The sequence below is a fragment of the Oncorhynchus masou genome, chromosome 16, assembly GCF_036934945.1.
Source record: "Oncorhynchus masou masou isolate Uvic2021 chromosome 16, UVic_Omas_1.1, whole genome shotgun sequence".
Lineage (NCBI taxonomy): Eukaryota > Metazoa > Chordata > Actinopteri > Salmoniformes > Salmonidae > Oncorhynchus > Oncorhynchus masou.
Window position 1 is genome coordinate 17581709 of NC_088227.1, and position 72089 is coordinate 17653797.

Consider the following 72089-nt stretch of genomic DNA (forward strand, 5'->3'; position numbering starts at 1 on the left):
GCAGGTACCACCCCAGTCATCCACAGCATATTAAACAACCCTAACACAGCTTCCAACACACTGTCCGGTGCGTGCTTAAATATCACATAACACACCCTCGAGGAGCAGTCCGCCTGCAGCCCTCCAACACCCTTGTCATCTCAAACACCCTTGTCATCTCAAACATGCCCTTACGAAAAAAGATTGCAGTCAGAGTGCAGTATAACTCCAGTGCACTACAGTATGCTGCAAATACTGCATCCAAAATACTTTTATGCAATAATTTTGCAGTGTAACGGCAATAAGAGTGCAGAACACTGCAGTTATTCTGCAATTACTGTGTCCAAAATACCACAGTCAACTGCAATTACTGCACTTTCAAAGCTGTAATAGTTTTTGTAAGGGTAGAGAACTCATCCATAGCTTCTCCTGACTCTCCCTTTCTCTTTAAGACATATCCATGCTTCTTTAACTTTTCAATACGTCTCTTCTTACTCTCATAACACATGTGCTCACATCTATGAACCACTGCATTTGTCTTTTCTGTACTTGATACAGCTGTGACGTTTTCTTCTACCAACACTGGAATACCAACACTGGAATTCCAACTCTGCTTTTACTCGGCTTCGCCTCTTCGCTGTAAACTGTCCCAAAGTTCAACAGAGATCGACTATCTCTGCTATCGATATATTTTTCTCTGCTGTGTGGCAGACTGTTGTAGTCGATTCATAGTTTTAAAATGTGGCGGATAAATAAAGATGTCCCACTCAGGCCGTTTACAATGGAAAAAAATGGTCACAGTTCCGGTCTGCTTAAGGGGTGTTTCTCCCATAGGCACCAATGCATTAGCAGCTGGGTCTGGTCCGCTTAGTTTATTGATTTGTATATGAACCAGAAAAAAGGAGCGAGTGAGATGTCTCGCTTCCTGTTTTATCTCTGATAGCTGTGATCCATATCCGATTTCGGATTTCCTGATATGATTAGGGGTTGGGAAAGAACGAAGTTCATTCAATTTAGCTAGTCTTTTCTGAAACGTAACTGCTTCGTATGATTTGGGCATTTAGAGTACGGTGTAACTCAAGTATTACGATTCAGTAAACGTACAAAGGCAAAGCGCTGTTTTATTTGTGAAAAGAAGCGGCGAGGTTAGCCAGCTAGATTTAGCTAAAGCCTTTAGCCTGCACTGTTGAAATGTCTGCCTCGGCCGGTGTCTCTCCGTCAGCCCAGGGCACTGCCCTGGTCAGTCCAGGCACGGGGATGTCCATGTTTCGGTGGCTTGAGGTTCTAGAGAAGGAGTTTGACAAGGCGTTTGTTGACGTCGATTTACTACTGGGAGAAATCGATCCAGATCAAGCTGACATCACCTACGAGGGTCGTCAAAAGATGACAAGTCTCAGCTCCTGTTTTGCTCAGCTTTGCCACAAAGCCCAGACGATTTTTCAACTTAATCACAAAGTCGAGGTGAGCACAAGCTTTTCTTGTATCAATGTTACAAAGTATGTGTATGATCATCTGGTATGTAAGGGTATGCTGGTTATGTATGAATTATTAAATAGCTGACAGAATGTCACTTTCAATGACAGTGCGTCTCTGCCCATCCAGCTGACTGTCAATTGAAATAGCTAATTGACATAGCTAATCAGGCATCACACACACACACGATTTGAGTGCCCCTCCACGTTGCCAAATCTATTGATGAGTGAAACAAAATGAAGGATCATGCTATCCCTTACTCCACGTATGACCTCACCATGCTCACATTAATGAATGTTTGATCAGGAGTGTAGTTGACTCTGTCAACAAGACTTTCCCAGCAATTCCTGACTACCACAGAGCTCTTATTACGGCATGTAAATCAATACTGCATTTCAGCCTTCAGCTTCAGCTTCAGCTCAATATATTTCTGAGGCCAGGAAATCTGGCTTTACACAAGCAGTTGGCCCCCAACAACACCAGAACGTCATTGCCTATTAGGCTATTTGACGTGGCTAAAGTAAACAACATTTGTGGAAAATCCGCTATCATGCAATTTGCGAAGTGCCTCAGTTTTCTGTCCATTGGCAGAGCGTGTGACCATTTAAAATGATTCTAAGATATATTTAGAGAAAATAGGTTAGATCTGCATCGTTACATCCTTACCTAGGCCTACATGTTTTCTACCGGTCTACAGTAGTTTTATGAGCTAATGGTAGGTTGATACAATGGTCATATTAGATGGTGGTTGTCCCCATGTCAGGTATCGGGTTTATAGCAGGAAGGGTAGGTCAGAAGCCCATGCTAAATATACATCAAAGGCCCCAAAAAATCTATGCCTTCTGCGGCCAGTGGCCATTGTGCCGTGCTCCATCACGTGATCGGGTCTTTCTCACAGGCTACAAGTGAAGACAGACACATCGGATCAAATTCCGAGGTGCATATTGAAGATATTGGAAGAACGTCCACATTTACTTTTCTTCAGCCAACAAGACGAGTAGGCATAATGGACAGCAAAAGCACTAGCCTATGTCATTCTACTATCCCCCATAGTACAAAAGTCGACCTATTCTGTGCGAGAAATAAATATTTGTTTACTACATGATTCCATATGTGTTATTTCATAGTTTTGATGTCTTCACTATTATTCTACAATGTAGAAAATAATAAAGAAATACCCTGGAATGAGTAGTTGTGTCCAAACCTTTGACTGGTACTGTATGTATGCATTTTGTTTTGTTTTAGAATGGACCATTATCATGCACCTGTATCGAAACAGGGGCATCGGGGAAAAAATAAATGCCATATATGCACTTAAATAGCGAATGGAAGACACTTTTCTCCATGGTTTATTTTCATGCCAGGCAGGTAGGCTATACTCCTGTTGTAAATATAAGCAAAGTGCTTAATATTAGGGAAGTTGAGAAATAAATATAGTAGGCCTAGCCTATAGAAAGCTGGTGCGATTCTCCTCTTTTTAGTAGAGGCCATCACTCTGTTTTCTCACGCAATTGCATAGCCTATTGAAATGTTGCTCAGCATGAGCTCAAGGGTTCTCATGAAGTGTTTGATTAGATTTTCAAATATATTTGCATTGTCGTCAGTGATTAGAGGGACAATAGAGTGCTGAGTACCAGGCAGTTAGCAAGTTTGGTAGGCTACTAATGACCAGCAACATCAGAACTTGGAGAAGCCTAATCACCGTGACTATACGGTCACTTGGAATCTGACTGCCTTCATGACTCGTGACTGCCGATGCGGCGGTAATACGGTCACCGCAACAGCCCTATTTAGGCCTGCCCGACTAGACTGTTATTGATTACTAAACATAAAAGAGTGATTGCTCAGCTATTAAGACTTCCTCAGCCTCGTCTCCTCGTAGATGCACTATTGTAAAGTGGCTGTTCCACTGGATGTCATAAGGTGAATTCACCAATTTGTAAGTCGCTCTGGATAAGAGCGTCTGCCAAATGACTTAAATGTAATGTAAAATGTCTCTGGACTGTTACTCAGGTATTGTTTATCAGGAAGAGGTCAGCAGGACGCCTGTTTTTTTTCCTTCCTTCATGCTTAGAGAGCACAGTGTTTAGGAGCAAGGATATAGAGACTCCAACCACGAGACACACATTCCACACTTGCCCAACAATCTGTGTCACATCAGGAAGTCCTGCCCCTTTTTGGTGTGTGTGTGTGTGTGTGTGTGTGTGTGTGTGTGTGTGTGTGTGTGTGTGTGTGTGTGTGTGTGTGTGTGTGTGTGCGCGCATTTGTCTGCTTGCATTCGTGTGTATGTCCGTGTCTGTATGTGTCTTTGTATTTTGTCAGTTGGTTTGGTGTGCGATGTCAGCAGCTGCACTGTGTAGGCTAATGTTTCTCCTGATGTAGCATACTGCCACCTGTGTGTCCAGACATGTGGGCTGTCTCAGTCTGAATAGAGGCAAAAGTGGTCAGCGAAACAGACACACACACTCCTAATGTCCTGAATTATTTAAACTTTTTTTCCACCTACTACCCTACATTTTGAGGAGTAAATAGAGGCTAAACTGTCTTAAATGGTGGGTTGTACTGTATAATATTCTAGGCCTGTTTGATTTAGACTGGGTCTCTATTATAATGAAGGCCTGCCTGATTACTGCAATGATGAGTCTCTGTCTGAGGATGATGATGATTGATAAATCATTTAGGAGACGGGTAGTTTAGTATTCGGGAAGATTCGCATGATATAATCACACTCCTCTTTCATCATCATAGGTGGAGTGAATCCTAACCTTATTCAAAGCATACTGTGGATCAATTCATTCCTACAGCTGAGACATGCAGGTGGCCCCATTTCTATGCCATAAATAAATAGATGGATTGTTCTCTGCACTCCACTCTGCTTCCCGTGTTGCCAAGCTGAATAAGCTCCAGAGACGAGCACAAATATATATATTTTTTTTTCCCAGGGTTTTGTTGTGTACAATAGACAACCTTCAGTGCAAGATCTGTAGGCCAATTCATTTTGGCACAATTCCTTCAGGCTTGAATAACAAGGAGCCTGCTTTCTAAGAAAAATAGCATTGTAAAATCTGATGGAGAACAGAGTGGAAATGTAAAATGGGAAAAATCAAAAATGGAATTTGATCTGTGCTGGGATAATGATTTGGGCCTGGTACACTTGACTTGACTAAACATACATGATGATGAGGGTTCCTAAGAATCTAGGAAGTCTGAAGAAGCGTACAATTATGTAACTCTGTCTGTCTGACTCTCTCCTTCTCTCCTCCAGGCTCAGCTGGTTGGCCTGCGATCGGAGCTGACTGACGTGCAGGCAGAGAGGGTGGTGGTGGAGAGGGAGGTTCACGACCAGCTCCTCCAGCTCCATGCCATGCAGCTGCAGCTTCACGCCAAGGCTGGGCAGACCGTCGACTCGGACTCCATCAAAGACAGGATGGTAGGGCACCGACCACACACCCTCACACCCACACAACTCTCTCGCTCTAGTTTCTACTACGTACGTCCTACTGTGGTTTCTTATGTCGCTGTTCCGTCCGAGAATAAAACTACCTGTATGCGTCTTGGACATTCTTGGGAAGAAATACAAATACCTTTTAATTGTTTTTACCGTTGTTGATGCGTTACTGTACCTGAATCTTCGGACTGCTAAATTATTTTATGGTATACCTGCTAAGGTTCCAGTGGGCCTGTAAAGTGGTAAATGGTCTCATTCTTCCCCACTGCTTGGCTGTGGTTTTCTAACCTCTGACCCCTTCTCTGTTCTTCTCACCTTAAGCCTGTTCCCTCAGTGGAGGAGATGGTAAGTGTGTGCATGTCCTCTGTGTGTCTGTTTTTTTTGGTTGGGGATAGCTGTGCGTCTGTGTCTGTACTCATCCCACCCTCAAGTTCTGTCTTTTCCTGCTCTTGCTAACAACAGTTCATCAACAAGTCCAACAGGCTGCCTATGGGGCTCATGCTAGCAATGACTGACAGTGACAACTGATCTGGAATTATTGTAGCTTTGTTACATTGTCTGTTATTGCCTATTCATGTATGTCCGTGTTGCCCCTTTTGATTGGAACGTGCATGTTTTGATACTTGGAACGTGTTTTGTTTCAATTGTCAAAAAAGCACAAAGGGAAGTCAATGATTTCTAGGGTGTGTGTGTGTGTGTGTGTGTGTGTGTGTGTGTGTGTGTGTGTGTGTGTGTGTGTGTGTGTGTGTGTGTGTGTGTGTGTGTGAGTGAGTAACCCAGTTTGCGTGTTGTTCGTTCTTAATCAGCAGAAGTGTCAATGCTTTGAACTTATGACAGCCAAACCCACAGTCACCTACCTTGTTTGCGTGTATTTTGTCGCAAAGTAGATATTTAATTTCTGCTTCACCGATACTGTGTATTGTATCCATGTTGGTCTGTGACATGGTCTTTGTGGCTGCAGCCCAGCCTGTGAGGATGCAGCAGTGGACTGCTCTTTTCCTGCTCCCTGCCCTGCGGACGGCTGCAGTGCCTGTCGACAGCGCTTCCTCTAATGTTGATCAGAGGAGACTGCTCCAACCTTCAGTCATGGCCCATTCTCTCTGACTCCTCAGTGGAGCAGGGAGGGGTCTCTGTACAGCAAAGTGCCAAAGCTGACCGGAGTAAAGCACTTTCACTCTCTCTTTCTCTGTAGAGTTTAACTCAACCGTGTGTGTGTGTGTGTGTGTGTGTGTGTGTGTGTGTGTGTGTGTGTGTGTGTGTGTGTGTGTGTGTGTGACAGGAGAGGGAGCTGCAGGACAACAAGAAGGAGAAGGTGAAGGAAGTGAAGTTGGAGGCAGAGGTCAAGCTGCATAAGAAGGAGAATGAGGCCCTCCGCAGGCACATCGCCGTACTGCAGGCTGAGGTCTACGGGGCCAGACTGGCAGCCAAGTACCTGGACAAAGAGCTGGCTGGAAGGTAACTCCAGCTCCAACCCTAGCTCCAGCTCCAACCCTAGCTCCAGCTCCAACCCTAGCTCCAGCTCCAACCCTAGCTCCAGCTCCAACCCTAGCTCCAGCTCCAACCCTAGCTCCAGCTCCAACCCTAATCTTGACATAACGCAAATAGGATCTTCCCCTCCAAATTCCCAATTTAACCCCTGATCAGGGCCATATCCTTTTTTCCACAAACAGAAGCAAGCAGATTGAAATAGGGAGGGACGACCTGAAACCAATAATGCTGGCGTTGGTAACCGGTTGTCTTTGTGTCCATTGTCTCCAGAGTTCAGCAGATCCAGTTACTGGGTCGGGACATGAAGGGGCCCGCTCATGACAAACTATGGAACCAGCTGGAGGCTGAGATCCACCTCCACCGCCATAAGACAGTCATCCGAGCCTGCAGGGGGCGCAATGATCCCAAGAAACCCCTACCTTCTCCAGTAGGGCATGTGAGTGGACATCAGAGCCATCGCTAGGGGATTGATCTTAATTGTAGTTAAGGTATTTTTACTGTTTGCTTTTCACTATTTATTTGCCTGTTTGATCTCTACCTCAGGAAACAGATGTACTGAAGAAGACCCAAGGAGTTGGTCCTATTCGTAAAGTAGTGCTGGCCAAAGAAGATCACGAGGGACTTGGAATTTCAATCACGGTAACCTCCACCAATTTACCCCAAACCAGAAAGTGTTAAATGCTATGTCTTAACCCGTAGTGTGTTGCTCATCTGTCATGGTCCATACCTTAATATGTGTGTGTGTATGTCTTATTTCCGGATGGAAAGGGTGGTAAGGAACACGGAGTGCCCATCCTGATCTCAGAGATCCATCCTACCCAGCCTGCGGAGCGCTGTGGGGGGCTCCATGTGGGTGATGCCATCCTGGCTGTCAACAGCATCAACCTGAGGGACGCCAAACACAAGGAAGCCGTCACCATCCTTTCACAACAGGTCAGACTCGGCTCCTGGGAGAGAGAAGGGCTGAGTGCTCGCATCTTGAATTCAGGCAAACTTAGCCTGCTGGTCCAGATATGTTTGCTTTGTTATGTTTGTTGTCATGCTATACATGTATGACATAATGACTGCATTGAAGCGTTGGTACATGTACACTAAGGGACCATTCTAAGTAAAACAATAGTAAAAAGCTAAGATATTCTTTTTGTGATTTCAAAAGCATTTCTTGGTGACACCTTTTTTGTGTGAGTCTGTGTGACCATTTAGTGGTTAGCCTGGGGGTTAAAGTTTTTACTGAGAGTCAGTCATCTCTCCTCTCTCTAAAACATCAGTGGTGCCCTCAGTCAGTCTACAACCGGAGGTTCATGCTGGGGTTAGTCAATTCAGCCTGCAGGACTGCTGCTCTGCATTGGAGGGGAAAACAGTTAATCATGCCTCAGCAAACCAACAAATGAACTAAGTAAGCTCTTGTTAAGTTGTCTCACCCTGTGTGTGTGTGTGTGTGTCCCCTCCAGAGGGGAGAGATAGAGTTTGAGGTTGTGTACGTAGCCCCAGAGGTGGACTCTGACGATGAGAACGTGGAGTATGAGGATGAAGCCGGCCATCGCTACCGGCTCTACCTAGATGAGCTGGAGGAGGGGTCAGCCGCCAGCAGGAACAACGGCACCGCAGACTCCGCATCGCTACAAGGTATGTTATGTCTACTGCACCTCATTATTCATAGAAAACAAACCCATTGTTTTCATAGTATTATGGCTTTATTTTAATGTGCGTGCATTTTAAACAGTGTTGTCTTACTTCACATTTCACTTGCTTTATAAAAAATGGGAGTCTTTGTGTTAATGTGAAAATGGACTTTAAAGAGTGCCAAAATGCCATATGAGCATATGGGAATGAACCGAAAATGTAGCGTTTCATCCACCTGAAAGGCCCACAGAATATGATGGTAGATCCTCCAGTAAAGAGCGAGTATTCATTCATGTCTGTCTCTCTCTCTGTGCCTACTGCTGCAGCTCTGGAGAAGATGTCCGTGAGTGACAGCCCGGAGAACGGAGACACCGGGATCTCCAGTGAGACGCCATCGGAGGAGACCCTGTCTAAGGCTGCTGAGTCTGGAGAGAGCTCGTCATAGGGGGGGGGGGGGGCTAAGAGACTGAAGTGCATGTGTGTTTGTGTACTATACTGTATGAGATTTGAGAGACTGGCCTGCACCAGATTCCCCCGGAGGATATATGTGGGGATAGAGTTGACTCATCATTGTTATTGAAACACACTCGGAGCTCTGTTGAATTCACGTCACTATCTTCGTGCAGTGGTGAGGAGCCAATTAGATGAGACCCGATATTGAGGAAAGGATGTGGGTCTAGTTTGGAGAAGATGGTAGATCTCTCAACTGAGTGGTATTTTTCTCTGTTTGCATATAGTTACTGATCCTTTTTGCCCCCACGCTGACGACACTACCTTACTGGGACTGCCCTGCTGGTAATGAATACTATTTTACAAGGCCGAGAAAGATCTCCCTTCATAAATGTTGGCTTTTATTTCTCTCTTCCACATGTAGCTACTGTAGATTAGGGTTTTTCTCTCAACTTGAATGTTCATCTTCTACCACTGATTATGGTATCGATGTTGAATCCCACGTCAAACCTGCACCGCTCTTAGATCCACCTACCAGTAGGCCTAGTCCTTAGTGTTCAGAATATGAGAGAGCTACATTCACCGACTGTATGTCCAAAAAGAATGTACAGGGAAAGAATTCTAACTATATCAGCTATGAGGGTGTTCTATCTGTGTTTGATCAATGGTATCACATAATGTCACCATAGTTCAGTGTTTAAATGCTGGATACATCTGTTTTTCAGTCCTCTGAGCACTCATTACACAATGTTTTTCTTTAATGGTCATTTAAAAAAATATATATAAAAAAAAATCAATATAAAATCATTTCTGGGTAGCAATCAATTAAAATGGTTAAATAGAAGCAAATTGCTCCTTAGCAAGAGCAGTTTCTCAAGCAAGAATTTTGGTAGAACTGTCTGAGTGAGGAGGTAAACACTAGCTGTTATTGGCAGAGAGGTTTGGAACTCTCTTATTGGTCTAACAAATTGACAATTTGGTGATGTAAACAGGCATGGCAAAAACTCCATCCCACCAAAACTGGCTGAAATGTCAGGTGATCTTTTCAAACAGCTCTTCTACTAAAAGGGCATTATTATAGTTAATGGTGTTTAACTGACCAGTGTTTTTGCAAAGTTGGGCTATATCTTCTTCATTACACGGACAATGATATGATTCGTGTGTGTATAAAGCACTGCAAATTGAGTCGTCTGTAAGAGGAAGTGAGCGGTCGGGGGACAACGCAAAAGGACAGAATAGGGAGACACCGGATTGGAGGGCCAAATCTTGTCTTTTCTGTTGTCATGTTGACCAAAATCAGAAGTGCAATGTCTTTATTTTTCCCCTCTTAAACTCAACTAGGATTTCTCCTTTGTTCTAGTCCCTTTTAACAAAGTACATATCTTGCCTTTTGGATGCATCTCCCAAAAGTCCATCGTTGGTTGGTTTTCCCCACCCTTCTCTACTGCCGGTCTCAGTCAGATTGTCTTCAGACTCGTTAGGACCCAAAGATGACTGACAACAGTGTGTCTGCTGCACTGTGTTCTGATATCTTCTTTAAATGTATTTATTTCACCTTTATTCAACCAGGGAGGCCAGTTGAGAACAAGTTCTCATTTACAACTGCGACCTGGCCAAGATAAAGCAAAGCAGTGCGACAAAAACAACACACATAAACAAACGTACAGTCAATAACACAATAGAAAATAAAATATGTACAGTCCGTCATAGGTTGGTAACCTTATGGAGTGATGGGGGTTTGTTTTCTAGCTTTATTCAATTCATTTTACACAACCAAAAGGTTTCTGTATATGCAAAGGATAATAGCAATAGAATGTTTTTATGCACAATCCATTTATTCAAATTCACAAACTATCATCTTTAGACTATAGAAATAAATCTGTATATGCTATATTAATGTATTAGCTATTTTAAAATAATAATTTTTGTAGATCATATTGGAATTTAGCTACTGTAGTAGCATCTCTACTTATTACAAATGTAATTGTGTCATGACAATCTGCAGCCTTGTGTTCTAATGTTGATCTCATTCATGGCCATTTATCAGTGAGGCTAAACTGCAGGTCCGGTTTTGGATGTAAATTGAGCTTTGATCTAACTCAAATGCTCTGCATGAAGGATGTGTCCACACCCTGCTTAACGTTAGTGAAATGAGAGCGGCACTAGAGACCGAGGCGTCATCCCAACACTGGCGCTGCATGTCATGCCATAAAGAATGTTCATCTTTCCGCTTGTTGCCAGGGATTTCGCCAGAAGGAACAAAGGCTCACTTTATGTACAGTTTTTTTTTTACCCGACCTTGTTTTCTTAATGTTATTTTCTTAATTTAAAAGGGGTCTCTGAAATATCTGTACGTAATGTATAACATTAAATAAACAAATGTATTTGCCCAATGTGGTCTGTGGATAGCCCGCCCTGCCGTCAGGGCTCAATCTCTTGAAGGATTCAATCTTCACTAGGTTGAAATGTGAAGATCCAAATGTTTGAATGAGGAACAGAATGATTAAGTGGAAGTTTATTTTTTCTGATCTGTTTGTTACTATAATATTGCTTTGTTCAGTGAACCACAATGAACACCAGGGGGCGATGTAAAACTGTAGAACCAGTCGGTACAGTCTGAGTTTATACATACATAAAATGTTGCTAATTAAAAGTTATTCAAACTGCTCATCTTAGTTATGGTAAAAAAAAGCCAAATACTTTTAAATAGGCTGCAATTTTAGATTTGAACCGTTTAAGCCGTTTTGATGGGAGGCACAGTACAAAACAGATAGGCCTTCAATCAATTGCATACTCCTCACGTCCTTTCATCTCCTCAAAACCCATTGGAGAAGGTCAGAGGGGAGGGACATCAGGCTTTCTCATCCAATTGGTTTTAAGGATACAGAGGTCTCGAGTAGTATGCAATTGAGAAAAGGCCCTACTCTTCAAGCTCATATGAACAAAGTCAGCAGTCTGCAAGAAGAGACATGACTGGAATTTGAGGGGATAAGATGAATAGCTAAGAGCAGTGTGTTCGCAGAGAGCTGCTCTGAGTCTGAGCTTTCATGTAGCTTTGGGTTGGAAGCTGGAGGTGTAAAACAGTGTTCCACACCCCTGTGTGAACGACTAAGCCGAGGCCACTAGCAGACACCACCTCACACACACACTCATCACAGCCACAAAACAGGCTTTACTCAAGCCTAGTCGATCTCCATCAGACCATCACCCTACCCCCCGCTTCTGAAGAGACCAGTGACGTGTTATCAGGGTCCTCAGATAGGCCGTCATACCCAGCTCTCTCCCCTCGGGTGGGCCCATTGCTGGGAGGACTGGGCAGCAGTAGTGTGGCTGATCATCAGCTGCTTCCCCACGACTGACACCAAACTGCCACATTCCTCCACAGACAGACACAGGCTGAGTGGAGTTGGGGGGGATCCTGCAAACTTCCTGCTTCTTTGGGCGCTGGGACTGGAATGCCGGGCATCCTTGGGCCGAGGCTACGGCTGCTGAGAAACACATTTTCACATAGTAAAGAGACCTTGACATGAAGAAGTCAACTGCTGGTGTTTTTATTCAGGGCTCAGCTTACAGCCAACATGCAGTAGACACACAGAACGTTTTGAAAGAGTGACATCACAGAGAGTGTAGAGAATAACTTCTCGCAGTACATGTACATACAACCCAGCTGAAAAGATCTCCCAAAAATATTTCACAGAAATGAAAGAGTTCTTAGCTCGATCCCAAGTTCTGTCTTCAGTACACAGCAGCAACACCACACGCACAGGTGCTTTAAATACAGTCGACAGCATTTATTCCATTTCTATTTTCTTTCCTCTTGGCAATATACATTTTCAAACTATGCCCTTGTATGTACACACCTATACACAATCGACTAGACTGTAGTATCGGTACCATTCAACATGGCTTTGTATTCAACATCCATTTAAATGGAACTGGCCTGTATAGTAGTTCACCTTGTCCAGCTAAACAGAGCATCTGAAAAACACAGCTCTGTGATGTGTTTCAGTCCAGTTTACTCCCCTAAATCCCCTGCCGGGCGTTTCTCAATACGCCAGACTAAACTGTAAACACTCTCCTGTTGCCTTTTCATTGGCTCGCTGATCCAACTGACCAGATCTGCCTCCAGACTGACACAGAGCAGCGATGCAGCCGTCGGCTTCAGAGCCCCCTGCAACATGGTGACAAAGCCCCCATTGTGGGGGACCCCATGCGGTGACACCAGTCCTTTCAGTCACTTCATTCACAGTGTGTACTTCCAATTCTTTGTTAAGAGCACGGACTGACTTTGTTAAACATCCTATAGTAGGACCCGCTGGGGACAAATCTACCACTTTTAACTGGGGTGCTGCTTTATTTAATAAAGCACTCTGCTTCCTCTATGCTTCCCTGCTGAAAGCAGCTTAACCTCAGACCGAGAGATTCTGAAAGCTTTATCGTGACCTCAAAATATACTGTACAGTTCAGGAACGAAGTCACATTATTTCTTAATGTATGTTACAGTCACAAGCATCAGTCACAGTTGAGAATAAGGAGAGGTATTTTCCCATTTTCAGGATATTTCCTGTCTCCATCACCATTTGCTTTTTAATAAAATCACCCCACCCCTAAAAAGAAATAGGACAGTTGAAGTAACCATCTGTATTTTCTTATTCACAAAATGTCTGCCAGCACAGCCCCAGATACAAGCACTGTCGTCTCCCACATTCCTGAAAGTCAGTTGAGAAATAATTTAGAGGTTGTGTTTGCTACAGTAAGCTCAGTCCAAAATGGCCGTGAACTGATCAAAATCACAGTTTGACAGTTTAGTCCTGTAGTCCCAGACATGTTCCATCTTCAGGTTCCTCCAGAACTGCCCTCAGGGTCTGGTCTATGGTCCGGCCTGTGGACCATGGTGGGAGCCACTCTCACACAGTCCCTGGGGGTGGAGTAGGTTTCCAGCACGGCCGGCTTGGCCTGGGGCCTCTGGTAGTCTGAGAGGCCACTGCTCTGGCCCACAGGCTTGTTCACCTTGGGGCTGTCGTAGACCCCCTCAGAGTTACTGTGTCCCCGGTCTATTTTGAGCTGGGGCATCTGGTAGCCCCCGGAGGAGCCCACCCCTGCCTTCCTGTCCAGGGTTTTAAAAGATGGGGTCTTGCTGAGGACCACACCTGGGACGCTGTAACTAGCCGGGTCGGGCAGGAACCCGTCCTTGTGGAAGGTGTGATGCTCGATGATGGGCGTGGCGTACTCTGGCTCCTGGTTGGTGAGAGGCAGGGCATACTGGTTGGCTGTGTGCAGGTAGTCGTAGTGGGTGGAGGGGTTGCTAGGATCCTCTTTGGTCTCCGTGTCCATAGGCCGGAACGTAGAGCCCTTCCTGGCCACTGTGCCAACCCCAATCATCAGAGGCTGCTGGTACTCTGGAGGACAAGGACACAAGCCACTTAAGAACAGAATACTACCAACTTTATTACTGGTGATCAAACGTGACAATCTGTTTTGGAATGAGCATATTAAAACACCAAATCAAAAAATTGTTTTCACTCAATTATAATGAATAACATGACTCTGTTATAGATCAAAAGGACAACACTTTTTCAACACGGACATTATCTCTTTGATTTCTCTGTATATACAGGTAGCAGGTTAACAGTGCACAGGGAGCCTGTGATCTATCTAAATATAGAATATTCAACCCTGGCAGAGTATGTGAATCATCAATAATTGGTGCCCTGAAGGGAAGCTGTGGATTATTAACAGTAGCAGTAGACCATTATTCATCTGGCTGCCTCAGCCTGTCAGGAACTATTCAGCAGACTAGTAGAGGACTTTCCAAAGTCAAGGATTACACCGGCTAGCCTCCTGCCGGCTCCAGCTTTAATGATCAAACCCTCTGCAGCTTACCCAGAATTACATGTAATTACTGATAAGAGCCAGAGAAGAGAGGATCGTCAACTGGCTTTACAGGCCATTGTGTGATGTCTTCTTACTTTGTATGGTCGGTTCACACACTGAGCCAGGAGCTTACAATGAGTTCTAGATTACCTTGGCCATGGAGTGAGCAGAGAACTGTAAAGCAGAGAATTGTGTGTGCGAGAAGGGTCACAGTTACTGTGAATGGAGTTGTCTGTAAAGAGTGGAGAGCTTGACTTTCAGAGTTCACCACCACACACTGCCTGGCTGATGGAGTAATTATGGATCAATACAAGTAACCCAGCCTCTCGTGAAGGAAGATGGAAGTTCAATAGCAGGTGGTGGTGCCTAGGGCCGTTACGGTGACTGTATTACCGCCACACCGGCAGTCACAAGTCATGAAGTGGAGTCAAACTCAATGTGATCGTTTAGTCACGGTGATTCTCCAGGCTCTGATACTGCTGATGGTCATTAGTAACCTACCAAACTTGCTAACTGGTACTCAGCACTCGATTGTCCCTCTAATCACTCTGACATCAATGCAAATGTAATCGAAAATCTAAATCAAACACTTCACGAGAGCCCATGAGCTCATGTTCTAAAACATTTCTATAGGCTATGCAATTGGGTGAGAAAACAGAGTGATGGCCTTCACTAAAAAGAGGAGGATCCCATCACACTATACGGCAATATTTTTAGTCAGTTGGACGGCGCTTTGCGTTCCGTCCAACTGACGTGCCGTGTGAAAGGAAATTTGCAACACAAACAAACATGGAGGAGAGTGAACGTGACAGAGCACGGCGACACGGAGCTCGTACCTAAAAGAGGGGCTACTTCGGTCGCATGGATGTGGTTTGGGTATGAAAAGTCTGACACGGACCAGAAAACAGTCCTCTGCAAAATATTCCGCAGGCCGGTCCCGACAACAGGCTCAAATACCACTAACCTATTTTACCACCTACGCAAGAATCATGTCAAACAGTACGGTGAGAGTCTATGGATGAGACCCCCCAAAAATTGTAGAGTGCTCAAAACAAACCCCCAACTTGCTGAGGCTTTTGCCCGCGGCAAACCATATGAGAAAGAATCAAAGATGGAAGGAGATAACAGCTGCCGTTACAACTTACATCTGCAAAGACATGGTCCCAATTTACACAGTCGAGAAACAGGGGTTTCGTGAGTTGGTGCTAACACTCTGCCCAAGGTACCAAATGCAAATTGATTTGTGACATGTATTAAATGCGAAAATAACATGCAAAGCGGGCAAGTTGCCCGAGTTACACCAGGAACACACAAACCCTGCATCAGTGCTCAGACTGTCCGCAATAGGCTGGATTGAGGGCTTGTAGGCCTGTTGTAAGGCAGGTCCTCACTAGACATCACCGTCAACAACGGTGCCTATGGGCACAAACCCACCGTCGCTGGACCAGACAGGACTGGCAAAAAGTGCTCTTCACTGACGAGTCACGGTTTTGTCTCACCAGGGGTGATGGTCGGATTCGGGTTTATCGTCGAAGGAATGATCGTTACACCGAGACCTATACTCTGGAGTGGGATCGATTTGGAGGTGGAGGGTCCGTCATAGTCTGGGGCAGTGTGTCACAGCATCATCGGACTGAGCTTATTGTCATTGCAGGCAATCTCAACGCTGTGCATTACAGGGAAGACATCCTCCTCCCTCATGTGGTACCCTTCCTGCAAGCTTATCCTGACATGACCCTCCAGCATGACAATGCCAACAGCCATACTGCTCATTCTGTGTGCGTTTTCCTGCAAGACCGGAATGTCAGTGTTCTGCCCGGATCTCAATCCCTTTGAGCACGTCTGGGACCTGTTGGATCAGAGGGTGAGGGCTAGGGCCATTCCCCCCAGAAATGTCTGGGAACTTGGTGGAAGAGTGGGGTAACATTCCACAGCAAGAACTGGCAAATCTGGTTCAGTCCATGAGGAGAATATGCACTGCAGTACTTAATGCAGCTAGTGGCCACACCAGATACTGACTGTTACTTTTGATCCTCCCTCTGTTCAGGGACACATTATTCCATTTCTGTTAGTCACATGTCTGTGGAACGTGTTCAGTTTATGTCTCAGTTGTTGAATCTTGTCGTGTTCATACAAATATTGACACACGTTAAGTTTCCTGAAAATAAATGCAGTTGACAGTGACAGGACGTTTCTTTTTTTGCTGAGTTTATATCGGGATATGAGATTTTGGCCATATCGCCCAGCCCTAATATTTAGCACATTGTTTCTCTTTACAACAGGAGAATAGCCTACCTAGCTGGCATGAAAAAGAACCTTGGGAAAAGCGTCCTCCATTCTCTATTTAAGTGCATAGATTACATATATTTTCCCTGTCCCTGTTTGAGACAGGTGCATGATAATGGTCCATTCTAAATCAAAACAAATTTCACACATTTATTATTTAGTTTATGTAAAGACAATATTAAAATCAAGAATAGGCTGATGGGTGAGAATACTAGCCTATCACTTGTGAATGATCCATTACCAACAGCATAAAATATATATATAAATATATCCCATTTAGCAGACGCTTTTGTCCAAAGCGACTTACAAGTCGGCTGGGGCCACTACTTTTACATATGGGTGGCCCCAGCGGGAATCGAACCCACGACGCTTGGCGTTGCAAGCGCCATGCTCTACCGACTGAGCCACACAAAACAAAGTATTTTTTTGCAACCCACCCATGTTTTAATACAGTTTGTATCACAACTAAAGTGGCCAAATATTTGTTTGTTTTTTAATTAAGTACATTATTGCCTAACTGGTATACATGAGCAATGCATGAGTTTCAAGTTTGGGGAAGAAAATGTTCACCATAAAAATACACCTTTAATAAAAGCATTAGAAGCATAATAGCATTTGAGGTCACTTTTGATAATGGTGTTTTCCGCTAATGGAACATTTGCGCTTATAGCCTACTGCCGTGTGTGCATTTTTGATGCTAGTGGTTCTCTTAATTTGGCATCTATCGGATCCCACAACTGTCCCAGACTATGTTTGGAATATTTATAGGTTGACATTGGCTAGTGCTTTTGCTGTTCATTAGGCCTACTCATCTAGTTGGCTGACAAAGTAAAGGTGGACAGTTCTTCCAATATCTTCAATATGCACCTCGGAATTGGATAAGAGTGTGAGCAGTTGTTTCCAATGTGCCGGTCTTCACTTGTAGCCTGTGAGAAAGAACGGATCACGTGATTGAGAGCCATGTGCTTCGGAGCATACAGCACCCAGGGAGAAGGGAATTCTAATTGTTATATTTAGCCCCAGTGTACAACAGTCACAAAACGTATGGATTTTTTAGGGGACGTTACAGCCACACAAACGGGATGCCGGTGGGAAATTTGAGGCATTATCAAGTGCATGTTAAATTGTGAATGAGAGAATGATGAAGTGTGTACAGCCCGCGCAAAAAAACAAAGCAGAGCTCATGCTTTTAATGCGACTTTTTTCAAATCATTGGAGTTGCATCATGCAGCCATACAATGTATTAAAAACTTAAACATATAACACAACGTTTGTAGAACAATTAAAGTTACATTAATCTAAATTAAGCATATAGGAGTACCTATTTCTTTGTTAAACGCTCAACACAGAATTTCCGCATGTGCACACTCCAGCAAATTGTTTGGAGAAAATATCCCTTCTATTTTTCAGCTTTGTAAAATAATATAAAATAATGCCACGTAATTCTAAGCTAATCTTGTCCACTTTTCTGTTCTTCTGAAATAGACTACATTTTCTTAATTTCATGTTTCTTTAGAACTTATTGTGAAGGTGTAGGCTATATTACATGGATTTATTAACCTCTTGAAACTCTAGGGGCGCTATATCATTTTTGGATAAAAAGACGTGCCCGTTTTAAGCGCAATATTTTGTCACAAAAAGATGCTCGAATATGCATATAATTGGTAGCTTTGGAAAGAAAACACTCTGACGTTTCCAGAACTGCAAAGATATTTTCTGTGCGTGCCCTAGAACGTGAGCTACAGGCAAAACCAAGATGAAACGGCATCCAGGAAATGAGCAGGATTTTTGAGGCTCCGTTTTCCATTGTCTCCTTATATGGCTGTGAATGCGAGAGGAATGAGTTTGCCCTTTCTGTCGTTTCCCCAAGGTGTCTGCAGCATTGTGACGTATTTGTAGGCATATCATTGGAAGATTGACCATAAGAGACCACATTTACCAGGTGTCCGCCCGGTGTCCTGCGCCGAAATTGGTGCGCAAACCTCAGCTGCAAGTATTTTTCCATGAAATTCAGAGAAGAAAGCAGGCTTCCACGAACGATATATCAATGAAGAGATATGTGAAAAAACACCTTGAGGATTGATTCCAAACAACGTTTGCCATGTTTCGGTCGATATTATGGAGTTAATTCGGAAAAAGTTTGACGTTGTTGGTGACTGAATTTTCGGTTCGTTTCGGTAGCCAAATGTGATGTACAAAACGGAGCGATTTCTCCTACACAAAGATGCTTTCAGGAAAAACTGAACATTTGCTATGTAACTGAGAGTCTCCTCATTGAAAACATCCGAAGCTCTTCAAAGGTAAATGATTTTATTTATTTGGTTATCTGGTTTTTGTGAAAATGTTGCGTGCTAAATGCTACTCAAAATGCTAAGCTAGCTTAGCATACTCTTACACAAATTAGTGAATAGCGATGGTTCAAAAGCATATTTTGAAAATCTGAGATGACAGTGTTGTTAACAAAAGTCTAAGCTTGAGAGCAAATATATTTATCTTTTCATTTCATTTGCGATTTTCATGAATAGTTAACGTTGCGTTATGCTAATGAGCTTGAGGCTATAAATAGAATCCCGGATCCGGGATTGCGCGACGCAACAGGTTAAACTGGATTTATTAAAAAGTAGACGTTCCAAAGTTCTGCATCAGTGGCTTGTGGGTTGTGTGTGGAAGCCAGGAGATGCTAAAAGTGTTCATGTTAATTAACGGTCAATTACCGTGGGACCGGCAGTTATTTGTTTGACAATCACCGGCTGACGAAATTTCGTGACCGCCACAGCCCTAGTGGTGCCTCCACAGAATGGTTCTATATTCACTTCCATGGGTGCCTCAGCCTCTTGAGTTGTGATGATTGGAAGTGTGGACGTACGTCTCAGTGAGTGCATGTGACCTCACCTGCCATGGTGCTGGTGACCAGGTCTAGTTTCTGTATTGGGTCTTTCTCTGAACTGTAGCTGATGGTGAACTCTGTGGACTGGTGCCTGGCAAACGGCTGCTTGATCTGCTTCCAGCAACCTGAGGGCCGGCAGGCAGTAAAAAGACAACTCCACAGACAGACATAATGACAGGACTCTAGCATGGAGAGAGAGCACATATATAAGCCCCAGATGCAAGCCCAGGCCTGACTGAATTTTCACTAACCACAACCCCCCCACTACACAGCACAGACATGTTGTCACAGATCAACAAATGGGCTCTGGTAGTTTCATTAAAGCAGCCATAATGATAAGGAATGACATGTAACCTGTCCACTGCCTGGGTATCACTATAACATGGATTATCCTGCCTACAGTTTGTAAACAAAGGATTCTAGGGCTCATCTTCACCATACATGTTGTTTCTCACCAAAAAAAATGATTCAATTTTGATGTGCAGTAATATGAATGACATCTTTTACAATGTAAATTGTTCACTGACCTGGTTTCTGGGCATCTGAAGATCCGTACGAGTTCTCTTTTGTCTTCTTCCTGTGACAGAAAGACAAATGGCTTTGTGAACTCCAGTTACAGGGAGGACAGTGGTGCTCCCTCACCCCATTCCTCTGATAACCTCCTGGGGGGAGATGAGGCACCACTGCCTGGCTCTGCTGAGCACCCCTTCTCTTGTTTCTCTTCTTTTCCCCCCCCCCTCCTCTCTGGGGAGTCATACAGCTGGCCACATCTTCTGACACTGACAGATGACCCCGTAAGGCATTTAGCATGCTTCAGCCCAACTGAATGGGAGTGCTCGCATACTCCGTTAGAAAGACCTTCGCTTGAAAAACGAGAAAAAAGGGTCAATAGTACTGTTTGTCCATTCTGAGACGCAACAGCCACTTGCTAGTCTGAATTAGTGTTGCACATTTTCCATGTGAAGTTAAGCCCAGGAATTTTGCTTAAAATTCATCAAAGAAGTTAGCTTATGACAGTGAACCTTTTTTTTGTGGGATATACAAGGCAATTCTAGGTCTTGTGGCATATTTTGGTTAAACTATCCCCAATTCAATGGAATTGCAACAGTCTGTATGCACAGTGCACTCTTCCATTACATGTACAGCTGATTTTCAAGATCTTTCACACAAATGAGATGCTATTGAGCCCACACTACTACACTGTCTGAGCCAAGGACTACATGCTTTGATTACAATACTGGGTGGAGTGAATATTTTATATGACATACATGTTTTTTAGTTAACTAGTAAATAGTAGCCTACAGCAAAGTGTGTTTAAATCATTTCTAACTAGTTCGTTTTTGCTACCATGTGGGTTCAAACTGAGTGTTAATTCACCTGTTTCCATACATGTTTCATTTAAAAAAAATCTTACACAGGAGTTGTTTAATCTAACTGCTTAACTATTTATCTGTGGAATTGTATTTTTTGTTTTTTTTACAATTTTTTTCTCTTTACAGGAAAATGCCATGGGCACTATCTGATGTGTGGAGACATTTCACTGCTTCTAATGTAGTAGTAAAAGCTGTGTACATTTGCAAATAATGTGTCAAACCATATGAGAAGAATGCAACAAAAATGCAGAATAATCTGAAGTGCATAAAGTTGCCTTAGCGCTCACAACAAGCAACCTCTGACAAAAGTCCCTCTACCTCTCTTCGAGGTGAAAATGACAAATCAGACACCTTATCAATAGCAACAGCTCACAGTCCTCCTGGAATCAGAAGTTTTTTTTTTACCTCAATGGAGGAACGTAGTCAGAGAAATGCTGATGAATGTCTTGCTTGAGCTGTGTATGCAACTGGTTCACCTCTTATGCTCACAAGCAATGTGTATTGGAAGACATTTCTGAATGTTCTTCGCCCAACATACACCCCTCCAACCAGACATGCTTTATCTACTCATTTGCTGGATGCCGATTTCAGAGTTCAAGTGAAGGTCAAGCAAATCATAGAGAAAGCAGACTGTATTGCAATCATCTCTGATGGGTGGTCAAATGTTTGTGGGCAAGGAATCATCTCCACCTCTCAACCAGTATTCTAAAAGAGCACAGACACAAGGGACAACAGACACACTTTTCTCTACATTGCAGATTAGCTGAAGGCAGTCATCAATGACCTTGGACCACAGAAGGTGTTTGCACAGGTGACAGACAATGCTGCGAACATGAAGGCTGCTTTGTCTAAAGTGGAGGAGTCCTACCCTCACATCACACCCATTGGCTTTGCTGCTCATGCATTGAATCTGCTCCTGAAGGACATCAGGCACTGAAAACAATGGATACACTACAAGAGAGCCAAGGAAAATGGTTAGGTATGTGAAGGGTCATCAAGTTATAGCAGCAATCTACTTCATCAAGCAAAGTGAGAAGAATAAGAGCACCACATTGAAGCTGCCCAGCAGCACCAGTTGGGGTGGTGTTGTCATCATGTTTGACAGTCTCCGGGAGGGGAAGGAGTATCTCTAAGAAATGGCCATATCACAGTCTGCTGATAAGGACAGCCACACCAAGAGGATCCTCCTGGATGATGTATTTTGGGAGAGAGTGGTAAGCAGCCTGAAACCTATAGCAGTAGCACGGATTGAGGGAGACAATGCCATCCTGTCTGTCGCTTAAAGCAGAGGAAACTGCAGTTCTGAAATACATCAAAAAGCATGAAGACTTCTGCCTGAAGCCCATACACGCTGCAGCGTTCATGTTGGACCCCAAGTATGCTGGCAAGAGCATCCTGTCTGGTGCAGAGATCAACAAGGCCAATGGTGTCATCACTACCGTGTTTCACCACCTTGTCCTGGATGAGAGAAAGGTTATTGGCAGCCTGGCAGAGTACACTTCCAAGCAAGGGCTTTGGGATGGAGATGCAATATGGCAGTCGTGCCAACATATCTCATCAGTCACCTGGTGCAAGGGACTCTGTGGATCTGAGGCTCTTTCCCCTGTTGCCTCCATCCTTCAAATCCCACCAACATCAGCCGCCTCAGAGCGCAACTGGTCCCTGTTTGGGAACACACACACCAAAACACACAACAGGCTGGCCAATACAAGGGTTGAAAAATCGGTGGCCATCAAGGCAAATTTGAGGCTTTTTGAGCCAGACAACGAACCATCCTCAACAAGGTTGGAAAGCGACAGTGAAGATGAGGCCTCAGAGTCTGATGTTCAAGAGGTGGACATTGAGGAGGTCCAGGGAGAAGACAACCAAAGCTTTAGTTTCTAGACTATCATTTTACAGAAGTATGTTGAAAATGTTTTTGAGAGATGAGATGGATCATTGGGGATCATTCAATATTCCCTTTTGTTGTTCAGTGAAATCATCCCATGTGAAGAGTCAACTCATTTAAAGTTCAACTTGTAACAAATTTTTTCTATTAGAAGGATTTTAATAATTTGCAATTACATCTACTTATGATAAGATAAAAGGCTTATGTTTCTGTCTCAATTAGATATGGTAAATATATCCAATGCAAAAAAACAGCTACATTTAAATGGTATTAATATTACATTTGTATATATTTCCATTTATTCCCAAGGAAAGTTTCCATTTCTGAATATTCCCCAAAATGTGCAACCCTTATCTGAACGAAGACAAGAAATCTGTAATTCATTTTGAAGATTTTGCCGAGATCTTAGAAGCGCAATTTTTTATCTAACCAAGTTGTTTGGTTCATTATTTCTTAATGAAAAAATGAAAATGAGTCGTCTCTCATTAAATTGCAACAAAGACTTTATTGAATAATCCCTACTGTTTGTTGTTTTTTTGCACTTTTTACCCCTTTTTTCCTCTCCAATTTTGTGATATCCAAATTGGTACTTAGTCTTGTCCCAACACTGCAACTCCCGGACGGACTTGAGAGAGGCGAAGGTTGAGAGCCATGCGTCCTCCGAAACACGTCCCTGCCAAGCCGCACTGCTTCTTGACACTGCTCGCTTTACCCGAAAGCCACCAATGTGTCAGAAGAAACACCATACAGCTGGGGACTGAAGTCAGCGTGCAGACGCCCGGCCTCCACAAGGAGTCGCTAGAGCGGTATTGGACAAGGACATCCCGGCTGGCCAAACCCTCCACTAGCCCGGACAACGCTTGGCCAATTGTGCGCCGCCTCATGGGTCTCCCGGTTAAGGCCGGCTGCGACACAGCCCTGGATCAAACCCGGATCAGTAGTGATGCCTCTAGCACTGTGATGCAGTGCCTTAGACCGCTGCGACACTCAGGAGGCCCTATAATCCCCGCTGTTGACCAATCACAGACAAAGAAGCGCAAACTTTAGCTACCGACTTCGGCTTGCCTCCAGAAAATAAAATGTGCTGGAACAGCCGACCAAACAAACATTTCACAAAATAACGTCATAATATAAGCGCAAACTCTTCCGAACTGTTTTGGCTGGGAAGCTTGAGGAAGCTTTTAAGCCCCTCTACCTTCCACCTCCACATAACCAAAGACAACCACATATGTGTTGTGCATCCTCCTCCACGAATGACTGTGGTTGTGTTGATGGTCAGGCTTGTTATGTTAGCTGAGCAACAGACAGGCAGCTATTTCAAAGGACTGTTCTAGGAATCTTCCTGACCCTCATTGTCCCATACATCTCTCCCTCGCTCCAATCTATTCCTTGTCCTCACCTCTCTCTTTTCCTGAAAAGATCTCCTCCTCGGGCACATCCATACTGACAGACACACAGGCAGACAGACGACATCACCCACACATAATTAACAGACATCGTCTAGAGAGTAGGCACACGGTAGAGAGAACCTGCTGCTACGGGGCCATATAAGGTCAGGCCAATCTGAGCTCGTCAGTCACGTTGTCATGGGGACAGGAACCCCATGAGTCATTAAGGTGCAAGCTCTTCTTACACGACCGTCTCTAAAAGCATTACATTATCTATTCAAATGACATGAACGACCCACTTACTTCTGCAGCATCTTGAATAGACAAATCCCAATGAGCACCACAGATAAGACTGTGGGTACGATGATGATGGCCAGCTTTACTGAGAATAGAGAGGAGAGAGCATGTTAGCCAGCTATGACACAAACAAACATCTGGTGGAAGCAATGTTTTAATGAGATGAGTACCTAGGTCTGCCTGGGAGGGCAACGGCTCAGTGATCTCCTCGTCCCCCACCGGAGGCTTGGGTTTGGTGGGTACCGTCTCCAGGGTGACCTGGGATGACATGTTCACTGAGGGTAAAGAGGGAAAGGGAGAAGAGTAGAGAAAAAAAAAGTAGAAGAGTGGTAGCGAGTGAGAGAGAGTGAGCATTGAACGATCAACAGATGTGCCAATTACATTCAGCAAAATTACAGATCTATCCTACTTCCCCACTTTATAGTAAATGTACTGTAAAACAATAGGTCAGTTCCCTACAGGAGCTGATCTTCCTCACCAAAGCTTCTCTAAAAGGCAGTCAATTGCAATTGCTGACTCACTGATAACACCATCTTGTCCTGCAGCCAAACCCACTCAACCAGACTGTTACAGTGGGGAGAACAAGTATTTGATACACTGCCGATTTTTCAGGTTTTTCTACTTACAAAGCATGTAGAGGTCTGTATTTTTTTAATCATAGGTACACTTGAACTGTGAGAGACGGAATCTAAAACAAAAATCCAGAAAAATCACATTGTATGATTTTTAAGTCATTAATTTGCATTTTATTGCATGACATAAGTATTTGATACATCAGAAAAGCAGAACTTAATATTTGGTACAGAAACCTTTGTTTGCAATTACAGAGATCATACGTGTCCTGTAGTTCTTCTTCAGGTTTGCACACACTGCAGCAGGGATTTTGGCCCACTCCTCCATACAGACCTTCTCCAGATCCTTCAGGTTTCAGTGCTGTCGCTGGGCAATACGGACTTTCAGCTCCCTCCAAAGATTTTCTATTGGGTTCAGGTCTGAAGACTGGTTAGGCCACTCCAGGACCTTGAGATGGTTCTTACGGAGCCACTCCTTAGTTGCCCTGGCTGTGTGTTTCGGGTCGTTGTCATGCTGGAAGACCCAGCCATGACCCATCTTCAATGCTCTTACTGAGGGAAGGAGGTTGTTGGCCAAGATCTCGCGATACATGGCCCCATCCATCCTCCCCTCAATACGGTGCAGTCGTCCTGTCCCCTTTGCAGAAAAGCATCCCCGAAGAATGATGTTTCCACCACCATGCTTCACGGTTGGGATGGTGTTCTTGGGTTGTACTCATCCTTCTTCCTCCAAACACAGCAAGTGGAGATTAGACCAAAAAGCTCTCTTTTTGTCTCATCAGACCACATGACCTTCTCCCATTCCTCCTCTGGATCATCCAGATGGTCATTGGCAAACTTCAGACGGGCCTGGACATGCGCTGGCTTGAGCAGGGGGACCTTGTGTGCGCTGCAGGATTTTAATCCATGACGGAATAGTGTGTTACTAATGGTTTTCTTTGAGACTGTGGTCCCAGCTCTCTTCAGGTCATTGACCAGGTCCTGCCGTGTAGTTCTGGGCTGATCCCTCACCTTCCTCATGATCATTGATGTCCCACGAGGTGAGATCTTGCATGGAGCCCCAGACCGAGGGTGATTGGCCGTCATCTTGAACTTCTTCCATTTTCTAATAATTACGCCAACAGTTGTTGCCTTCTCACCAAGCCGCTTGTCTATTGTCCTGTAGCCCATCCCAGCCTTCTGCAGGTCTACAATTATATCCCTGATATCCTTACACAGCTCTCTGGTCTTGGCCATTGTGGAGAGGTTGTAGTCCGTTTGAGTGTGTGGACAGGTGTCTTTTATACAGGTAACGAGTTCAAACAGGTGCAGTTAATACAGGTAATGAGTGGAAAACAGGAGGCTTCTTAAAGAAAAACTAACAGGTCTGTGAGAGCCGGAATTCTTACTGGTTGGTAGGTGATAAAATACTTATGTCATGCAATAAAATGCAAATTGATTACTTAAAAAAAAAAAAAATTCATACAATGTGATTTTCTGGATTTTTGTTTTAGATTCCGTCTCTCACAGTTGAAGTGTACCTATGACAAATATTACAGAACTCTACATGCTTTGTAAGGAGGAAACCCTGAAAAATCATCAGTGTATCAAATACTTGTTCTCCCCACTGTATATTTCTGCTGTAGTCAGGTTAGATGTGGTTAAGAGTTGTACCTCTGACATAGTTGCAGCCCAGCAGCTCTACAGTCATGGCAATCCTCTGGTGCCAGGTGTGAGGTATGATGCGCAAATAGCGGGCTATGATTGGAGGGTGGAAGGTGTTCCTGGTCTGATGCAGACTGTCCTGGTTCCCCTCAAATACCTGACCGGAAGAAAGGGAGAGACCGAGAGAGACCGAGAGAGAGAGAGGAGAGGGTCAGAGGGACTGGCAAGCATTCTCGTGACTCATGAGTAACAGAAGACATTGATTATGCATATATGAAGGTCTGTTGTTGTACAATAATGTATAAAGACAGTTAATTATGGAACAATAGACATAACAGCCAATTGAATATGGAAGTCAGATATCAGACAACTGGATTTGGAATACTCACCATGTACTGTGTTCTATTGTTCTGCGTGTAGGTCCTCCACCGACGACTCTCCTTGTGATCGATCACGAAGCTCATCACATAGTAGTCATAGTCCAACATTGTGGAGCCAGTCGTGATAATTCCTGTAGAACAAAAACAGAGCGCATTTTCTTTCTATTGTCCATCATGTCCCCCCCCCCCCCTTTAAATTTTTTCTCTCGGTGTCCGAGGCAGTGATGTCACCCATTGGTCAGTCCTGGAATGTACTGGAACTGGGACAGGAGACATCATCTCAGAGAGCAGAACAATCACTGAACCACCACGTGGAAACCGTCACAGTCATTTGCAGCTCCCAGACAGTATGATTGAGCATTTTTGTGGCAGATGAACAATATGGCGGCAGACGGGCGACCCGCAACATGTCATTACTCCACATTACACACGGCATTGTGGGTTATACGGAGACGCAGCACACCTATCATTATAGGAAATGACTGTCATAATTCCAATACAGGATCTCAGACCCTCAAGGTATTGAAAGTAACTATTGGATTGTTGGCTCATGGTTGAAATTGTAATTTTGGTGAACTTTGAGTGTAAGAGTTTCCAATTCATAATTTTTGAATCAAATCTAATTTTATTTGTCACGTGCGCAGAATACAACAGGTATTCCTTACAGTGAAATGCTTACTTACAAGTCCTTAACCAACAATGTTTTAAGAAGTTAAAGAAAATAAATACAATTAAGTGTTAAGTAAAAAAGGTAGATAAGTAGAAAATACAAAAGTTACAAATAATTAAACAGCAGCAGTTAAATAACAAGTGAGGCAATATACAGGGGACACCAGTACAGAGTCAATGTGCGGGGGCACCGGTTAATTGAGGTAATATGTACATGTAGGTAGAGTTCATTAAAGTGACTATGCGTAGATTATAAACAGAGAGTAGCAGAAGTGTAAAAGAGGGGTCTGGGTAGCCCTTTGATTAGCTGTTCAGGAGTCGTATGGCTTGGGGGGGTAGAAGGAGCTTAAGAAGCCTTTTGGACCTCGACTTGGCGCTCTGGTACCGCTTATTGTGCGGTAGCAGAGAGAACAGTCTATGACTAGGGTGGCTGGAGTCTGACCATTTGTAGGTCCTTCCTCTGACACCGCCTAATATAGAGGTCTTGGATGGCAGGAAGCTTGGCCCCAGTGATGTACTGTGTCGTACCCCCTACTCTCTAGTGCCTTGCGGTCGGAGGCCGAGCAGTTGCTCCCCGGACAGCCCCGTCGATGAGAATGGGGGCGTGCTTGGTCCTCCTTTTCCTGTAGTCCACAATCATCTCCTTTGTCTTGACCACGTTGAGGGAGAGGTTGTTTTCCTGGCACCACACGGTCAGGTCTCTGACCTCCCTATAGGCTGTCTCATAGTTGTCGGTGATCAGGCCTACCACTGTTGTGTCATCAAACTTGATGATGGGGTTGGAGTCTTGCCTGGCCATGCAGTCATGAGTGAACAGGGAGTAGAGGAGCGGACTGAGCATGCATCCCTGAGGGACCTGCATGTTGAGGAGCAGCGTGGTGGATGGGTTGATCCCTACCTTTACCACCTGGGGGCAGCCCGTCAGGAAGTCCACGATCCAGTTGCAGAGGGAGGTTTTAGTAGCAGGGTCCTTAGCTCAATGATGAGCTTTGAGGGCACTATGGGGTTGAACGATGAGCTGTAGTCAAATAATAGCATTCTCACATAGGTGGGGAAGGGCAGTGTGGAGTGCATCATCTGTGGATCTGTTGGGGTGGTATGCAAATTGGAGTGGGTCTAGGATATCTGGAATAATGGTGTTGATGTGAGCCATGACCAGCCTTTCAAAGCACTTCATGGCTACATAAAAATGAGTGCTACGGATCGGTAATAATTTAGGCAGGTTACCTTCGTGTTCTTGGGCACCTGGACTATGTTGGTCTGCTTGAAACAGGGACAGGATGAAAATGTCAATGAAGACACTTGCCTGTTGGTCAGTACATGCTTGGAATACACGTCCTGGTAATCCGTCTGGCCCTGCGGCCTTGTGACCTGTTGAAAGGTCTTACTAACATTGACTACGGAGAGCGTGATCACACAGTCGTTCGGAACAGCTGGTGCTCTAATGCATGTTTCAGTGTTACTTGCCTCGAAACGAGCATAGAAGTAATTTAGCTCGTCTGGTATGTTAGTGTCACTGGGCAGCTCGTGGCTGTGCTTCCCTTTGTTGTCTGTAATAGTTTGCAAGCCCTGCCACATCTGACGAGCGTCGGAGCCGGTGAGGTACGATTCGATCTTAGTCCTGTATTGAAGCTTTTCCTGTTTGATGGTTCGTCGGAGGGCATAGCGGGATTCTTACAGGCTTTCGGGTTAGAGTCCTGCTCCTTGAAAGCGGCAGTTCAGCTCATGGCTTCTGGTTGGGGTATGTACGTACAGTCACTGTGGGGACGACGTCATCGATGTACTTATTGATGAAGCCAGTTACTGATGTGGTGTACTCCTCAATGCCATCAGAAGAATCCCGGAACAAATTCTGACAACAGAAATCCAATCTACCATAATGTGATTATCAGAAAAGCATGACCGTCTAGGAAAGAAAGGGTTGTAATTCCTCAGACTATAGAATCTTATGATTGTTGCACAACAACAATTCTACTATAAAAGTGCTTCCATTTTCAATAGCTCGCATTCCAATCAATACAATGTTCCCCTTAACTCTGAATTTCGGAGACAGCAGACATTCTTCATTGACTGGAACCCAATGTGTTGTAAAGCAGCATGACATTAACTTGTGACTTGCTGACTACACACACACACCACGCTCAAAATAAATTGTGTCCGGCATGGTCCTATATTTAAACCAGCCTTTGTAAGTCTCTGTCTTATTTGTAGAGGAGCAATACAGAGGGGCATTCTCTAACGCTGTGTGTGTGTGTGTGGTGCAAATGTGCCACGGTTTGGCAGTGGTGAGCCGCCCTCCAGAGTTAAATCACGAGACAGACCACTTTATGAGGATAACTACCCCCTCTAAAACAACCTTCATCCCTGGATTCCATTTCTATCCATCCTCTGCTTTCTCCGACAGATGTGTTCGTGTTGCGCCTTGGGGGGGGGGGCAGCCAGGCAGGAGAGAGTTAAAACTGAAGGCCTGTTTTTATATTGGTGCCACGGAGGGAGGAACTCTACAGCAAAGCTCTGCCATTGATCCTTTATGACTTGGCCAAGAACACCAGGGCTCCTACTTAATTACGGTTAACCGTTACAGTATGCTGAGCACGGAGCAGGCCCAGTAAGAAGGGATTGTCATTCATCAGGACAGAGAGCGTGGCAACGGTGGAAATATGTACCAGTAGGCTACAACCAAATCTCAAAATTCCAACAACAACAAAAAACTTAAGCGTCGCCTGGTAACCCAAAGGCATGCTGGGCAAGCAAGTCATGCTCTATAGGGTGTGGAGCCAATATGGGAATCCAAATAAATCCTGAGAAAAAAAAAACAGTGCACTACTTATCTTCTGAGTAGGACTCTTATCTCACCTGTGATCCTCTTCTTCTCCCCCAGGTCCAGCAGGAGCCACTGCAGGCTGTCGTTCTGGTCTGCAGCCCAGGAGCGGCTCCCTGATCCTGAGTCAGCCTGGGAGCTGTTGGGCGCCCAGTCAGACTGATGACCCATCTCCCCTGCCCTCTTCCACCATGAACTGGCACTCACAGACACTGTCCGCAGCACTGACTGGTTCTTACAGTCTAGAAAACAACAAAGGAAAAAGGAAATAAGTTTAATTCAGGAGAATTTTAAGTTATAGAAAATATTTCCACTGTCTCCCTCCAACATGACTGCTTGTTTTTGTTTTTCTGGTTTATTATGGATTATAAGTGATGAAGTTTAAAACCAAATTCAAATTCAAAGGAGGGGGACTCTATATTGTTCCTCAACTTTGCACCCGCGTTTAATTAACATAAAACGCATGTGGAACCAATAACACAGCCGCTCGTGGCGAGCATTGACTCAACAGGAAAATGTACACGTCTTAAAGATCCGCCTCTGTACTCCTAACTGGAGTCACATGTTGTAAAAAAAAAAAAAAAAAAAGTAAAATAAAAAGAGCACAAAGGCAGTGGAGAAGCATTAGGGGAATCTGAGCCCAGCTTTTCTGAAGCACACTTCTTTCTGAGGGGAGACATTGTCAGAACAGTCACAGGAGCACCTAGTCTGACTACAGCCCTGTCGACTCCACAACTATGACTAAAGCCCTGTCGACTCCACAACTATGACTAAAGCCCTGTCGACTCCACAACTATGACTAAAGCCCTGTCGACTCCACAACTATGACTAAAGCCCAGTCGACTCCACAACTATGACTAAAGCCCAGTCGACTCCACAACTATGACTAAAGCCCAGTCGACTCGTCAACAAGCTAAACCCTTATGCACTAGGACCCTAAAGGCAGCTATGACTCCTGTACTCATCACCATTCCAACATAATGAGTGTGTGGATAGAGGATAGTCAATAAGGAGCTAGTCTTGATTAAAGTGCAGGACATCGACATTCTTGATGAGGTCATGAAGCTACCAGACGAGGGAAAGTATGTCATGGCAGCATTTGTCAGTGTGTCACGTGAACATTGATGCTGTCTTAGTCAATCGGAGAGATCTCTCCACTTAAAAGATAGATTTGTTAAAAGGGAGTAGTCGAGGCAATAAATTAACGGTCACATATTAAAGGCCAATAGTCCACGAGAAACATAACTGAATTGGAAATGTTTCACATCACAAGTTCTTAGAAACCGGTACCGTTGTCCAGTTACTGAGCGCAAATATAACAAATACATGCAGCCAATCTGCGGTTGTATCAACACGTGTCTGAATTAATACTTCTGCTCTCTATACTTAACACCAACGGTTCGTTTCAAATCTTATTCGTCACGTGCTTCGTAAACAACAGGCGTAGACTAACAGTCAAATGCTGACGGGCCCTTTCCAACAATGCAGAGAGAAAGAAGAGAGAAATAGAAAAGTAGTAATAATAAAAATAAATAGACAATGAGTAACGAATAAATAGACAAATAAATAAATACAAATAAATAGACAATGAGTAACGAGTCGATGTGAAGAGGTAACAACTTGGCTATATACACTGGGTACCAGTACCGAGTCAGTGTGCAGAGGTATGAGTAATTGCGGTATACATGTACATATAACTAGGAGCAAATAGATAATAGTAGAAGCAGCATACATGAGGAGTCAAAAGGGTTTGTGCAAAAAGGGTCAATGCAGTTAGTTAAATAGTTAACTAAATAGCTACCCGGACTAACTATTTAGCAGTCTAATGGCTTGGGGGTAGAAGCTGTTCAGGGTCCTCTGACTCCGCCTGGTATAGAGATCCTGGATGGCAGGAAGCTCGCCGCCAGTGAAGTACTGGGTCGTACACACTACCCTCTGTAGTGCCTTGCAGCCGGATGCCAAGCAGTTGCCATACCAAGCAGCGATGCAGCCAGTCAAGATGCTCTCAATGTTGCAGCTGTAGAACTTTGAAGATCTGACGGCCCGTGCCAAATCTTTTCAGCCACCTAAGGGGGAAGAAGCGTTGTCATGCCCTCTTCACGACTGTGTTGGTGTGTGTGGACCATGATAGATACTTATTGATGGGGACACAGAGGAACTTGAAGATGACACAGCCTATGGGGACGTGCTCAGTCCTTGATTTCCTGTTGTCCACGATCAGTTCCTTTGTCGTGCTGATGTTGAAGGGAGAGGTTGTTGTCCTGGCACCACACGGCCAGGTCCCCTCCCTATAGGCTGGTCTCATCGTCGTCGGTGATTCGGCCTACCACTGTCGTGTCGTCAGCAAATTTAATGATGGTGTTGGAGTCATGCATAGCCACTTAGTCGTGGGTGAACAGAGAGTACAGGAGGGGACTAAGCACGCACCCCTGAGGGGCCCCAGTGTTGAGGGTTAGCGTGGCGGATGAGTTGTTGCCTATCCTCACCACTCGGGGGAGGCCCGTCAGGAAGTCCAGGATCCAGTTGAAGAGGGAGGTGTTCAGTCCCAGGGTCCTTAGCTTAGTGATGAGCTTGGAGGGAACTATGGTGTTGAACGCTGAGCTGTAGTCAATGAGCAGCATTTTCACATAGGTGTTCCTCTTGTCCAGGTGGGAGAGGGAAATGTGGAGTGCAATATAGATTGCATCCTCTGTGGATCTGTTGGGGTGGTATGCAAATTGGAGTGGGTCCAGGGTCTCTGGGATGATGTGAGTGTGATTATTTGTGGGTGTTCCCTGGAGGCCTGCCTGCTGTGAGATAGCCAGAGCCTATCTATCTATCAATCTCTCTCCACAGGTAGAGTTGACTGACTGGATGAAACTGTGCCAGATTGCAAACAGCCGTATTAAAATAAACAGACAGGAGATAAGGGGTTCCCATGCTTACCAAGATAAGATGCGACTACGTTAGCTTTCATTTTTCCATATCAAGTAGGTATTTTGCCCATTTGGCACCTGTTGACTGAACTATTTACTTTTTCAACACCTATCAGCAAATTGTCAGAAATGCCCGCGTACTATTTTTCATTTAGTAAGTTTTATGTAGGCTTTGACTAATTTCTGCCTGATAAATTCAGCACATTTTGTTTGAAATACAAATATTTAAAAGCATAAAATCAGTAGCGAATGAGAACAAAACAAATCTTACCATTAGTGACGAACGTGAAGAGAGCATCGGACAAAGAACCGCTGGAAGAAGAAAAATAAGATTTCCATCAATGGCGGACTTCAACGATTACAATGACACACTGAAGGCCTGCCATTGTGGAGGAACATCCATTGTGGCCACAAAGGAGCATCCCCAGATTGTCACCCCACCCCGTTCCTCTTCCCAAATCAGCCTTCCCCCAGGACCCAGTGCCTCGTTTCCCCTACCCTTCTACACTCTCTGTGGAGTCTCTTCTCGCTGCCTGTAACTAGGGGATTAACCAGAACACATTAAGACAACGGGGGTGGTGTGAATTAAAGGGAGCTTGTCGGAGGAATTATCTTTCTCAGCCATCACTCAATATCCTGTCATTTTCACCAGCTTCCTGAATCTGATGTCTCGGTGAACAGTTCAAAAAAGCAGATATGGTGTTTCAATTAAATTTTGGGACGATTACAGAGGTGTGTCAATGTAGGTAATCAATTTCACCTGAGTGTCAAAATAATCAAAGTATCTCAGTCAAAATGTAACTGATCCTGCTACAACGCGGATACAGTACGAACAACACACAGGTATCCATCGTGATTTGACAATATCCAATTTCATATTACCAACAAGATATCGATATTTTCTTCCAGAGACAGAGACTTACATCTTCTGGAGGTGGGATGGGGCTTGAGTGAAAGCGATGTTTTTCCTTCCAGAATTTCATGTCCAAATCCAGCAGAATCCAAACGGGAAAATGTCAAACTTGCCTTAACAGCTTTCCAATACTTTCTGCATTTCATTCATACCACCTTAAATACCGTTGGAGTGTTGCAGTTAACAGTGGGTTCTGACAACCCAAGTCCTCACCCCTTTTAGCAAAGGCCAAGCATTTGGAGAATTAGCCTTGTACATTTACAAAGGAGCAGCACTATGCTTTATGTAGATCTGATGACAAAGCACTTTTCAAGGGAAATCCACAAGTACTCAAGGTCTATTAGGAGGTGTGTATTCATTATTCATGTATTGTAAAATGTTTCCATTTGAATTGTCAACACAGCTTTAATGCATTCACATAGCTATAGGCCTTAGGGCTCTGAAGTCAATTTGTGATATCCATGACTTTTCAGGTCATCTTTGCATGCATTACTTCTAAATGACAGAAACCTGTGCCCAACTGAATATATTACCGACAGCTTGAGTGATGGCCAATATTATTCTCTCCTCGGCCACCTCAGACCTCAATCATACATCTCGGTGATTGCCATAGGCCATACTGAGTGTCTCTGACGTTAGCGAGGAGCTAGCTAATCTTATCGCTGAAACAGTGCAGGAATGCAAGCCCGCTAGCCCTGCCTGATGAATCCTGTTTTGACTGAGGTAAACTATCCAAGGTCAGGGGCAGTGAGCAAGTGCCATTTATTTAAATCTCATAGCAGAGATGACAGAGAACATGAGGTGTCCCATCATGCAACCACTTCTTTCAGAATCTTACAACGAGCTATCCTAAGCCAGTAGATAATGTTTTTGGACACCAATTGGTACCTCTGCTTAGGCTGCATTTACACAGGCAGCCCAATTCTGATCATTTTTGACCAATCACATCAGATCAGAATTGGGCTGCCTATCTAAAAGAGCAGCCTTAGTAGTAGCCTTTAGTGCTGTTAATGGCAACATATGGTGCCTGACATTCACATCTACTGCTGTTGTACTGCCCGCCCTCTTAATCATGGCATGTCATTCCGCAGTACTCACTCTTTGGACTGGATCCCATTGGCTCTGGTGGCGGGGTAGTGACTCAGGCCTTTTTGGGTCTCCACGGATACCCAGCCTCCTAACTCATCCAGGATAACCCCGGCATGGGCCGCAGCCTTACACAGCACAGACGTCTGAAAGCAGAGAGATTATGAGATGACACAGACAGTCAGCACAGATAACCACGACGAAATGCAGTGAGAAGAGTGAAACTTTGCACACTGGTAATGAAAGTCTGACCGTGAGCTAGCCAAAAACCACTGCCACACAGAAATACTACGCATGGCAAAAACCATTTCATCAAGACAGTGTAAGGCCACGAAACATACACATTTAAACATGGACACCCTAAGTGAAAAGCCCTGCACCACGGCTTCCATCGGCGCATCTTTGTTCATTACAATGCACCATCCCTGCATCCGAGGTTCCCCTTTACGGGGACTGGCCCCGCCCCATGATAGACGGCGTGTACGCAATGCCGCTCCCCATCATTCATCTGTGTCAGCAATGGGAGCACAGGCATCTCAACCAAATGAAAGAGGCAATCTCATGACATGGAGCCACAGTCGACTCTAAATCTTATTTAAGGTCTATGCATTCTCAATCACGCCACACTTAACTTAAGCATGGGGGGAAAAAAGGCACATTGTGATTGCGTTCTAGGGGCGCCAATGACGGTAATTGTAGCTTTAGGAGGAATGTCAAACATATTTCTCGGAGTTACTTAGAAAAGCAGTAGCTGGTCACAGAACATAGCTCTGGAATAGCTAGCTGCCTACCGCTCAGTGAATGACCCACCCTGCTGCTGAAATGAAAGACTGGGACAGGTAGGAATGACCTCAGAGATAAGAGTAGAAAACATGCATTTTCTCCAAAAAGACAGGATTGATGATTTATACAATTGACGACTTACAATTAACATGGCAATCACTGGAGCGCTTTAAAAATGGATCCGAGCTCTGCTGATAACATTCTCCATTAGGGTCCATCAAGGAACAATTGAAACAAGCACTCAAACATATTAATACAGACCCCCCAAAAAAATGAGTTACTGAAAACATATTGTTATTCAAATGTAAAAAATAAATATATATACTAACTAACTTTAACATGGAGACAAGGTGAAAGCTCTGTGCTAAAATCCGTTTCGGCTCATTTCAGCCTGCAGCAATTTCCTCCCTTTCCATGTAAAAAGCCATTACAGACAGGCTAGATTCCAGACAGGCTGGTCTGGCAACTAGGTGTTCACTGAGCACATATTCCATGCTGGGTGGGAGGAATGGGAGGGAGGGAGGGCTGCTGCTCCCATAACAGGGCCAGTGGCTGGGACCCTGAGGACCTGCTTTACAGAGTCTCTTATCTGGAATAACAGCTGCTCTGGGGACAGATTTAACTGCCTCGTGAGTATTACCCTGATCTTTTATATACTGCAGGGCAAGACAGCGTAAATACAGATAACCCTGTCCTGCTGCCCGTCCGTCTGGCTGCCGATAGAGCAGATGGATAGGCTCTGGTAGTTTGTATATTAGATCATGGCCCCAGTCAGTTGTGTCTAGAGACTAATCATGGACTGGTGCTAGAGCAAGGCTGGCTTCAAGGCTGCTGCTGTTACTCGGAGAGGCATAGACTACATAATGGCTTTAACACTTCAGTCAAGGACTGTCTGGTTCTAACTGAGACTGGCCATGTGTCCTGCCTCAGTTAACCTACTCGTCTATAGCTCTGCTGACTACTGTATTTCAGAGAAGCATTTACCATTTTAGCAGCACGGGAGGGGGGGGAAGAGAGATTAATAACACACAGTAGAAGAGGAACCATCAACAGTTACCTACTTCCCTGCTGTCAATGCCCAAGGGTCATATTCACTAACTAAAGAGACAAATGACCTTTCAACAAACAGAACATATTGCTAAATGATTCATTTCCTACAGTGCTTCTTCACACGGAATGGCGATATATGGTGTGATAACCACGTTAATTACCTATATGCAGTGTATCAAAACAATGTGAATGGTTACACCAAATATACTCTGAGGAGCCATTAATGCAACAGACCGCCCAGAACACGTACAAACGGTTGCGTTAGTCTAAATGCTAATGAGCGCGTCTATTGAATGGGTGCAGTGGACAGATAAAGCCTGTGGAACAGAAGTTGTTTTATCTCGCAATCTAGGCCCTCCACCAAACCCTCCCTATACAATAGCCAATGTGGACTAATCGATCGCTCTGGAGACGAGCTCTATGGTTCAGTCCCTCATGCTTCTTCCCAGCAGCAGACGTTGGAACATTGTTGTTGTGCTCCAGCAGCCCATTGTTGTGGGGCCTGAGCTCCCTGCTGGGCTTCCTAAGCCTGAAGCTGTCTGTCACATTGTCACACTGACCTCTGGCCACTCAGTAGCCCTGATCACGCCCAAGAGAGAGCTGACCCTCAGGAGACCGAGAAAGCCCCTGGTCTGAAAAGCCCCTCTCTTTTTAGATACACCAGCCAAGGCAGGGGTGGACAGGGCAGGAGGACCACAACTGGGGTTGATCCCCTCCAGGGGGCCCACATGAAAGGTTTCCCAGAGCCCCATAGAGATCATATAATTGATTTTATATGTCCTGAGCCTATAGGTGGGAGGGCTGGTAAAACTCTGGTTCTGAAGTGACTCTGGACATCAGTGACCAGAACTTTCTCTCAGTGCTTAATCTGTGTGTGTTTGGCTGTTTACCTCAGTATTATCTTATGGTATTACTATATAGCTACTATTTCCAGGTATTACACTGAAAGGTCGCAAATCTCTAGCTCTAAATATGTGTAAGGAGACCAAAGCGTTCTACAGTACCAGACCTCTAAGCCAGTTAGACACAAAGACTTTTTGTTTGGTTTTACAGTTGCCTTGATTCTGTGGTTTGACTGACCTGTGATGCAACCTACTAAACAGCAAAACCCAGCTCTGCTGCTGAGGAAAAATGCACGGCAGTTACATAAACAGAATACCCATCCAGTATACCTCCACAACATGTGTGTGTGTGTGTGTGTTGGGGGAGGGTGGTGGGGGTTTATCACGGGAACAAAGGGCCCAGCCACCCCTCACCCCACCCCCCGTATGAACCCTGAGGTAGAAATGACACAACAAGCACCCTCGGGCAACACAGCAGTGTCCCAACAAATCACAACCAAGTGCACAGCAGGAGCCAGACAAAAGCACCAGCAACAACTGGTTAGCCTGGGGCCAAGTCCTCATATCCAGCTTTTGGTGTGTCTGTTTCTCTGGCTAACAAGGGCCCATTCAGTAAACCTACTACTACTCGAAGCACCTGTGGGCAGAGGACGGTGGTGGTCTAAGTGGCGCCTCTGAACAGTTTAGTTCCTCTGACATAAGACAGGACAGGCTAATGTAATCAAGAGTAAACAAACAAGTGCATGGCTGACTGGCTGCTTCAGGGGACTAGAACCTGTCAGGGCCACACTGCTGCCAAGGCTTCGAAGGACACAAAGATGCCTTGTAAATAACAAATCCAATGTCTGTGGTTACACTTTCCCCAGGGAGGAGGCAGAGAGCAAACAGCATTTGTCTGCTTTTAGAAACCTGGGAACATACAGTAAAAAAAGCATGCAGTAGGCTACCCTTGAGGACAGTAGTAGAATTATACTTACATGTCTGTAACCCTGGGAAATATCCCCGGATATGTCGCCCGCCACTGCTTTGCATCCTGCCGGACAGTACTTCCTGTGGGGGTAGACAACAATAGACACACCAGAGGACACCAACATTACAACACCGTAAGTGGACAAAATTGACTTAAATGGAGACGTATAAGATACTGGAATCTAAATTGTATAAATATTTCAGAATATTGAGGAAATGAGAAGCCCATCTTTGACTAGCTGATGGGTAACAAGGGGTAATATGTTCCATTAAGGTCCATGATCAATCTAGTAATCTATTGCCATTACAGTTCATCAAGGACACAAAGGAAGTCATTTGACTGGTCGTCGACACACACCCCTACGTACGAGACACCCTTACCTGTACTTTAAGTCGGAGAAGTGACTGCCTTTGTCTAAACATGTCAGCAGATCTGAGGGGGGGGGTGAGACAGGAGAGGGAAGAGATACAATGAGAGCTAAAAATATAAATCTGACCAGAGGCTTCAGAGTAGAGCAGACAGAGGAAACCAGCCCTGTGGAGCAGAAGGGACCATAACAGGACACTATTAGAACAACAGGGTAAAGACCCTGGTTCCTTCCCTCCCTCTGGGATAAAGATTAATGTGTACATGTGTGTATACACACACACACACACACACACGCTGACCAAACTGGCCATGTTGCAAGCGTTGGAAAATAAATGTATACCTACATATTATTCAATAATTTCATCCAAATTGCTCGCACGCGTCTGCCTAGCCAGGCCTAAAAATATAACTTCTATTTTAGACACTTGATGCGAGAAGTCCCACTTCTTGCATCTCCTCGTTGGTTTTGAAGAGCATATGCCCACGTAGGTGATTGAAAGATGAAAAAAGTCCACACTCCTGTCCAGTTGGTGGCGGTAACACACCTTAAAGTTGGTAGGCCAACTGCCATATAAAAACCATAGATGAAGGATCAACGAGGAGAGACAAGGTTTCCCTGTTTTATATGTGGATTAATTGTCGGAGTAGAGAACACACAATTTTGTATAACTCAAAATGGGTCAAAAGTCTACAAAGATACAGCAACAAAAAAAATGGACCATATAGATTTCAGGTAAAATAAACAACCCAAATGTTTATCTTCCAGGACAAATTAGCTAGCAACAGCAAGCTAGCTGAATGTTTCATGTGTGTTTCGACCTGCCCCCACGGTTGGTATTGTTATTTGTATTTTAACCAGCGTGTCATAAACACGTCTGGTGGGGATAGACAAAATCAACATGCGCACGATGGCGGACACACGCACAGAGACAGTTTGGTCAGCATGTTATAACAACAACGGTGGAAACAGGGATATCCATCAAAACCAGTTTGCAAACTGACACCTATAATCTCCTGGATCAGCACACTGTGTGAAATGTGTGTCTTATTCAACTTGGCCTGACTGACAGCGGTCCACGCTGTGTTTGGAAACGATGCCTGTAGAAACAGCCCCAAGTTCACCCTGCACCGAGAAACGAAGAGGAAAGGCAAGCCGTGGCATGTGGCCAACCTGATTGGTTTACCGGGAGCACTGTCTGTCCGGCAAACCAAGAGGAACGGAACAGGACACAGGTGCAACAGTCAGACTGGTGTTCAATACTAAAACAGCATAACCGTTAGTTTAGGAGGAAGAGCTTCAAACCTCTGTTGTCCCCGGTGGAGTAGGAGAGAAGAAACCCTCGGCCGGAGATGTGACGCCCGCTGCGGAACTGTACGATGACCTCATTGGTGTCTGTGTGCATCTCTCTGGGGTAGGACTTCAGGCTGCCACAGAACGTCCCATACACTGCAACCGGAGAGAATGGCAGGTTTATCAGAACAACCAATTACCTGCATTAATCTGAATTTTGACAGCAATGTGACCTTATTTCATATTCCAAATTACCAACACAAGACGGTGCCACCGGTGTTTTCCCTAAGTGCCGGCCAAACAGCCGGTAACAGACTCATTTTCGGCCGGCTACTTTTCATTTAAAAGTACGCCAGTTCGCTTGTCAGAAAAGTCTGTATAGCCCTCTCCCGCTAGAATGAACGATATGCCTCGTCTTCTTTTGATAAGTGAGCGATGACAGAGAAACTGCTGGTTTGTCAGTCTCCTGGCTGTCTTTCGTCTTCCGCACCGGTGTACATTTTGTGCGCCCGTGGTTGGTTGCAGTCAAATGGATTTTCAGGGTGCTTCTCTATCGTCCCCTGTGCGTGAATTTACACGTCCTATGTAACGTAAGTGGTAACTTAGGCCTAATTATTGCTTTGTGGCACATTCATGTGTTTTCTTTCACGTGTTTCATATAGCCAGCCACAGAGACGCGGTGCACAGGCTACTTACAAACCATGCGTTTGATGCATTTGAGACCATTCCACTTATTTCCGTTCCAGCCATCATCACGAGCCTGTCCTCCCCATTTAAGGTGGCACCAATCTCCTGTTGTGGACTGGGGAGCTAACAACAGCCCAGACAGCTCTTGCAAAGAATGAATAAAGCGGAGCAGGCACTTTGATCTTAGCACTATAAAGGGGGCTGCACTGACAGACTTGATCCTCTCACTCATGTAAGACACATTTGACAGAAGTAACAAAAATTCTCGTACCGAACTGTGTGGTTTTTTTTTTATATATAAAAAAAAGTACACATTTCGGTATACCGTGAAACTACTCAAGAGAACAGGTTTAATGTTCTCTTTCTTAGAAAATAGTCGTGATCATATAGGACGAGACAATATCCAAAACTATTAACAAAACACTGAATTCATACAGTACATTTTCAGTCATTTTAATTGTCTTTCTACTCAACTCTTCTACCAACGTTGGAGGTAAAATAGTTTAGTTGTGCATTTCAGAAGGAATCAAGGCATTAGAATGTAACAGGCCACAAAAATAGAGCAAAAAATGGCATATTATCGGAAAACCCCGACACCATATCTGAGGTCACAGACAAGGTCTGACCTCCTATCTACAGGGTCCCCCCTCCCACCGGGACTGTTTGTCCCTCCAGACCTCACCAACGAGCGCTCTATTTTCAGCCCCAACAAGCCAAGCCAAGCCAAGCCACATCATGTCATCTAAACCGCTCTTCCTCTCCCTTTCACACAGGAGGGGAAAAAAAAGCTTCCCTTTTGTCAACGACAGGAATCTCACTGTAAATAATTTGCAGGGCAGACAAAGAGATGGGAGAGAGAGATTCCCAGGCCAACCTAGTGCCCAGGGCCCTTTCCAATGAGAGGGAACTCAGCCAGTGCTGGTTGTTCTTGGTCTCCATGGCCTTTGTGGCTTTTCTTTCACCTGACGGCCATGATGAGACACGATGCCTCCACCAGTCAGCGCCATGGAAGCCACAGCCTCTGGGGTTGAAATCACTATATCCACCGACTCACGGTACTACATGTCAACAACACAGAGGGATTTCACGATGAACAAATACATTCCTCAACCCCATTGTCCTACGGAACATTGGAAGGGTCATATAAGAAGAAGTGTCAAAAGAACTGTGAAAATACCACTTTCAAGGTCAGGACACAATTTCCTGAAAAAAAAAAGTATGACCCGGGAATGGGATACTGTAAACAACACTAATTCGTATGGATATTTATGCGCAACACACGTTGTGAAACCTGATCGGTAATAGAATACATCCACCAGGAAGCTGTTGAGGGGAGAAGCCAAGGCATGCAGTGTTTCACCACTGAGATTTCACTGAGGGCCCTTGACACCCTGGCCTCTGTACTGGTAAACTCAGCCGTGGGCGAGTTGAAACATGGGCATGATAATCATTCACTGCATTAAGATGGATCTGGCAGCTCAACATTACCCTCAGCCCATACCCTGCTCTTCTCCCCAGCCTGCTCATTCTTACTCGCAGTGGCAGGCTGAAGGAGAAACTTCCTGCTCATTCTTACTCTCAGTGGCAGGCTGAAGGAGAAACTTCCTGCTCATTCTTACTCGCAGTGGCAGGCTGAAGGAGAAACTTCCTGCTCATTCTTACTCGCAGTGGCAGGCTGAAGGAGAAACTTCCTGCTCATTCTTACTCGCAGTAGCAGGCTGAAGGAGAGACTTCCTGGCACAGTGCTGCATGACAAATGCTTCTGTGTGGGGCTCCGCTAACAGCCGGTAGACGCTTCATTGCTTAGTCAGATATACCGTGACTAATTGTCAGGTGAGGTGGCGGTTGCGTCTCACATGTTGTACACACTTGCGTCACTGTTTCCTTAGATGTGTTCAATACAAAATTGATCGACTTCTAACAAAATGTAGGACAATTAAAGTAAAGAAATTGGAATGAAGACTACATGGAGGGTCAAGGGTCACAATGTCTTACTATACAAGTCAGCTAAGAGCACATCATCTGTAAGGCCTGTCTATTCAACTCAAACATTCTACATATCTGCTGCAAAGCCCTTGAGCATCTTTTCTCGGTTAGTCCATATGATGGAAAGAGCAGCAATAAAACTGAAGCGAAAGGAGAAACAACAGTCCATTACTTGAAGGTCAGTCAATCCGGAAAATGTCAAGAAGTTTGAAAGTTTCTTCAAGTGCAGTCGCAAAAAAAAAACTCAAGCGCTATGATGAAACTGGCTCTCACGAGGACCGCCACAGGAATGGAAGACCCAGAGTTACCTCTGCAGCAGAGGATAAGTTCATTAGTGTTAACAGCCTCAGACAATTGGGATTTAACTGCACATCAGATTGCAGCCCAAATAAATGCTTCAAAGTTCAAGTAACAGACATCTCCACATTAACAGACAGCGACTCCGTGAATCATTCTTGGTTCGGACCGCTGTCTTTGTGAGACGCAGAGTAGGTGAACGAATGATCTCCGCATGCGTGGTTCCCACCATGAAGCATGGAGGCGGGGGTGTTTTGCTGGTGACACTGTCTGTGATTTATTTAGAATTCAAGGCACCCGTAACCAGCGTGGCTACCACAGCATTCTGCAGAGATACGCCATCCCATCTGGTTGCGCTTAGTGGGACTATCATTTGATTTTCAACAGGACAATGACCCAAAACACAACTCCAGGCTGTGTAGGGGCTATTTAACAAAGAAGGAGAGTGATGAGTGCTGCATCAGATGACCTGGCCTCCACAATCACCAGACCTCAACCCAATTTAAATGGTTTGGGACAAGTTGGACCATAGAGTGAAGGAAAAGCAGACCAGTGCTCAGCATATGTGAGAACTCCTTCAAGACTGTTGGAAAAGCATTCCAGGTGACTACCTCATGAAGCTGGTTGAAAGAATGTCAAGAGTGTGCAAAGCTGTCATCGAGGCAAAGGGTGGCTACTTTGAAGAATCTCAAATATATTTTGATTTTGATGATCACTTTTTTGGTTAGTACATGATTCCATGTGTGTTATTTCATAGTTTTGATGTCTTCACTATTATTCTATAATGTAGAAAATAGTCCAAATAAAGAAAAACCCTTGAACGAGTAGGCGTGTCCAAACTTTTGACTGGTAGTGTATATTCAAACCCTATCAAAGCACAGAGATCAAGTTAACAGAGACTTTAATAGAATAGTCGGTGGGCTTGAATTCTCGGACCAGCAGGATCATCAACACCTTCCTCTTTGTTGTAGTTGCGAACAGCCTCACAGAGACATCCGCGCCCTCCTCCAGCTCTCTATATAAATAGTCAAATCTCCCACAAGAACTCTGTCCTTGGCTAAGTTATGAGGGATCCGCAGTCTGACATGTGCTTTTCATCTGTGGGGGAGGAACGTTGTGAAGACTGTTCTGTGTAAAACCACCACTACCACAGCTAGCTAGCTAGGTCATACATCAACTCATAGACCCAGAGAGACAATAGCCAAGGCCAAGATGGTTGACTCAGACTCACCATGTTCTCCCCCGTAGCCCCCCTTGAGGACCTTGACGTAGTCCGACTGGCAGTCCCGTGCCTCCACGTCGAGGTCACCGAACCTGATGACTAGGCTGTTGCCCTCTGGCACCTGGATCTTCCACTCACACCAGGTATTGTTGGGGTAGGTGCCCGGGTAGCTCTTAGAGGAGAGGACGCCGCTCTCTGGGCCCAGCACTGAGTGGCCACAACCGTCATCTGGACAAAACCATAGGAGAGAAGTCGAGTTAGATTAGGACGAAGCTCCGTCTCTACTTTGTTGTTGTATTTCAGCTACGTCGCTGAAGACTTGTTAGACCACGATATGAGGAATGTGTGATGGTGGAGCTAGGTGGAGAGAAACCAATAGGATGCAAAGTGCTCTGTCATCTGGAAGGCAAATAAGACATTTTTTGTAAGACAATCAACATTGTACATTCAGGGCTCAACTTTCACTTCACAACCATGCCAAGCAACCAGTAAAGACGACATTTATCAGTCTGCTTGACAACATTACTAATGTCGGCAGCAGGTCTAAAAAGAGAACATGCCAGTACATATAAAAATAATCACTCATGGTAAGTAAACATTGTGTGAGGGAGACAAGTCAAGACATGCCAAACATACTGTAAAATGTTGCATTGTGTCAGTCAAATACAACGCCTAATGAGAGCTATTTGAAGTCAGTCCCAATTACAATCAATCACAGTGAGTCATAATGAACTAATGTCTCATGAGCCAATATCTTCTCCTTAGACAGACAAGTCAAAACAAACAGGAGTTACTTCACAGAAATACCTGCTGCATTTCTGCTTAGGAACGCACAGCATAACACTGACACACAACCTCCAAGAAAGGCAATGCTTTCTCCCTGGAGATCCCCATTGGGTGAAAGAAGAGGTGGGGTGTTTGACTGTCTGAGACGCTCAGCTGCTGGGGCCAGACCAGATCCAGGCTCCTGCAGGTGTGGGGCTGCCCTTTGGCCGTGTGTGTGTCAGTGGATCCCACGCCTTGGAGCCCTGGTGACACAGTGGCCCCTGTTTACAGGGTGGTTAATCCACTGTCCCCCAGGGTGTGGCATTAACACCTGTGACAGCACTAACAGGCCTGCACGGGCCTCATGGCAGCTGTGTCCCACAGAGACCAGTCACCAGACTGCTTCCCACCGACCTTGACCCAGTCCTCGTCTCTAATCACTTGCGACTTATTGTGGATAGGACATTATTGCTTCGCAATATGGTGAAAATTAAACCTCTTATCAAAGGCAAGGTTGAGCTACTAAATTCTTCAATCATACCAATCTGTCATTCAGATTTATACTGAAATATAAAAACGCAACATGTTAAGTGTTGGTCCCCAGCTGACATAAAAGATCCCAGAAATTGTCCATGTGCACAAAAAGCTTATTTGTCTCAAATGTTTTGTACATCCCTGTTCGTGAGCATTTCTCCTTTGCCAAGATAATCCATCCACCTGACAGGTGTGGCATATCAAGAAGTTGATTAAACAGCGTGACCATTACCTTGTGCTGGGGACAATAAAAGGCCACTCTAAAATGCGCAGCTTTGTCACACAACACAATGCCACAGATGTCTCAAATTTTGAGGTTGCGTGCAATTGGCATGCTGACTACAGGAATGTCCACCAGAGCTGTTGCCAAATAATTGAATGTTAATTTCTCTACCAAAAGATGTCTCCAACGTCGTTTTAGAGAATTTGGCAGTACGTCCAACCAGCCTCACAAACACCAGTGGCCAGGAGGTAAGGGCTAGGGGTTTGTTTTTGGACTGGACCCTTAAACTCAGATATATGTGGCACATAAACACTGTCCAGACATCAATAGTAGGTTCTGTGTGATGGTGGAGCATTTTGTATAGGAATAAACATGTATTAAAAAAAAAACACTTGACTTGTGGATAAGAATCCCTAAAGTTAGATTCTTTCTAAGGAAGGTAAATCAAATTTAACGGAAAAACATTTAAGCCAAACTAGCAGGCCCGTGGACAAATGAGGCTCTTAAAAAAAAACAAGATGGGAGCTTTGGCTTGTCTGGCCAGTCCCAAGCCATGGAGCGGCAGGCACACACAGTGGCCTTTGTGGTCCGAGGCTGATCTAGGTCCAGATGTGAGGCTGGACGAACAGCACAGCGGGACGGAACATTTTAAAACAGGATGCAGCTACCCACCTGGGAGAAGGTGCAGGAGCGGTGACATCATTACCACAATGGTAAAGGAGGAAATAGACTACACCTATGCCACAGAGCATTACTGACCATAGGTGTGTAAACAGAGAAGGGCAGAGTGGGCCCTGTAACAGCTCAAGAGTATTTTCATGTAGTGGTTTGTTTGGGACAATAACAATCAACCTCTGTCTTCTGTATGTTTTAAGGTTGAACTTTTTTGTCGTTTAAATTTTTTTATTACAGTTAGTCCAGATGTACTTTTTTTAAACACTTGACAGCATCCCCAGCAAACATGACCTAGACATTTTCCGATCCGCTCATATGGAGTGCCTGTGTTGGTGGTTTCAGTCTGTCTTTTTTTATGCTCCTGAGATTTCTCATTCATAGCAAGGCAACATGTCTATGCAGTGCCTATAGCTAGCTTGACGACTCACATCGACTCAATTCTTCAGCTGCTCTGTCGTTCGCTACATACTTTAGCTCAAAACTCATTGAAGTTGTTTTGTAGTGACGAGTGGCGTTGTACAAAAAGTCCAGAACAGACTCTGGGAAACACACTGCAGTTTTGTCACACAACACAATGCCACTGATGTTAAGGTTTGGGGGAGTGTGCAGTCGGCATGCTGACTGCAGGAATGCCCACCAGAGCTGTTGCCAGATAATTACATTTTAATTTCCAACGTCTTTTTAGAGAATTTGGTAGTACGTCCAACCAGCCCCAACTGCAGACCACGTATAACCACATCAGCTTAAGACGTCAATATCCGGCTTCTTCACCTGCGGGATCGTCTGAGACCAGCCACCCGGAAAGCTGATGAAACTGAGTTTGCACAACCAAAGAGTTTCTGCACAAACTGTCAAAAAACAGTCTCAAGGAAGCTCTGTGTGCTCATAGTCCTCATCAGGATCTTGACCTGAATGCAGTTTGGCGTCGTAACCGACTTGGGCAAATGCTCACCTTCGATGGCCACCGGCACGCTGGAGAGTGTGCTCTTCACGGATGAATCCCGGTTCAACTGTACCGGGCAGACGGCAGACAGTGTGTGTGGCGTCGAGCAGTTTGCTGATGTTAACGTTTTGAACAGAGTGCCCCATGGTGGCAGTGGGGTTATGGTATGGGCAGGCATAAACTACAGACAAACAAACACAATTGCATTTTATTGATGGCAATGCCAATGCACAGAGACACCATGAAGAGATCCTGAGACCCATTATTGTGCCATTCATCCGCCGCCATCACCTCATGTTTCAGCATGATAATACACGGCATCATGGATCTGTACACAATTCCTGGAAGCTGAAAATGTCCCAGTTATTCCATGGCCTGTATACTCACCCATTGAGCATGTTTGGGATGCTCTGGATCAACGTGTACGACAGCGTGTTCCAGTTCCCGCCAATATCCAGCAACTTCGCACAGCCATCGAGGAGGAGTGGGACAACATTCCACAGGCCACAATCAACAGCCTGATCAACTCTACGTGAAGGAGATGTGTCACGCTGCACAAGGAAAATGGTCACACCAGATACTGACTGGTTCTGATCCACGCCCCTATCCTTTTTAAAATGGTATATGTGACCAGTAGATGCATATCTGTATTCCCAGTCATGTGAAATCCATAGATTAGGGCCTAATGAATTTATTACAATTGACTGATTTCCTTATATGAACTGTAAGTCAGTAAAATCTTTGAAATTGTTGCATGTTGCGTTTACATTTTTGTTCAGTGTAGTTGTTGCGGTATTAGACTAAGCATAGGTGGTTTGATGATGTTGAAACATTGAAATGGTGTCTCCTGACCCCTCCTGTCTCAGCCTCCAGTATTTATGCTGCAGTAGTTTGTGTCGGGGGGCTAGGGTCAGTTTGTTATATCTGGAGTACTTCTCCTGTCCTATTCGGTGTCCTGTGTGAATTTAAGTGTGCTCTCTCTAATTCTCTCTTTCTTTCTCTCGGAGGACCTGAGCCCTAGGACCATGCCTCAGGACTACCTGACATGATGACTCCTTGCTGTCCCCAGTCCACCTGATCGTGCTGCTGCTCCAGGTTCAACTTTTCTGCTTAATTATTATTGGACCATGCTGGTCATTTATGAACATTTGAACATCTTGGCCATATTCTGTTATAATCTCCACCCGGCACAGCCAGAAGAGGACTGGCCACCCCACATAGCCTGGTTGCTCTCTAGGTTTTGGCCTTTCTGGGGAGTTTTTCCTAGCCACCGTGCTTCTACACCTGCATTGCTTGCTGTTTGGGGTTTTAGGCTGGGTTTCTGTACAGCACTTTGAGATATCAGCTGATGTACTAAGGGCTATATAAATACATTTGATTTGATTTTGATTTGAAATGGTGCTGGAATAGTGCAGGCAGGTCCTGTTTTCCTTGCAACATCCGGGTAACTCTCCATGGTTCCAAATCAATAGGTGCTTAGTAATCCAAAAATGTGGGAAACATAAAAAAAAGAAAGGTTCACCCATTTTCAATGGTACATTGTTTTTGTGCATCTTTGAGTGGTGTTCTATTGATTCCCTGGGTCATTTCATGTTTATCTGAGTTATTGGCGTTCAAACAGGCAGATATCCAGACACTGACGTAACACTGTTAAAAGTCACTCGTTTGGAAACCCAAACAGATATTTGACTAAAACATAATCATTTCAAACCTTGCTTACATTTGTATATGATCACGTTTCTCTATTATGCGTGGAAATACTTGGAAAAGATTTCCCAAATTAAAAAAAAAAATCACAGAGCTGATTTCCTGGTGTTTTTACAATTAAGTTGAGCAGATTAGAGTATTTTCTTTGTCTTCTCTTTACAGCAATAGTCATTTCAAATCATATTTGCAAATAAACTAAACTAAATAATAGTCCAGGGAGCCATTTGATTAATTGTTCAGCAGTCTTATGGCTTGGGGGTAGAAGCTGTTAAGGAGCCTTTTGGACCTCGACTTGTTGCTCCGGTACCGCTTGCCGTGCGGTAGCAGAGAGAACAGTCTTTGACTTGGACGACTGGAGTCTGACCATTTTTGGGGCCTTCCTCTGACATTTGAACCCTAAACTATGTTTTCCAGCAATTGTATTTAGAAATATTGCGATATTCCTGGCTGGGCCTCTGTTTCACTGACATTCGCAACTCAACAATCATCTCTTTCCTATTTGCCACGCAGCGCTGCCCAAATTGCTGGCCCTTCCGACAGGCTATGCGATTTAAAACAATAAAATAAGCTTTTATTTGTATTTTTTTGAGAAGCTAATGATCATCCAAATCATGTTTTCTGGTGTAGCATTTAGAATAAAATAAAAAATAAAAAAACATTTTTGGATGAAATAATTTTATTGATTATTTTACCCCTTTTTCTCCCCAATTTCATGATATCCAATTGGTAGTTACAGTCCTGTTTTAACGTTGCAACTTCCGTACAGACTCGGGAGGGGCGAAGGTCGAGATCCGTGCATCCTCCGAAACACAACCCAGCCAAGCCGCCCTGCTTCTTGACACAATGCCCGCTGGCCTACCACAGCAGTCGACTAGTGCGCGATGGGACAGGAACATCCCTGCCGGCCAAAGCCTCCCATAACCTGGACGACCCTGAGCCAATTGTGCACCCCCCTTGGGTCTCCCGGTCACAGCCAGCTGCGACAGAGCCTGGACTCGAACCAGGTTCTCTGTGGCACAGCTAGCACTGCAATGCAGTACCTTAGACCACCGCGCCACTCGGGAGGCCCTTCATTCTATTAATTTCTGTATAGACAGGAATAGGCCAATTAGGCTAACTAACTTGTGCATTTCAATTTACTTTAGGGGAAGCTTAGCCTTATAGATGCGCCGCCTATGCCAATTCCCCCTAAACGGTGTGTATCCTTATTTCACTCTAGGCATACTGATAAACACCAACAAACTCATGAAAAATAGAGTAGTAGCAGGCAATATAATGATGCAATTTCAATTTAAAATGCCAGCGCATCTCACATCGTCTCTCCTGATCACCTGGCTGACTACTGCCCTCGGGACAAACATGAAATATTCACCTCAAACACTCAGAGGGGGAGCAGTGGAAGTAGACAATGTGACAAACGGGGAAGCTCAACCTAATGCCAGGTAGAGGCGGTGGGGGAAAACACCATCAAGCAATGACTGGAATCAATTCTTCCCCAACTCTATGTTGGACTATAATATGCATCGGACTAAAACTGCTCACTGCATGGATCAACATTAGAATCTCAAGGACAGCCAGATAGTTTAGGAGACCGTTAAATCTGACTGCTTGTGAGTGCTAAGGCATGCGTGACACCACAGTTCATTGTTCAAGAGCCAGCAGCGCCTCCTTGGTAATGAGAGACAATACCACAGGAACACAGGCACAAAAAGATGACCCAGCTTCTAAGGGAGAATCTCAATTTCATACTCTCGCCTCCTCAAAACCCCATTGGATGAGAGAGCCAGAGGTCCTTTTCCTCCAATGGGTTTTGAGGAGGTGGTGAGAGGATGCGAGGAGTACGCAATTGAGATGCGTCCAATGGCACGTAGCCTACTATGAGCCTAGAAGGTTACATGAGTAGAAAATCGAGCCATGCTGTCACTGTGGTGTGAGAGGACGATCATAGCTAGTATAAACCCAGCTCCAGTCAGTTCCGTCGCTCTGGATAAGAGCGTCTGCTAAATGACTTAAATGTAAATGTAATGGCAAGTTTGTCACTGGTGAAAACCACCTACTGTATCTTTTCAAGGATTGTTAGATTACAATTGACGGGTATAGTGTGTTGTCCTACGTGTCAACAACATGATAGTTCAAAGACATCCTAACTGACAACACATTTGAATATTTAATATCATGGAAGCCTGCTGACAATCCCATACGAGTAGGGCATTTGCTGTGGAAACGTTGAAACAAACCGTCTCTGCTCAGTAGAAAGGTTGAAATATTTAAGCAGAGTGTGGAGATCAATGAATCTATAGGAGTGCATTTTTAAACTAAAGTCAACAGGCCTTAATGGTTCATCATTGCACATTCATCATCTAATATAGTAGGTACAGCTCAAAGTGTAATGTTTGAAAGACAACTGTTAAAACATGACTGGTTACATTTGAGTCAGAGTTCTCAACGTTTTGCATGATTAAGTTGCGATCAATGTGGCCTAACAATGATATGTAACAAATGTATGATGCAGAAGATACATTGATTGTAGTTATATGCCCCACACTTGTTACATTTGACTGTTGGCAACCCAGTTATCACACACGTAGGCTACTTAACATTCGAGGCTTGTTGAACATGCCACACAGTGTTATTAACCCTTGATCTGCCATGTGGCTCAGGCACACCAAAAGTGAATGAAGTCTAGTACAAAGTGAAACGATCAGAACCATGGTGAATTAAATACATAAATGTCTCTAATCGAATGTAAGGTAACTAGATCTGTTACATCTCATCGGTTGTAGTACAAAAAGTATTGGGTAATCGTGTAAATCATTGTTGCTTTAACAACGGTTAGTTTGCTTACCGAGTTTTTCACCGACCGCGGAAAGTATAGACCAAACGACAAAGAATCCATTAACTTTCTTCTTTACAGACATCTCAGCTTGTAACCACAGTAACGCAACGAAGGCGCATATGGAGACACATTTGTTTCGTTTTCATGGGATCATTTCCTTTAGGAAGTTTTGTCGTAATAGAAAGGATCCCGACGCGCTCCGTCTGTTTCTATCCTGCCTGCTTCTCCACAGTCTATTCATTCCTTGAATGAACTCTTCCGTGTTTCATCCACAGGCGTCACCCAGTGGTCGGGTCGACCAACCAGTCTGGCCGCCTCCGTGTCGTTGGGGAGAGGGGGATAATTGCTGAGCAGCCGAGAAAAGTAGACGCGCAACACAATTAATAAAAAATAAATGTTGAGATCAACTGCCCACCCCGGCTGAAAGGTATAGGCCTATGATCGTTAATACTAGGCTTACTTCTTACATCCACTATTCTGCAATCAATTGCCAGTTTGCCAACCTACATATTCGAGCCTATTTGATGACAGCAACACTATCACTTAGATAAGGTGTTTTTTTTTGTTTAACATAAAGTGATGACCATAGGCCAGTGAGGTATGAATGACCCCTGTTAATGTGTTAATTAGAACAAGTTAAATCTAATCAAATAGTATACGTGCTTCTCTTTTGCTCTGTCGCTATGCATCTTTATCCTAAACATTCAAATCCACTTTTGATTGACTGGTGTTATTTCGCTTTAGGGAAATCATTTTTTTTAAATAATTCCTTGTTTAAAAAAAAAAATGTGAATAGAACCAATGCTATTGGTTGATCAACAAGATTTACTTGACCAATGTCTTTACTGTAAAGTAGGACCACTTTACTGTAAGGGCCATCTCCAAATTGTCCCCCTGCTGCTCTCTTGCCAAAGACAGAGAAGTTATAAGCTGTCACACTACCACACAGTCACAGTACTGGCCTCTCAGGTGAGATGGTGAGGAGAGACTGTGGGACTCCCCTAGGCCTGGGCCTGCTGCTAGCTGCAACAAACACATGTTAACACGTCCTCATCTGAGCTCCATTAAACACTTCCACAATCACATGGGCTCATATCACACATGTCCTGAACTATAAACTTTTATTGGTTTGATAATGGCAAATGCAGCTGGAGCTTAGGCTTACTACCAGCATAGATCAAATCGAGCAGAGTTAATCACTAGCTAGGCTGGAACTAAGTGCTGAGACCACATGCACATAATGTGGTACAGTTACCAGATTATGCAATAATGAGTTAAAAAGGGAGGAAGCATCAAGATAGGCAGACTCATAAGGCTCTGGTCAGACTGCCTTAATGCTGTGGTCTATTGTTTATTAGTCATGTAGTTTATCACCTTGCTGTATCTTCCTTTTCTTTTTTTCACTTCTTTTCTCTTTTGCTTAAACAGCAGTCGATCTTACATGTTGTGTCTTTAATGTTGATCTTTGGTCCATAAATTGAACAGTGGAACTATAGCTCATCCGAGTGGAATTTCTGTGCACTGCAGGTTAGTCACATGACACAGTAGGCACAGTGGAGACACAGATGAAAAGGGGTCGTAATTATAATATTTGGTGGAGATGCAGAGTGATCAACAACAAATCGGTCCTTTTTTAATGTCCCTATTACAGCACTGGGCCTGAAAATAGTTTGTGTTTATTTTGAGGTCACTCTGGAGTAGGCCTATGTGACTTTCCATATTGAAAGGCATAGACTTTTCCCTTTTTCTTTACAGAACCATTTCAAGTGTCACCCATTACAATTGCTGTGCAAATCAAAAACACTTCTGAAAGCGGTATCTGGAAATCCACTATCTGCAATTGATTGAATCTCTTTGGATAAAATAATCAAACTGCCTTCGAAGCTGAACAAAAATATGGATAGAATATAGCAGCCTGCAGATGGCACTGTTGATTAGGAAGGGATCTCATGCTCTTTTTTTATACAGGGAGGAAGACCCATTGGCGACTACACTGAGTGTACAAAACATTAGGACCACCGGGAATTGCTGCTGACATTGACAATAGCTTATATTGAACCTCAATGATATATTAATCCAAGGTTAGAAACAAGTTTTTATAAAAGGGAGAAACCTGGACAAATAGCAAGTAGTCGTTGGTGCACTAGAACAGACTCAAGGACGGAGATAATAGATCTGGCTATAATGTACAGCACATCTTATGAAAGAAAGGCCACCGGGCTTATGGTTCCTCTCCTTTGACCTCAAAGTTTTCATTTTATTTCCAATTGACACGGACCTACAATATACAGTGAATGTGTTCACAGGGCACAGGCGAGATTGTGACCATTCCGCATGCACCTAAGTGAAGCTTCAATGTTTACATTTTTCCACAAACATTGTCCACGAACAAGCAGCAGGTATTTCCATGACTTGATCGTTGTGGACAAGCTCCCTGCGCTTGGTACATAGCAAACTTATCAAAGGGCTTGGACACAGAGAACAGCTTGGAGATGCTTCCCATCGAGCACAGACGTCAGATCAAGGTTTCATTTTGATTTACATTTGGTTGAGTTGTCAACTGCCGTGAATTTAATGAGAAATACAAAAATAATTTCACCACGTCATTGGATTTAGGTGAAAAGTTGGGTGGGAAAAAATGACGAAATTCCCTTACGTTGGTTGATTACTTTTTTCAAATCCGTTCAGTTTTTCACGTTCATTCAATGTCATCACATTGATTTTCTTTGTTGAAATGACGTGTAAACAACATTGATTCAACCAGTTTTTGCCCAGTGGGTTTGCATTAAAATGTCACACCCTTCCCCCAACTTAACTTATTTACATACCAGCTCATGTTACACTTACTGCCTATCAGGCAGTGTGTTGTAGAGCCATTGCCAATAAGGCTTTCCTTCAATTTAATAATGGTGATTTTCTATCACTGATGATCTAAACAGTGTATTTCCACATACAAAAGGAAAAGGGGACTCAAATATTCTTTAGATTATATCCCTGCAATTACAGATGAATGGTCCTCACTCCACTCCAATTTACACCAAGCCACAAGCAATAACTTACTGCATATTCACCATTGTCCTAAAACTATTGCCAGCTGCATGCAAATTCACAACTAAATATAAATACTGGGACTTTTCCTTTTCATTAGATTAAATCAAGGTTGGTTATCTTTTCATGTGTGAGATTCTGTTTTACATGTCTTGTGCACTCTGATCTATTCTTAATGTTATGACTCAGAGCAGAAATGGTGGGTGAAATGAAGAACGTACAATTATTATTTTATTTCACTATTCTAACACTAGATCTTCATAGGCCTTTTTAAACTAAATACAATTTTAGAGAATACACAAGTCTGTATTGTTGTAGTTTGTAAAGTTCAAGGTCACCAATGTCTATCTCATAAGGACAAATGTACAATAGTACTTTTTCCCAAGGTTTCAGTAGAGAGGAGAGTGCACTTCACCATTCAAGACTTGTGCTAAATCAATATCCAATTTTCAGACCACAATTTAAAATATCTCTTTTAATAAAAATAAAGGTTGATGCTTTCTTTGCAACGGTCTCGCTAAAGGTTCCATTTCATTTTTATAATACAATTCCACAACACAAAATTAATTGTATGCAACGGTCTGTTGTTTTATTTGTTTGGACAGATTGTTCGAATTTGTTTATATATGTTGACCCAGGAGAAACTGATTGACTTGTTCACTTGTAAAGTTGTTTACAAATCTCTTCCCCGACATTTTGACTTGTTTTTGTGTGGCTTAATTCGTGTGAAAAGACAAACATTTTTGTGCAACTTCAGTCATGTGAAAATACATTTTTGGGGGGCAAACTTTGGAACTATCTCTTTAAAGTTATTAGAGCTGTTCTAGGATTAGGGTATTTCATTCATTTCAGACACACTTTTTTGTGTGTCCCACAATGTGTCCCACATTGATTTAAATATACATTTAAAAAAATGTGTGAACAACCCAATACTGTTCATCAACCAGGTTGTCACCGAAATAATTACACATTACAGTAGTTATATATTTTTTATTTTTTAATATGTTTTTTTATTTTTATTTTTTTACAATTAACCTTTATCTAACTAGGCAAGTCAGTTATGAACAAATTCTTATTTACAATGACGGCCTACTAGGGAACAGTGGGTTAAATGCCTTGTTCAGGGGCAGAACGACAGATTTTAACTTGTCAGCTCGAGGATTCCATCCAGCAACCTTTCGGTTACTGGCCCAACTCTCTAACCACTAGGCTACCTGCCGCCCCAAATTAATGGGTTGGGTGTTATTAATGCTTATAATGTTTTCTATGCTTGTTTTCACTTAACACTTTGGGATACAGGTATTTTTTAGTGTAGGCAACAGTAGGCCTACACAATTTTCTTCATAATGCATTTAATACAAGGCTCCACTTTTTCGTGTGCATTACACCATTTCTTTCATAATGCATTTAAAACAAGGCTATGTCAGATTTTATGAGGGTTGCCAGATTGGAGAAAAAAAGCTTTATTTGTCTGTTTTTTTTTGTGGTATCGATGAAGGTATTTGATTGGCGAATGGGGATACATTTTTATGATGGGAAATTATAATACACACACACAGACACAAACACTTACACACACTCACTTTGTTTGTACTCATGTTATAGCCAACTCTTGCCTTTTGTATCTAGTTGTCATATATTCATTAACCCACTAAATGTTTGTAGTTTGCATGTCTCAGTAATAATTAAATAGTTTAAGCTTTTGGATATATTTGGCATTTTTATACATCTTCTGTATTTCCACTGAAGAAAGAATGACTTAATCACCACACTACTGAAAATAAATGGACACTACCTGTTACAAAATGGGATTTGCTCTCCGTAAATAAATGGTGAGAATTACTCAGTCTGAAGCCATTCAGCCATGTGTTTCACAGCCCTATAATAATAACCCTTAACTTGAGTACAGTCTTCGCCAATGAGAACAAGAGGGGTCTAGCTTCGTCCTTCCTGACTGAGAAAGGCCTCGTTACGAGGCCGTGGAAAATCCTACATCCATCTCATTAGATCAGAACAAGTTGGTTCAACAGGGATTCATATTACTGGTTTGCATCCAAAAAAAAAAGGATAGTTGTGTTTTGCTGCATAACACTTACATTATTTGTCTATTCATATGATGTGGATCAGTCAGTTTCTTAGATATTTAAGCTTCTGTAACAAAATAACACCATGGTATAACACTTTAAACAGGTAGTTTGTAAATGTGTAGAATGTGTTTGCTTTGGGTGCACATTGGTAAGTTGTGTAAATTAGACAGTCACAGAGGATTTTCTTCGGAATAACTGGTTAGAGCATAGCACTTTCCATTCAGCTCCAGGCAACTTTGATGTAAGGCTTGATCACACCTGTAGTGACAACTTCTAACCATTACGCCCATTGTTGCTTATCCATTGTTCACTAGATATCTCCATGTAATTACACCCAACACAATGTTGAAAAACAGAATGCTTCCCACCATTAGATCACAGAACTAGACTTGGGCTGGATGTGATCCCAATGCTGCCACCAATGTAGCAAAAGAAAGTGAATGCTGCAACAGGGACTCTAACCAGGGCTCATACGTGGCAAAGTAAACTCTAATGGCCGTTGCCATGAAAACCTAGTAGGCCTCTGGGCAGAGGCAGTAGGCCTAAAATGCTGGCTATGCCTTGTTAGTTGTTACAATAGCCTAAGTATAGCCTGAGTATGATTGACACAACGTAATAATCATCACGATACGGCCTTGGAAGTGCCATACTGTAGGTGGAAGCAAACACAAATTATTTTACATGAGCCTGTTTAACTGGATTGATATGGCTTAATTGATCATAGTTCAGACTCGTTATAGTTGCAAATACCATTCAGTTGCACAGGGATTGGAAATTGAAACCAAACAGATCTTCTGTTTCCCCACATGTATTGATTAATTAATTTCCCATCATGAAAATGTATCCCCATTCCCCAATCAAATACCTTCATCGATACCACAAAAAAAAAAATTACAGCATTTTATTCCAATCTGGCAACCCTCATAAAATCTGACATAGGACCAGTATCCCAAAGTATTAAGTGAAAAAAGCATAAAAAACAGCATTAGCCCATTATCAGCAACCATCACTCCTGTGTTCCAAAGGCACGTTGTAACGCTCGTCCTCTTCTTCTGACGAGGAGTAAGAGATATCGGACCAATACGCAGCGTGGTAAGTGTCCATAATGTTACTTTATTTACAAGAACACTAAACTACAAAATAACAACGTGAAATACCGAAACAAACGAAACAGTCCCGTGTGGCACAAACACTAACACGGAAAACAATCACCCACAACTCGAAAGTGAAACCAGGCTACCTAAGTATGGGTCTCAATCAGGGACAATGATTGACAGCTGCCTCTGATTGAGAACCATACCAGGCCAAACACAGAAATCCCAAAACATAGAAAAAGGAACATAGACAACCCACCCAACTCATGCCCTGACCATACTAAAACAAAGACATAACAACAGAACTAAGGTCAGAATGTGACAGTACCCCCCCCCCCCCTCCCTAAAGGTGCAGACTCCGGCCGTAAAACCTGAACCTATAGGGGAGGGTCTGGGTGGGTGTCTGTCCGTGGTGGCGGCTCTGGCGCGGGACGTGGACCCCACTCCACCATAGTCTTTCTCCGCCTCTTTAACCGCCTCCGTGGTCTCTTTAGAGTGGCGACGCTCGCTGCCGACCTCGGACTGGAGACCCAAGCCACGGGTCCCGAATGGACGGGAGAGTCCAGCAGCACCGGACGGACGGGAGATTCCGGAAGCACCGGACGGGCGGGCGACTCTGGCAGCTCAGGACAGACGGGCGACTCTGGCAGCACAGGACAGACGGGCGATTCTGGCAGCACAGGACAGACGGGCGACTCTGGCAGCTCAGGACAGACGGGCGACTCTGGAAGCTCAGGACAGACGGGCGACTCTGGCAGCTCAGGACAGACGGGCGACTCTGGCAGCTCAGGACAGACGGGCGACTCTGGCAGCTCAGGACAGACGGGCGACTCTGGCAGCTCAGGACAGACGGGAGACTCTGGCAGCTCAGGACAGACGGGCGACTCTGGCAGCTCAGGACAGACGGGCAACTCTGGCAGCACAGGACAGACGGGCGACTCTGGCAGCTCAGGACAGACGGGCGACTCTGGCAGCACAGGACAGACGGGCGACTCTGGCAGCTCAGGACAGACGGGCGACTCTGGCAGCTCAGGACAGACGGGCGACTCTGGCAGCTCAGGACAGACGGGCGACTCTGGCAGCTCAGGACAGACGGGCGACTCTGGCAGCTCAGGACAGACGGGCGACTCTGGCAGCTCAGGACAGACGGGAGACTCTGGCAGCTCAGGACAGACGGGAGACTCTGGCAGCTCAGGACAGACGGGCGACTCTGGCAGCTCAGGACAGACGGGAGACTCTGGCAGCTCAGGACAGACGGGAGACTCTGGCAGCTCAGGACAGACGGGAGACTCTGGCAGCTCAGGACAGACGGGAGACTCTGGCAGCTCAGGACAGACGGGAGACTCTGGCAGCTCAGGACAGACGGGAGACTCTGGCAGCTCAGGACAGACGGGAGAATCTGTAGGGAGGAGACGGAGAGACAGCCTGGTGCGGGGGGGCTACCACTGGAGGGCTGGTGCGTGGAGGTGGCACCGGATAGACCAGACCGTGAAGGCGCACTGGAGGTCTCGAGCACCGAGCCTGCCCAACCCTACCTGGCTGAATGCTCCCCGTAGCCAGGCCAGTGTGGCGAGGTGGAATAGCCCGTACTGGTCTGTGCTGGCGAACCTGGGGACACCATGCGTAGGGCTGGTGCCATGTACCCCGGCCCGAGGAGACGCACTGGAGACCAGATGCGCTGAGCCGGCTTCATGGCACCTGGCTCGATGCCCACTCTAGCCCGGCCAATACGAGGCGCTGCTATGTACCGCACCGGGCTATGCCTGCGCACCGGGGACACCGTGCCTCTCACAGCATAACACGGTGTCTGCCCGGTCCCTCTCTCTCCATGGTAAGCACGGAGAGTTGGCTCAGGTCTCCTACCTGACTTATCCACACTCCCCGTGTGCCCCCCCCAGGACATTTTTGGGCTGCCTCTCGGGCTTCCAACCACGCTGCCGTGCTGCCTCCTCATACCACCGCCTCTCGGCTTTCACTGCCTCCAGCTCTGCCTTGGGGCTTTCGATACTCTCCAGCCTGTGCCCAGGGTCCCTTTCCGTACAGAATCTCCTCCCATTCCAGGAGTCCTGAGATCGCTGCTGCTGCCCGTTACGACGCTGCTTGGTCCTTTGGTGGTGGGTGATTCTGTACCGGCTTTCCTCTTCCTCTTCTAAAGAGGAGTAGCAAGGATCGGACCAATACGCAGCGTGGTAAGTCTCCATAACCTTACTTTATTTACAAGAACACTAAACTACAAAATAACAACGTGAAATACCGAAACAAACGAAACAGTCCCGTGTGGCACAAACACTAACATGGAAAACAATCACCCACAACTCGAAAGTGAAACCAGGCTACCTAAGTATGGTTCTCAATCAGGGACAATGATTGACAGCTGCCTCTGATTGAGAACCATACCAGGCCAAACACAGAAATTACAAAACATAGAAAAGGGAACATAGACAACCCACACAACTCACACCCTGACCATACTAAAACAAAGACATAACAACAGAACTAAGGTCAGAACGTGACACACGTTGTGTTACCTAATCCATCTTTCTAATTTTAAAAGGCTAATTGATCATTAGAAAACCCTTTTCTAATTATGTTAGCACAGCTAAAAACTGTTGTCCTGATTAAAGAAGCAATAAAACTGGCCTTCTTTAGACTAGTTGAGTATCTGGCGCATCAGCATTTGTGGATTTGATTACAGGCTCAAAATGGCCAGAAACAAATAACTTTCTTCTGAAACTCGTCAGTCTATTCTTGTTCCGAGAAATGAAGGCTATTCCATGCAAGAAATTGCCAAAAACTGAAGATCTCACACAGCGCTGTGTATTACTCCCTTCACAGAACAGCACAAACTGGCCCTAACCAGAATAGAAAGAGGAGTGGGAGGCCCCCATGCACAACTGAGCAAGAGAACAAGTACATTAGAGTGTCTAGTTTGAGAAACAGACTCCTCACAAGTCGTTAACTGGAAGCTTCATTAAATAGTACCCGCAAAACACAAGTCTCAACGTCAACAGTGAAGAGGTGACTTCGGGATACTGGCCTTCTAGGCAGAGATGCAAAGAAAAAGCCATATCTCAGACTGGCCATGTCACGCCTTGGTCTTAGTATTTTGTGTTTTAGTTTATTAGTTCGTCAAACTTCTAGGCAGAGATGCAAAGAAAAAGCCATATCTCAGACTGGCCAATACAAATAAAAGATTAAGATGGGCAAAAGAACACAGACACTGGACAGAGGAAGATTGGAAAAAAGTGTTATGGACAGACAAATCCAAGTTTGAGGTGTTCGGATCACAAAGAAGAACATTTGTGAGATGCAGAAAAAATGAAGATGCCTGAGGAGTGTTTCATGCCATCTGTCAAGCATGGTGGAGGCGATGTGATGGTCTGGGGGTGCTTTGGTGGTGGTAAAGTGTGAGATTTGTACAGGGTAAAAGGGGTCTTGAAGAAAGAAGGCTAACACTCCATTTTGCAACACCATGCCATACCCTGTGGACGTCGCTTAATTGGAGCCAGTTTCCCCCTACAATGCGACAATGACCAGAAGCACAGCTCCAAACTATTCAAGAACTGTTTAAGGAAGAAGCGGTCAGCTGGTATTCTGTCTATAATGGAATGGCCAGCACAGTCACCGGATCTCAACCCTATTGAGCTGTTGTGGGAGCAGATTGACCATGTGGTACGTACCAATCCAACTGGTGGGAGGTACTTCAGGAAGCATGGGGGGAAATCTCTTCAGATTACCTTAACAAATTGACAACTAGAATGCGAAAGGTCTGCAAGGCTGTAATTGCTGCAAGTGGATGATTCTTTGACGAAAGCAAAGTTTGAAGGACAAAATGATTATTTCAATTATAAATCATTATTTATAATCTTGTCAACGTCTTGACTATATTTCCTATTCATTTTGCAACTAATTTCATGTAAGTTTTCATGAAAAACAAGAACATTTCTAAGTGACCCCAAACTTTTGTGGGACACAAAAAAATGCATTGTTCCAATAACTTTCATTAAGATTGTTCCGAAGTTTGCCCCCAAAAATGCATTTTCGTATGAATGAAGTCGCACAAAAATGTGTATTTTCCTACGAATTAAGTCGCACAGAAATGTTTGTATTTTTACACAAATTAAGCCACACAAAAACTCACAAAATCTGCTGAAATACTTTTTGTAAATATTTGCACAAATTGTGTGAGAATATGTTGGTCATTCCTATAGGAATGATGAGAACCATAGATACAGCATACTGAATGTTCTTGACTTGTGGGTACCTTTGTGTCTAACATTTTACACGAGGCTGAGCTTTTTCAGTCCACACCCAGTGCTTGGTAGGTGAAATATATTTTTGCTACATAAAGAAATCCCCATCTTTTGAATTCTTAGAAGAAATATCGTCAAATCTAATTACAGTATGATTTCATTCATACTGCTAAACTAACTGGGCATAACTTCATTAGCCACCTCTAAATCCCAAATCCAAACTATTTGATAGCAAACGGTTTATCTCACATTCCACTTGGGAATAGCGAAAGGCTATTTGCTATATAAATGGTATGCCATGGAAAAATATTATGGCACAAAACATGCAAGGCAGAAACATGCATTGACAAACAAACCATGAATAACGACCAGAATACTACGTCATATCACAAACCACTTGCCCGTCAAGAAGAGATCTGTCCAGTGCCTCTGAATTCGTATTTTTCCATGTACTTGGTACATTGTTATATTGAGCACATTTTCCCCTTAATTAACAAGAAGATTGCAGACATAGCTGCAATATATCAGTTCTCTGAAAACAAAGATGGAATGCTGTTGAGACCTTGGTTGTTATGTCTCTTTCTACCACAGATGTGACTGGCAGTGGTTGAAACACAAAGGCTGGCTATAACATAACATAGCTTCTTGGCAGGAGGATTTATGGTGTGACTCGCTGGTTTTGAGCTACAGAGTCATTTCCCCCAGTCTTTGCTGGACCTGGCTGAGCGGGGCTCACATCTCTGATAGGGTCATCGGTTTAGCCTTGCTATTATTCCTGTAGTCACAGAGTTCTCTCATAAACCTAACTCCCACATTATCTCTGTTTTAGACACAGATGAGTTGAGTGGGCATGCAAAAGCTGGGTGCAGAATAAATATTTTACTTGCTGGGGTCTCCAATTTGTCATTAAAAAAAGGATTTTTGAAATTATCATATCATACTATTGAAGCCATCACACTCTCACCTTGATTTCAAAATCTGCAGAAAAATGTATCCATGCAGCATAGGGGGCTGGTGGGAGGAGCTATAGGAAGAGGGGCTCATTGTAAATGGCTAGAATGGAATAAATGGAACTGTATCAAACATATAACAAAATATGGAAACCCTGCTTGTCTCCGTTCTATCGATTCCATCAAGACATTACAATGAGCTCGTCCTCCTATACCTCTTCCCACCAGCCTCCACTGCCATGCAGCTATTTGACCAGATCATAGCAGCAGTGGCGTGTATTCATGGATGCCAAGGGAAGCCAGGCTTCACCAAAAATTGTACAAAGAAAAAAAAGTAAAACAATTCATCTTTCGTCTCTGTGTTTCATAATTTTCCTTCAATTCTCAAGAGTCTGAATGTATACTGAACAAAAAGATGGTCCCATGTTTCATAAGCTGAAATAAAACTTACCAGACATTTTCCATACACACAAAAATCGCATTTGTCTCAAATTTTCTTAACAAATATCTGTATATCCTTGTTAGTGAGTTTTTTTCCTTTGCCAAGATAATCCATCCACCTGACAGGTCTAGCATATCAAGAAGCTGATAAAACAGCATGATAATTACACAGGTGCACCTTGTGCTGGGGACAACAAAAGGCCACTCTCAAATGTGTAGTTTTCTCACACAACACAATGCCACAGATGTCTTATGGTTTGAGGGAGAGTGCAATTGGCATACTAATTGCAGGAATGTCCACCAGAGTTGTTGACAGATAATTGAATGTTAATTTCTCTACCATAAGCCACCTCCATCTTGTTAGAGAATTTGGCAGTATGTCTAACCGGCCTCACAACCACAGACCATGTGTAACCATGCCAGCCCAGGACCTCCACATCCAGCTTCTTCACCTGCGGGATCATCTGAGACCAACCACCCGGACAGCTGATGAAACTGTGGGTTTGCACAACCGAGAAATTTCTGCAAAAACGAAGAAACCGTCTCAGGGAAGCTATACTGCGTGCTTGTCGTCCTTACCAAGGTGTTGACCGACTTCAGTGGGCAAATGCTCACTTTTGATGTCCACGTTGGAGAAATGCAGTGGTGGAAAAAGAACTCAATTGTCATACTTGAGTAAAAGCAAAGATACCTTAATAGAAAATGACTAAAGTAAAAGTCATCCAGTAAAATACTACTTGAGTAAAAGTCTAAAAGTATTTGGTTTTAAATATACTTAAGTATCAAAAGAAAATGTAATTGCTAAAATACACTTAAGTATCAAAAGTACAAGTATTAATCGTTTCAAATTCCTTATATTAAGCAAACCGGGCGGCACCATTTTCTTTTTTAAATTCAGCCATGGTCACACTTCAATACAAACATAATTTACAAACGAAGCATGTGTTTAGTGAGTCCGCCAGTAGTGATGACCAGGGACATTCTCTTGATAAGTGTGTTAATTGGACCATTTTCCTGTCCTGCTAATGAAAACGTAACAAATACTTTTGGGTGTCAGGGAAAATGTATGGCGTAAAAATAACATTATTTTCTTTAGGAATGTAGTGAAGTAAAAGTCAAAATTGTCAAAAATATAAATAGCAAAGTAAAGTACAGATACCCAAAACTTAAGTAGTACTTTCAAGTATTTTTACTTAAGTACTGTACACCACTGGAAAAGTGAGCTTTTCATGGATTAATCACGGTTTCAACTGTACCGAGCAGATGGCGGATGGCATGTAATGCGTCGTGTAGACGAACGTTGTGAACAGAGTGCCCCATGGTGGCGGTACGGATATGGTATGGGCAGGCATAAGCTATGGACAACGAAACACAAGTACATTTTATTGATGGCAATTTGAATGCACAAAGATACCGTGACGAGATCCTGAGACTCATTGTCGTGCCATTCATCCGCCGCCATCACCTCATGTTTCAGCATGGTAATGCAGGGCCCCATGTCACAAGGATCTATACACAATTCCTGGAAGCTGAAAATCTAACCCATTGAGCATGTTTGGCATGCTCTGGATCAATGTATATGACAGCGTGTTCCAGTTCCAGCCAATATCCAGCAACTTCTCAAAGCCATTGAAGAGGAATGGGACAACATCCACAGGCCATAATCAACAGCTTTATCAACTCTATTCGAAGGAGATGCGTCATGCTGCATGAGGCAAATGGTGGTCTCACCAGATACTGACTGGTTTTCTGATCCACGTCCCTACCTTATTTTAAGGTATCTGTGACCAACAAATGCATATCTGTATTCCCAGTCATATGAACTAAACAGGATTACAGGGCAAACACAATTATCACAACACATAAGTTGTAATGTGGCTTTTTTTTTGCTAGATTGGCTTCCCCAGTGATTTTACCCATACACCGCTACTGCATAGCAGGGATCTGTGAACAATCTCACACTACCCGCTAAGTCCTCTTGACTGAAAATGAAAATATTTCCACTTGGTAAGTGCTTGTTACATAAACCACCATACTGTGGAATTCAAGTCAGAACTGTAAGCTAAATCTTTCACATAGATTTAGACTCACAGAATGAATACTGTTAAAGTATCTATTCTATCATCAAGACTGTGCTTGTTTGAGGTCCTGTGTTTTGTTAGGTTTGGAATCAAACAGGATAGTAAAATCACACAATGAAGAAAAGGTACATTTTTACAAAGTACAAGACACATGTAAGTGATGTAATACATACAGCATCACATGGGCGATTAGGCATAACCCACTGGACATAGACGTCGGTTAAACTAATGTGAATTCAATGTGAAATCAACAAAAAAGGTCACCATGTCATTGGATTTAGGTTAAAGGTTTGGTGGGGGAAAAAAACAAAATGCCCTTACATTGATTACTTATTGCAAATCCAATCAGTTTTCCACGTTGATTCAACATCATCACATAGATTTTTTGGATTGAAATAACGTGGAAACAATGTTGATTCATGTCACGCCCTGGCCATAGAGAGGCTTTTTATTCTCTATTTTGGTTAGGCCAGGGTGTGGCTAGGGTGGGCATTCTATGTTCTTTTTTCTATGTTTTGTATTTCTATGTCTTTGCCTGGTATGGTTCTCAATCAGGGACAGCTGTCTATCGTTGTCTCTGATTGAGAACCATACTTAAGTACCCTTTTCCCCCACCTGTTTTGTGGTAGGTTAACTTTGTAGTTGTTCAGGGCACATAGCCCAAAGCTTAACGGTTGTTTGTTGGCGTCATTTTGAAATAAAGTAAAAATTTACGCTTACCATGCTGCACCTTGGTCCAGTCCTTCAGCCAGCCGTGACAATTCAACCAGTTCTTGCACAGTGGGAAGGTACTGATTGTCAGTATTATTGGTGCTGTTCTGTCGTGCAACTTTCCTCTCTGTTTGGACTTTCAGATGGGGGCTTTTTAAAAGCCTATAGGAGGAGAGGACACTGTCTTCTAGGGATGAAAGGGATGCAGGGGACAATGCTACTTTCATGCACTCCCGCTTCCATCTTTGAACTCAGCCTTTTACTGAAGCAATAGATTTTATACCATTTCTATGGTTGAATGTGGAAAAGACGGAAGGAAAGATTTTGTGAACCACTAAAAGGATTGAGATGAGGACGAATGAGCTGACAGAGACAGACTGAGGGTAGTCTGTAGTCTGTCCCATTCTTAGCAGCAGCTATTCATGGCATATTGTAGCCCCTAAAATCAGTGTTCCAACAATGCCATATTGGCTTGTGAGATATTGTACGTAAACTTCTGACTTGTATTATTGCATGATCAAGACAAAATACTAAAGAAATATGTTGAATCCATGTAGAGTTGTAGATCAATAAACTCTTCAGAAGTTCATTCTCTGTTCATTTCCAGCATCAATCTGTGTAGAGATTGCCAGATGCTCCATCCCAAACGGCATCCTATTCCCTATGTAATGTACTGGTCAAAAGTTGTGCTCCGCATAGGGAATAGGGCTCCATTTGGGAGTAGCCACCAAAGAGAGGTATTACTGCAGCTGAATACTGCCCAGGTTTCAGATTTCTTGAATGTTTTAATTTCAGACTGAAAACCGTCAAAGGCCTCTACTGGCAACAAAGACATTCCATAAAGAAGCTATTGCTTCTTTAATTACAGTGATGCTAACGTCGCTCACATGGATTCCATTGGTAAAAATAAGTGGATTTTTTATTTATCCCAGACCTGTGTATAGCCTGTATTATGTGCCACAATAAAATGCATCCTCCTTTAGAGACATTGTTGTTCAGATGGGACCATCGGAGAGTTTATAAACTGCTAGCCCCAGCACACCTGCACTGCATTCCACCAATTGAGTACCTTTTGGGTAGTGTAACTTTGTCTAAATAAACATTTTATCTCACCAAATTCTTACATTCAGTCATAAAGATCACATGTTCACAAACCCAATCTCAAAATAATATGCCAACCCATGGCGTAACTACAGCAATGGCTTGACGTTTTAATTACGCCATATCTTAGCTGTCAGTCAAACTCTGCAAAACTAAAACTTATGGTTGAAGTTAGGGTTAAACTTAAGTTTAGACATTAATTCCACTTCCACTTTTCAGGGTTAAGGTTTGGGAAAAGCTTTTAAAAACGAGTACCTAGCACTGGCATTGAGCACACAACCCTCAGAGCCGGAGTCTGCGGCTTAAAAGCAAATCCCCCATCCTCCATATACAACATCCCTCGAAGCCGCAAGCCTACGAGATGGTAATAGGTGCAAACTTGCCCATACTGAACAGTATTTATAGGTTGCACCTCCGTCATTTGATCGTGTCATTGTTATGAATGTTCTCCAAGCCGCCCACTTCCGCCAGCGCAATAGTGCCCTAAAGTCATGATAAACCCAGTCATTCTTGTTAGAGACTAACAACTGTTTAGTCTAAATTACACTACAGTGCCTGGAAGTACGATGACATTGCTAAAGTAGTCAAATGTTCAGTAATAAACAACTTTGCCAGAATAATCATTTTGGGCCTCCCGGGTGGCGCAGTGGTTAAGGGCGCTGTACTACCAGAGACTCTGGGTTTGCGCCCAGGCTCTGTTGTAACCGGCCGCGGGAGGTCGAGTCCTCCGGGTTGGGGAGGGTTTGGTTGGTAGGGATGTCCTTGTCTCATCGCGCACCAGTGACTCCTGTGGCAGGGCGGGTGCAGTGCACAGTGTTTCCTCTGACACATTGGTGCGGTTGGATGTGCGGCTTGGTTGGGTTGTCTATCGGAGGAGCCTGTACGGGAGTTGTAGCGATGAGACAAGATAGTAGCTACTAAACAATTGGATACCATGAAATTGGGGAGAAAAAAGGGGTAAAAGAAAATGTTAATTAAAAAAAAGAATAACCATGTTGTAAAATTTACTTTACAGATGGCAATTGGCTAGCAAAGTTCATAAAAAAAAGCTTTTTACTCACCCAATAGTACAAACGTTAGCTTGCAACATCAAAATGATGACACAAGGTTTTCCTTCTAATTATATGCTTCCTTTTGAACAGCATTGTAATGCACTTTTGCATAAATCTTAATCAGCGCTTATTGACAATATATTAAGTAGAATTCTCAGTTGGGCATCAGTCCAAAATGAACGTTCAAAACAATAGTGATAAAACATGCAAACCATGAATAGCTTCCACATTTCGCCAGGTCCAAATTGAATCTGTTACCTTCAGAATCTGCAACTCCAGGCGTATTCCATAAGAGAATGGGCTTCATGTTCAACTGAATAAAAAACATGTTTTCCCACCGCAAGAGGTTAAATACAAACACAACTATAGTGCCTATTAAGTGTCAAATAAAGTAACAGAGTTGACCGAAACAGGGTTGACGATTTCATCTTAAATCCCCTTGTGACCGGGGTAATGCATTCAGTTGTACAACTGACTAGGTATTCCCCTTTCCCTTAATGGAAGCTGCTTGTGTTTAATAGTGTGTCTATCTATGGGTAACAGGTTTGACTTGTTATGCTCGACACGCTCAGTTTTCCACCACAAAACACCAGGAAATGGCCAAAAAGAGTAGAACGAGCTCATCTGCTTTTACACTATGATTCAGCTTTTAGGTGTTCAATGTTTCTTTAGATAAAAAATACTTGTAAAATAAATAGTTTAACCATATTAAAATTGGTTCAGAGTTCAGTTCACTATCAGGTATGAATCATTTATCACATGGAATAAATGATCTACTGATATGACTTCGTCAAAGCATCAGAATAACTATGTACTTACAATGATGGAGAAAATGTTAGATAAGTGGGTTAAGATCTTCCTAGAAGTCACAGAGGCTGTACAGAGAAACATGTTAAAATGCTGCATTTTAGCACTTGTCTTTATTCATATAAAAAATAATCTAATTCATTCAATGTTTCATGGGGTCTATACTAAAAGACACTTCATTTAATATACAGGCTTTTAAAATTCAATACTGGTGCGCAAAAGGCACTCTTTTCGTGGATTGACCGAGTAGCACCCTAAGACAGGAGGCAATAAGCGACTAGAAGTTTGAGGGATATGGAACTTTTACTCACCCAATAGTACAAACCCACACACTGGACATGAAGGCATGTTGATCATTACCGTCTAGCCACACAGATCCACTTGTTCAGGTTTCTTAATTACAAAGCTATGATTGAAGAGAAAAACTCAAAAGAGAACATATTTTCACTTATGTTGGACTGAGCAGCAGTTTTTCTTTGACCCAAGGCCTGACATTATCTAACCAAAATGGTGTTTCTGATGCCAGTTCATGACGGAAAATAGTTTAAATACTTTTCCATCTCCTCTTTAATAGCCATTATATTTCACAATGATAAAGAAAAAACTCTTTTCAGAGGGTTCCCATGTATACTGTAATTGCTTTACTGTCAAATAAGACCATTCATTCTAAGAATGTTGCCCCCCCAACAGACAAAATCAATTACCTTCTACTAGCTCTGACTTTGCTGATAGCTACTTTAATGAAAAATTTAATAGTTATGACTGATATGTGTTTATCCCACCTAGTTATTTTAAAAGGTGCACTATACAGAAATCGCTCCACCATTTCCTGGTTGTTAAATTCTAATAGTTGGCCTAATTTCAGTTTACGTAACAAAACAAGTAGGTATAGTGTACAGAATTATTGTGTCATCTAAACCGCTGTGTAATATATTTTCCATAACCAAAAATAGATATTTCTGCTGTTTTAAGCTGGTGTACAAAACCAAAAGTAAAAGACGCAAAAAACAAAGCTTAGGAACGGGGTGCATAGAAATAGCACACATAGAACAAACAGCTTCTTAGACTTGATTTCAAAGTGAATGACAGATCTAGAACTCACATTTCTATGTGAATTTGGTTGGGTCGCCCAAAAAGCTACATATTGCAGCTTTAAGACTAATGTAAGAACTTTAAGTAGCTATGGAAAGTGTCTGCTAAATGACTAAAATGTCAATGTAAATAGCAGACGAAGGTAGAAGGGCAGCCCATGTTGTTTGATGTTGTGGATCTGTTTGGGATAGAATACTTCATACAATCAAAATATACTTTTGGAACTACTGAACGTTTTCATAAATTCCCCTTGATTGGAGCCAATAAAGCCTGATAAAATCACTCAAAATATCTTCAGGACCAATCTAAGGCAGGTACGTGATTACATCCCACTGGGCACACCACATAATTTCAATGTGGATAGTTGGGTAATAAACCTTTATTCACCCACTCAAAAATAATTCCCAATGTGTTATCACTGTGATTTCAACCATCTAAAAGCACATCCAAATTCCAATGGAAAAATAATGTCTGATTTTTGGTTTAGTCGTCACCCAAATGTCTATCACTGTGCTTTCAACCATTTACAACCACAGCAAAGTTCAAATGCGCATGCAAATGTCAGATATTTTGTTTATTAATTCAACAGATGAATGTGTTATAACTGTGCTTTAGAACCAAATCACCTGGATTGCAGTTGAGATTACATTAAAAGTACACGGTGTAAATGATCAATGCTGTTCGAGATTCTGCACACATTATTACAGCAATTGTGAAGATGTCCACAGACCTGCAACG

The 72089-nt window shown here is 43.7% G+C and overlaps 2 protein-coding genes across 3 annotated transcripts; one reads left to right on the forward strand and one right to left on the reverse strand.

Annotated features, from left to right (window-relative positions):
* Positions 1-780: 780 nt before the first annotated feature.
* On the forward strand, positions 781-10854 carry gopc (golgi-associated PDZ and coiled-coil motif containing). 2 transcript variants are annotated; one of them, XM_064990971.1, is made up of 9 exons: positions 781-1440; positions 4718-4882; positions 5222-5245; positions 6180-6355; positions 6659-6824; positions 6932-7027; positions 7157-7321; positions 7840-8014; positions 8338-10854. In XM_064990971.1, the coding sequence occupies exons 1-9, from the start codon at positions 1171-1173 to the stop codon at positions 8454-8456; spliced, it is 1356 nt and encodes a 451-aa protein (XP_064847043.1). In that variant the 5' UTR covers positions 781-1170; the 3' UTR covers positions 8457-10854. The 2 variants fall into 2 exon arrangements, with proteins under 2 accessions (XP_064847043.1, XP_064847044.1); XM_064990972.1 differs by lacking the exon at positions 5222-5245 and having other exon boundaries at positions 785-1440.
* A 1142-nt stretch (positions 10855-11996) lies between these two features.
* Positions 11997-53054, reverse strand: dcbld1 (discoidin, CUB and LCCL domain containing 1). Its single transcript, XM_064990973.1, has 15 exons — positions 52644-53054; positions 44961-45179; positions 40772-40915; positions 39480-39531; positions 39107-39179; positions 35467-35600; positions 33727-33767; positions 30576-30782; positions 27060-27181; positions 26680-26827; positions 24625-24729; positions 24461-24539; positions 20036-20085; positions 19514-19633; positions 11997-13860 (listed from the first exon to the last, which is right to left on the reverse strand). The coding sequence occupies exons 1-15, from the start codon at positions 52714-52716 to the stop codon at positions 13298-13300; spliced, it is 2130 nt and encodes a 709-aa protein (XP_064847045.1). The 5' UTR covers positions 52717-53054; the 3' UTR covers positions 11997-13297.
* Positions 53055-72089: the final 19035 nt, after the last annotated feature.

Excerpts from the sequence above, each read along its gene's own strand:
- dcbld1 (XM_064990973.1), bottom strand. The coding sequence starts at position 52,716 with ATGTCTGTAAAGAAGAAAGTTAATGGATTCTTTGTCGTTTGGTCTATA. Across the intron at positions 26,828-27,059 it reads ACAATAGAACACAGTACATG|GTATTTGAGGGGAACCAGGA; the intron begins GTGAGTATTCCA and ends TCTTCCGGTCAG. Across the intron at positions 20,086-24,460 it reads CTATTCAAGATGCTGCAGAA|GAAGAAGACAAAAGAGAACT; the intron begins GTAAGTGGGTCG and ends TTTCTGTCACAG.
- gopc (XM_064990971.1), top strand. The coding sequence starts at position 1,171 with ATGTCTGCCTCGGCCGGTGTCTCTCCGTCAGCCCAGGGCACTGCCCTG. Across the intron at positions 5,246-6,179 it reads TTCCCTCAGTGGAGGAGATG|GAGAGGGAGCTGCAGGACAA; the intron begins GTAAGTGTGTGC and ends TGTGTGTGACAG. Across the intron at positions 7,028-7,156 it reads GACTTGGAATTTCAATCACG|GGTGGTAAGGAACACGGAGT; the intron begins GTAACCTCCACC and ends CCGGATGGAAAG.